Consider the following 52,893-nt stretch of genomic DNA (forward strand, 5'->3'; position numbering starts at 1 on the left):
ATACAGGTTTGGATCATTATCAGACTCTCCTTATGTTCCTCTCGAAGTGTTTTTGTTGAATGGAGACTCAGGTCAGTTGTCAGTGCTGAATCGTTTTCTTAATTGAAAATTTTACATAGAAAGTTCAAATGTTCAGTCTCTGTTCTCAATTTGATTTCTTTACCTACAACTGAGTTTGCTTCTCTTAGAACCACAAATTAAGGTTCTATGAAATGTATGTATGTTGTAGACAGAATTCATGCCTCATTTCATTGTTCAGTGAAAGCTAGTAAATGGCAAAGGAATGGCTTAATTTGATAAGAAACTTAGCTCCTTGTTTCTGTAAATGGATGATAATATAAGGTTCAAAGAGACTTCTTTTTATCCATCTATAAATGGCATGAAAATGGCACAAATGATGCATTAATTAAAAAAATCCAAGGATTGAGCACTCGGGTCTAGTGTAATATATGATTTTTGGTTAAATTCTATAGTAGGTGCTTGTACTATATAGATTTTTGTTGGATTTAGTCCTTTAATTTAATACTCTTAGTAGCTTTACTTTTATTATTATTATTTAAAATGTGTTCCAATTTTTGAAGCCAACAAATATTCATTAATTTCCAAAAGTAATTTGGCGTGATATTTTTGTTAAACATGTGGTGAGGTGACGAATGTATCTTGACAGTTTTTTTACGGTTGGACATGTTATACATCTCTTTTTAATTTGTTCAACCGTTAAAAAAAAGAAAAAAGAAAAAAAAAAAAAACAAGGTCAATATGTTAGCCAGGTTAAAATTATTTGATGGAAAAAAGTTTGCACGAAAATACACATTTCAATCATAAAGGCAATTTTCATATAACTACAGTTCTAATTAGAATCAATACTACAATGTTAAAGTAAAACTAAAATTACATTCGTCTGACTTCCATAGACGAATTAGGGAATTACAATTACAACATATATACTTATGACAAGAATTAGAGTATTACGATGCAAAAATGGATGAACAATCTAAATTAAAATAAATCTGGACAGGGTTTGAACATGAAATGTGAAATGAGAATCCACACTATACCAAGAATGAGATACTTGAAGCTGTCTTTGTTTATACTATCAAAATCTAATTGGCACACGTTTAATGCCTTATTTTATATCGATATTTATACTATTATACAAAATATGAAATATAATTAAGTTTACATATAGGACCCAATTTGTGGCGATGAGGTCCCTCAACGCATAAGTTTATCCACAAATACAAGAAAGGGAAGACATCAATAGAAGAAACAAAAGCAAATGGCCATATATAATTATAAAAAAATGATTAATAGCAAAAGGATATCCTATGCTGTAATTGAAGCAATATAATAATAAAATGATTGTGGAGAATAATTATTTAAAATAATATAAAATTATATTAATAAAATTATAATTAAAAATAATTTTTTAAAAATTAATATTTACTTTTATCAAATAATATAATTATATTCAATATTCAATATTTATATTTATTCATTTTCCAAACAATTTTCTATATAAATTTAACAACTATAAAATTTAGAAGTAAAAATTCAATACTTATCTTTCAGTACTTAAAATTTTAATTTATCAAATACACCTTTAATTATTTGAATTTAAGTGTATAATTAGAGATTAATATTAAAATCTTAAAGCAAATAACCTGTGACATGCGTAAAAGTAAAGCAAAAAAGATAAACTTAATTCTTTTTTCTTATGTGTTTACCGTCAACTTACACATAAGAATGGAAATGCAAGGTTTCACACTGGTTTGTTGTACCGATTTCTCGGTAAAATTGATACGGTCGGTTTTTTCGGTTTTATTAAATAAATCATTAAAAAATTATAAAAACAAAAATATTAAAAATAAAAATAATCTAGTTCAACTAATTTTTAGCTTAGTTAAACTAATATGTATCAATTCTCAAGTCAATTAATCCGATACCTCCCTCTGAATCGATACCCTGACCAATTCTCGGTCCAATCAGTTGGTATGATATAATTTAAATAACCATGTGAAAATGTCATGCCTAAAAAATTAACAATTTTATCACTTTAATTAAAATTAAGAGCTTCTATGAAAAAAAAAAAGTAATCATATAATTGGACTTTATTTAACGAAAAAAAAATACAAAGGCTTGTTTAAACAAAGTGTGGGGTTTTTTTTAATCCATTAACTAAAATTAAATAACTAAAATTATTTGAGAGAAGTTAAGGTTGTTTAAAAACAAAACTGCATGAGATATGATAGATAGTTATTTTTTCAAAAAAAATACTTATAAAATAATGTGGTAGAAATTAAAGAATATAGACTAAATCTAGAATTTTATGTATACAAGAAGTTTAGAAATATAATTTAAATATATTTAATTGTTACAATTTGGATTAAAACTGAAATTTTAAAATTTAAAAATATTGGAACTAAAATGGACTAATTTAAAAATATATGAACTAAATTTAATCAAATTAAAGTAAAATGACCAAATCCACAACTTACGTATAGTATAGGAACTAATATAAAAATTGATCAAAATTTTACACCATTGATTTACTTTAAGTGTTTTCAAAAAAAAAATCCTCAACTAAGTTAGTATTCCATTAATCCATGAAACCAAACATAGTTGAAGAAGTTATAAATAAAATAAGTATTTTACTTTTTCAAAATTTTAACATTCTTTTTTCAAAGCATTTTTTTATGTCATTAGTTGGCATTTGAACAAATGAATCCAATTTGATTCTAATATAGAGATAATAAATAAAATTATGTTTGTAGTTATACAACATTTTTAATTTTTGCTTATTGTGATAATTAGGAATAGAACCCAACCCAATGGATTAGAAAATGGGGAAAGGGGTGATATGATGAATTTGTTCACTAGGTCGATATATAACTGTTCACTTGAATGCCTTTCAACTTGCCTATATTTACCTTTCAACTAATTGATTTTACAGGACATATTCCAATTGCCTTGGGTAATCTTGGATTTCTAGTATTGCTGGACATATCGGATAATGATTTAAGCAGCACACTGTCATCCTCGAAAAGCAGCTTGAGTTACTTGTCATTTGCAAGAAATTCATTGATCAGTGGTTACCTTCCGGCTTCTATAGGAAATCTGTTGCATTCTCTTCAATATTTCAATGCTTCGAGCTGCAACATTAGTGGCAGCATTCCAGGGGAAATTGGGAACTGGTATGTTGACTATGTGGATTTTTCAGGAAATCTTTTTTCGGGTACAATTCCTGATAGAATTTGCGATCGAAATAATGATTTGAGATATCTTGCCTTTAATGACAATCAATTGGAAGGGATTCTGCCACTATCTTTGATTAATTACAGTGTACTGGTATCTTTGAATGTTGCAGACAACAACTTAAGTGATACCTTTCCCCATTGGTTAGGTATTCTTCCAAAGCTGCAAAGTCTTATTTTGAGATCTATCAGATTTCATGGTTCCATCCAAGACTCCTTAGCCACTTCCTTCTCCAATTTGCAAAATGGTTAATCTCTCTTGTAATGACTTCACTAGCTTATTGCCAACCAAGTTCTTCCAAAATCTCAAGGCTCTGAAAGAAGTTGGATATGGATATGAATCTGAATATGACTATGAATATAGACATGGTTATCCATAATCTATTAATTTAACAATAAAAGGTTTGGAGATAGAGTTTACAAAAAAATTATATATCCCCATATTCACATGCATAGATTTGTCGATGAATTGATTCCATGGAGAAATTCCTAAGGTAGTTGGAGAGATAGATGGCTTCAAGCACTCAATCTCTCTCATAACAACCTGACTGGTCCTATCCCACCGTCATTTGGGAATTTGGCCGTATTTGAATCATTAGCTCTCTTATTTAATAAGTTGAGTGGCATAATCCCTTCCCAATTGACAAATTTGACATTTCTTGACGTGTTAAGGTTTTGGAACAATAATCTTGTTGGACCCAATCCTAGTGGAAAGCAGTTTAACACATTTGAGAATGATACTTATAGAGGTAACTTGGGTTTGTGTGGATTTCCATTGTCAAATAATTGTAGCAATGATGAAAGACTAGAACTGTTGAGAATTAATTCAAAGTAGTGGATTATTTAGTTGACCAGGTATCTCGGTAGAATCTTTGTTAGTTCCAAATTTTCAGTTTAATTGAATAAGTTGATAGCTATTTTTGTATTAATGGAGTTTCTTTGTAAGCCTATAAATATAGGCATTTATGCTTTATTTTATAAATTCAGTGTTCATCAATAATAGAATAACTTTGATGCATATTGAAATTGTCTCTTTCACATTTTCTTCTTCAACAAATTTGGTATCAGAGCAATGTTCGATCTTTTAGGTAATTGAGTGAAAGTTAGGTTTGTGTCCATTCGGTATTTGAGAGAAACACTTTTTTGGGTCTTTGGGAAACACGAGAGAAGAGAGTGTGTATTCTTGGAATGGCATCAGCTGGTTTTTCTTCCTCTCAACCACTCATACCCATTTTCAATGGTGAGAAATCTGAGTGGTGGAGCATCAAGGTGAAGACATTGCTCAGATCACAAGAGCTATGGGACTTGGTCGAGTACGGGTTCGTTGACATACTTGAACCTGATGAATAAGAAGAAAATAGATTGAAAGAAACCAAGAAAAATGATGCTAAGGCATAGTTCATTATCCATCAAGAGTTCATGACTCTATTTTCTCACGAATTGCTGCAACAACCACATCGAATGAAGCATGGTCAATTTTGCAAAAAAGATTATCAAGGTGATTCAAAGGTTATAATGGTGAAATTGCAATCAGTAGTGAAATTGCAATCACTACGACGTGATTTTGAAACCTTGATGATGAAGAATGGTGAATTAATTGCTGATTTTTTTGTCACGAACAAGGACAATAGTCAGCCAATTGTGTTCTTATGACAAACAAATTTCAGACGAGATAATTATAGCGAAAGTTTTGCGAAGCCTGACGACAAAATTTGATCATGTTATAGCTGCTATTGAAGAAACCAAAGATCTGTCAGTTCTCTCCGTTGATGAACTGATGGGGTCTCTTCAATCTCATGAGGCGAGAATCAACAGATCAATAGAAAAGAGCGAAGAGTAGGCATTTCAAGTGAAGGAAACATTCACAAATCAATGCGAGAATGATCATTCGACAAATAATGATTGAGGAAGAGGAGGATTTCATGGTGGTCGTGGCCGTGGTTATGGTAGAGGCAGAGGCAGAGGAAAGAATGATGGAAAGAGGCAATACAATGAGCAAGGTAACATAAAATATTACATGCAATGTTATCATTGCAACATATATGGGCATATAAAAGCTGATTGTTGGTATAAGGATAAAAAAATTAACTTTGTAGCAGAAAGTGATGAGGAAAACAAGCTTTTTATGGCTTGTGATGCTAACCATAAGCCAAGTGGTTTGTGGTTTGTGGACAACGGCTGTTCGAATCATATGACAGGCACCAAATCATTGTTCAAAGTGCTTCACAAAAGATAAAGGTGCAGCTTGGGAACAAAAGGGAGATGGAAGTTGAAGGAAAATGCATGGTGAAATTTTGTTTACTAGCCATGGAGAAGGAAAAATTTTGGAAAATGTTCAATTTGTTCCTGATTTAGGATACAATTTATTGAGTGTTGGACAACTAATGGCTGGTGGATATTCTGTCATACTTGATGATGATGTATGTATCATCTAAAACAAAAAGTCAGGCAAACAAGTCCATATCCACATAACTCCAAACAAGATATTTCCTTTGGATGTTTGAAACATGGAAAACTTTGTTCTTGCTACAAGTGCAAAGGATGACTCGAAGCTATGGCATTTGAGGTATGGACATCTCAATATTAAAGGCCTGAAATTGCTAAGTGATAAAAGTATGGTCCTTAGACTACCAAAAATTGGCTCTCTTGATTTATGTGAGGGGTGCATTTATGGAAAGCAAACTAGGAAGCCATTTCCTATTGGAAAAGCATTGAGAGCTACTGAATGTTTAGAATTAATCCATGCTGATCTATGTGGTCCTATGCAAACCGAGTCCTTGGGTGAGAGCCATGACTTTTTGTTGTTTACTGATGATTATAACTGCATGAATTGGGTGTATTTTTTGGAAAATAAGTCAGAAACTTATGAACAGTTCCATAAATTCAAGGCTATAGTGGAGAACCAAAGCGGTTGCCATATCAAAATTCTTTGCACGGATCGAGGAAGAGAGTTTGTGTACAAAGAGTTCAATCTGTTTTGTGAAGACAATGACATCTGTAGGGAGTTAACAATCCCTTACACTCTAAAGCAAAATGGTGTCGCTAAGTGGAAGAACCGAACTGTTGTGGAGATGGCGAGAAACATGTTACAAGCAATGGGACTCTCAAATTAGTTTTGGGTAGAAGTTGTAGCAACATCAGTCTATCTATTGAATCTCTCGCCAATAATGGCTGTCACGAACAAAACTCCATATGAAGCTTGGTGTGGTAGAAAACCGAATGTAAGTCATTTAAGAATTTTTGAGAGTGTTGCTTATGCTTTGGTAAATTCTCATGCTCGTAAAAAACTTGATGAAAAATCTAAAAAATGTATTTTTATTGGTTATTATGCTCAATCCAAAGCATATAGATTGTATAACCCTCTTAGTGGAAAATTTTCAAGTAGAAGAGATGTAGTGTTTGATGAAAATGGAAGTTGGGATATGACTGTAGAGCAGGTACAACAGGAGATTTCTTTTCCCATTGAAGATTCTCTAGATGAAAAACAAGAGTCAGCACTAACAACATCTACAACACTTGAAGAGTCAAGGTTTTTAAAATTTTAAAAATAAATTTACTTGTTTGAAGAAAAGCATTGAATAATTTCAAAATTCGTGAGTAATTTCAAGAGAGGATTTCAGAGTTCAATTTCCTTTCAAATTCCTCCAAAAGAAGTGGTTTTAAAAATTCTTCCTTATTTTATTTTATTTTATTTAATATACATGGCCCCACCATAAGATAAAAAATCAAATTAAAATTATTGTTATTTAATTTTAATATATATTTTATTAAAATATTTATAAATATAATGATATCCATATTGAATATTTTTATTTTATTTTATTTAAATATAATTTTTCTTTTATAAATACTTTTTAATTTATATAATTTCGATAATCTAGTTTTTCCTAAATCAATTATTTATCAATAAAAGCAATTACAGATGCTAACATTTTGAATTGATAAATTCTAAAATTCAAGTATTTTAAAAATCACAAAGAATTTAAAATTTTTCATCCAAATGCACTCTAGGAGATTTCAATAGCTCAATTTCCTTTCTCAAATTCTACCTAAAGAGGTGATTTTTCAAAATTCCTCATAACTTTATTTGATTTAATACACATGTCTCACTATAAGTTAAAAACTTAAACTTCAAAAATAATCTTTATTTAATTTTAATATATAATTTTCAAAACTTATTTATTAAACTTATTTATATTTTTTAAAATATAATAATATCTATATTGAATTTTTATATTATTTATTTTCAGTATAATTATTCTTCTTTTATAATTATTTTTAATTTGTAAAATTCAATAAACTAATTTTTTCTAAATCAATTATTTATCCAAACAAAATAGTTACAAATACTAACATTTTAAATTGATGAATTCTAAACTACTAACATTTAAAAATCTTAAAAATTTCAAAAATTTTCATCCAAAATACACTCCTAAAATATTTCTAAATTCATTCCTCATTCCATTGAAAAGCAATTTAACACTTCCTCTAGCAGCGACTTGGGATTGGTGTGGCTTGCCATTGTTAAAGAAATGCAGAAACATTGCACATCTGCCTTCACCAAGATTCACTGATGATGAGGATGATCAACGTTCTAGTGTCACAGGTCAAAGTGCGAAGCCCGTGACATGGTACAAGATGCACCCCATAGAGGTCTATCGATTAGATGAGGATCATTTAGCCCATGAGAACTGGCCTAATTCCAAGAAATGTTTGAAAAGCCTGTAAGATTGAAGCTTGGTGGCCCAATGATGAAAATATGACAACACAGGCTATCTTGGTAAATATGGGATGATTCCAAGAAATGTTGGAGAAGCCTGTCAGATTGAAGCCTGGGTGGCCCAATGATGAAAATATGGCAACATAGACTATCTTGGTAAATATGGGAACTAATCTTAGAAGATTGATATGAATCATATCTTGTAAAGATTAGACAAGATTTGATATTATGTAATCTTGTAAGTCTCTAAAATCAATGGATAGGCTAATCTCGTCCGTCGATGTAACTTGATTTAGGCTGTCGGTTTTGGGGGAGCTTAACTATAAATAGAGAGCCTCCCTCTCACTTGTAAATCACTTTACTTCATCCCTTGTTTCTTTATTCTTTGTGAATAATAGAATATTGAGAATATTTACTCAAATACTTTTCGTGCGTTCTTTTTTGTGATTTTCTGTTGTTCTTTTGTAGCTTCTTTTGGCATAATTGCTTTCACTATACAAATTGGTGCCTTGGAGGAATTCTAAAGGAATCCTCACTTGTGGTGTTTAGGCTGACTTAGGCGAGTTTGGAACGAACGGATTACCTAAGGCCGCATGGATCGCGAGACGAAATATCTAACCTCGTGAAACTAGAGGCTTGCCTAAGATCCAACCTACCTCTTTCACTCCAACCTGTACTATTTATATTAGATTATGATCATAGGGTGAAAATTTTATTTAACAAAAATTTTAAAAAAATAAATATAATAATAAAATATATTAGTTGAAACAATAAAATTGATAATATTTTAAATTTAAATCTTATCATATATAAATATTTTTTTAGATTTTAGATAAAAATATAAAATTATCCTCAAAATAATATCTATTGTTTTGTATAAAAAAAAAAGCTTTTGGAAAATTCTCCCTTAAGTTGGACCCTTTTGAAATTAAAGTTAGAGTTGTTAACCTAATAAATCGCTTTACAGATTCTCCTGAACCTCAGCGGAAACTATGGGAGTTTTTTAAATTAATTGACAAAATGGTTGGAAAATTGGTGAGGTGACTTGCAAAAGCCGGACTTTCTCGGCCCTCTCCTTCGGTGGTCTGTTGAGGACTAATTCACTTTGATTATTTGAATTTCCTTTCACTTTGCTTCCTCTTTATGTATCCTGATAACCGTATTTTATTCTATATTTTGGGCGTCTGTAGTTGTACCTCAACCTTTTGGCTTTGTTCTAGTAATAAATTTTCACCTTTGCTGATAATAAAAAAATTACAATCACTTCCCCCTGTAACATGTACAATATATTAATAAAATATAAGATGAAGTAGGAATAGGATCATATGAGATAAATTTGTAACGTAATTTTAATATAATTTATAAATTTAAAAGATCCGATTGCTTAATCGAACCAAATCCGATTCAATCCTTAAGATATATTACATTAAATAGATCTATTTTCATAAATATACTGTCATATTACTACAATATCAACATAATTGAGAACTCAAAGATTTTACTTAAAAATTGTATAACTCCTTACCACAGTATTAACTACAATGATCACTACTATTGAAACGGGGTAAACTACTTTGAATAAACTTGCCTGGAATGAGGTGACTTGTTATTTTGTAGCATTGATAGTTTATTTTAATAAAAAGAAGAAGCATATTCGTTGAACAATCACCGTGTAATTGAAACAAATGCAAAAAGCAAAACTATGCAACAGGAATTGAAAGTAAATTGCATATAATTAATTACCAAAAAGGCAAAAAGCAAAAGCAAAAGCAAAAGCTAAAGAAATCGTAGAATTGGTGTACATAAATTGCAGAAGACAGACTAATCATTAAAGAAAGACCACGGTACAAAAGGACTTCCGCTATTGTTTCTTCTTTTATTTTATTTTTCCAATTTCTTTCTTTCGATATGATTTTGCTTTTTCTAATACATGATAAAAAATAATTTTATATTGATAGAATATAAATTCATTAAATTATATTTATATTAGAAGACATCAGTAACAAATAATAAATAATAAATAATTCTAAATATTCACGTAAATATGCTCTACTTACATAGACAACGATTTAGATTTCCAAATCCTATACCTATTACATTTTATTAATTTATGACTTGTGCTACAATACTGAAAACATGAGTTATGTCTCGTATTTTTATTATTTTTAATTAAAATTTATTTTTAATTTTTATTTAAATTCTAATTAATATAAATTATTTTAATATTATTTGACTTATAAACTTTATCTATAAATAAATTTTTTACCCTATAATAAAAATTCATTGCACATCTAGTTATTAACTTTTACAAGCTTTGAAAGAATTTTGTGTTTATTATTTCAAATTTAATTCTATTTCCATCTCTTGCACTATTTTTACCATTTTAGTGAAATTATTTTTATCTATAAATTTTTACATTTTTTGAGGAATCTTTTATTAGTTTATTTATTCGATGTTTATTCTAGTTAGAATATGCAACCGCGTGATGGAATAATGGGTCGAATGTTAGCGGGGAACAAACACCTTTACTACTGAAATTAATTGAAATGACTTTAAAAGTTATGCGTCATTGTCAAAAGAGAAGTTAGATGATAGTAGACCTGCTCACACTAGCCATCACCTTTTGAGATTTTCAGTAAAATAACTCATGAAATTGGACTACACTTGCGAACATAGAGATTCAAGAAACCTGATGGTCAATAGAATAAAATTAACTCCCACTGGTTTAGTTTTTTAACCTCAAATAATTGTTTCCTAGAATTTCATATTCGAACTAAAAATTTATGAACAATATAAAGTCGTGAAATAGTGCTCCATATTTAATAATAAAGTATGATTTTCATGTTATTTCATAAAGATGCGAGCTCTTGTTGTTATTATTATATAGTTGTTAGTTATTATGAGTCAGTATTAAATTATTTCATTATGTTTTAATTTTCTTAAATTTAAAAATTGTGACGTTGATCTTTTAAATCATTTTTATATAATATGATAGAACTAATGGAAATTTTATTTGTATTGTAAAATATTTAAGTTAATTATTATTTTGGGCAAATTATGTTGCATTTTAAAAATTATTTTAAAATTTCAAGTTTTAAAATTTTAATTTAAAATTATTTCTTAAAATTTTTATATTTTAGAACCCATACCAAATGGACACAAATGTGTACACGTGGAGAACTAAATTTGTTACATGTTGTATCCCTCCGCCAGTACAAGCACGTGTCAATGGCATAATTATTGTTGACCCTCCTATTGACTTTGCCTAAGTGCCTTTAAGCAACATTACACAAAGTCTGCCATGACTTAAAATGTGGAAAGGTTTGCCAAGATATAAGATGTGGGATCCCAACGAGGGAGTTCACCACACAGGAGGTATGCCATGGGCTAAGATAGAAAGAGCAACGTGAATGACATGATGAATTACAAGTATGCATAAGAGAGGTGCATCTGAGGGGTGTGGATAACTGGAATAATAAAGGGGTTTGCCAAGGATGATACAAAATGAGGGCAACAATATGTCAATTGAGTCCGCCAGAGAAGTGGAGGATCTTATGAGGATAAACAAATATGGGGCAAACTTTATTGGCCTAACGTTATGAGCCTTAGGTAGATAGAAGGTTTGTCAACAAGCCGTAGGGGGGAAGAGGTGGTAAATGACTAATTTTTCAAAATATTTTATCAACAGAATATGGGAATGTAAGGTAGCAATGGGTGATCAAGTGAAACTCGGTCAATAAGGATCCGCAGGTGAGGGTTTGCTAGGGGCAGGATAAGTTTGCTGATAACTACATGGAGAATTGATCACTCGGGATAACAAGGGAATGGATCTATTAAGAGCCAAACTAGAACAGATAGGTCGCCAAGATTAGTGGTGAACGAGTTAAAAAGGTGAGGTCGGGGTAAGACAGAGATAGGTCTGCCCTATCAAGTGACCAATATAATGAAAAATTGCGCTTGTGTCTCATAACGAGATTGAGTTAGGGAAACAAAAAGCTGTAAGAGAAATGAAGAGACAACAACATTTTTGGTGTATTTTGTGACATACCAAAAAGGGAGACAAGGAGTTGAAACCTCTGCCCAAAACTTGTTTCTTATTGTTCTCTAAAAGTTTGTTATATAATGTCGTTAGCAGATTCTCACTAAGTCCATCAGAATTTACAGATTTTACCGCTTAATAGCAAGACCAAGCATGATAAAAGGTTCGAATGGAGGGGCCAAGCCAGCCATCACTCAATCAGTGTAGCATAGTAGAAGTTGTACGTGTATGTAGAGGGGCACTTGTAGAGGCCTCACCTCAGAGGGTTAAGTCAAACATAAGAACAATAGAACCATATTCAAACATTGTAACAATACATACAAACTAATGTCATAGGAAATCATTATGAAATTTTCAATGTATGTTATTAGTGGCAATTAGGCTAAGGTGATTAAGTTGTCCTTGTATATAATTAAATTAAGTATGGATATTAAGTAAAATTTAATGGGTTCTTCTAGCATTTAGTATTTGGACCTAACTATCGTGTTGGGTATAAGGTTTTACATATACGGTTGTTTACAAAATTAAGCTTTAAAGTCGTGACATTGAACTCGTAAAGTCATGAATTCGAAGGCAATACCTAGGTTGAGAAGTTCCTGCCATCCAGGGTCCATAATTATGACACCAAGCTATTAGGGTCACAAAGTCGAAGCTACCAAATGACTTTGAGAGTAGGCTATTGGTGATGTCGCGACACCAAGTTTTTGGTATTCCAAATTCGATCTCTCCCATAATGGTTCTACTTGTCTTAAAAAGCCATTTGAAGCTTTTGAAATAAAGAAAAAAAAATATAGTGTTCCAAATTGGAGCACTTAAATCCCCTCTATCCTTTTTTAACTTGCACTTCCTAAGAGTACTTAATGAAACTTTAATTGTTCTCATCCTGAAAGGAAGTTCCTAGAATCACCCAATTGATTTTTCTCCCATTAGCCTCTACAATGTGGCTTATAAGATCATCTCAAAGACCATTGTCAACCTTAAGAATGCTCTTCCCTCTCTTATCACCCTTTTCAAATGCTTTTGTCATTGGACGTCTTATTTGTGAGCAAGACTTTTAACAGGATCAATTGGGACTTCCTCCTTTCTATCCTAGACTTTATAGGCTTCAACCAATATTGGATCAACCTTATTAGACAATGCATCTCTATTGCCTCTTATCATGTATGGGTCAATGGCTTACTGTTGAAAGGTTTTGCCCCTAATAGAGGTCTACGGTAAGAAGACCCTCTATCTTCTTCTTTTTTTCATTTTTATGAATGTGCTTTCTCATATGCTTCAAGATGCTAAAAATAATGGTTCTATTCGAGGAATCAAAATATTAAGAAATACTCCTCTTAGTAATCACCTTCTTTTTGCTGAGGATTGCTATATCTTTTGCAATGATTTTGTTCAATCATGTAAGTCACTTAAAGCTTTTCTTCTTAATTTCTATTCTCTAGATTAACTTTGAGAAGTCCAAGCTTTTTCTCAGCTGTTCCACTAAGGTTTAAGCAACAAGAAGGGATGGTGGTATTATTAATGCAAAAGTAGTTGACATCCTTAGAAAGTATCTTGGTCATGAATTGGTGAAAATTCGAAAAAGGAGGGAATTCTTTCACAATTTGTTAGACAAGATAAACACAAAATTGGCTTCTTATAAATTTCACTCTAATCAAGTTTACCTTTTTCTCAATTCCTCTTTATCCCTATCCATCTTTAAAGCCCCCTATTAATATTTGTGAAGAAATTGACAAGAGAATTAAATCCTTTTGGTGGAGCAATGTCCCAACCACTATAAAATTGCACACTTGTAGCTGAGACACTCTTTATACTCCTACATAACTGTAAGACCCTATACTCAACCTAATTCATGGGTCTGGGTACAAAATGTCACAAACCATCTATAATTAAACAAACTCTTTAACTGTCGTAATTACATATTTTGGGTTTTAACATTTCTCAAAATATAGCATCACTTGTGATTTATTTTGAACAAACTTTTAGAATTCTTACAATTTCACTATGATGGTAAATTCTTGACATTATTTGCCATTTTGATTTTGGTCTACTACTTTAATACATTTGACCTAGCTCCCGAGGTATAGCATCTAAGGAGTCCCCTCCAGACACATGAACAATAATCATGCCCCTTTTACAAGCTGACGATGTTTGGCTTGGTCCCTCCACTCAATTCTTAAGACAAAGCTTTATCCTGCGAATAAGCATTAAATTTGTAGGTTCGAATGAACTTAATGAGAATCTACATGACTACACTATGGTAATAATCTAGAAACTTTAAGGAACAAGTTTTAAGCAGAGATTTCAACTTTCTAGTCATCCTTGGCCTTCCTCAGAGTTCATCGGTGAAGTTGATGTCTCCCCCTTTTCCAACAGCTTACCGTTGGTGGTCTCATTCTCTATCTGAGACACAAGTGTGTTCATTTATGGTGACTTTCCTCTATTAATACAAGCATAATTTTGCCTCATCCCAACTTTCTTTACTACATAACAAGCTCATATTCCCTATTTATCACAACCTTGGATATGAATTCCATTATTTACCATTGTTTGTCATCCTCAAAATCTAGATCCTTATCCTCTGTTATTCTTGACGGGCCATTCGTCCTGATTTGTCCTTAACGGACACTCTTTTTGTTAGTTTCATGCAGTCTATTCAGTGTTATTTAGTCTTGGTCAAATATTCTTCCTCTCTATAGGTTCAGATAAACTCTACTAGTTAAACTGTTATGTTATTGTTGTTCCCAAGTGAAACCCCAACGGACTTATCCGCGCAAACGGTCTTTTTCTAGTAAACCCCTTAGACTTAGGTTCTGTTGTATCTCCCTAGTTTGCCCTTGACTTGGTTTACTTGCCAATACATTAAAACTCATAAGTTTATACTATTATTTGTTATCTTTATAATTTGGTGATTAGGGCTATCCCATCTACTTGTATTCTCAGATAAACTGTATTCGTCCTTTCGTGTTACTATCCAAGTAGATTACACTTTAATCTCTCTCGTACCTTGTACTGTCATTTTTCTTAGCCAAACTTTCTGGCAGACTTCACCTAGAACTGTAGCCGAGTTACGGTCTTCCCCAATTTGAACCCATGTTTAGTGTATTGGCGGACTTCTTTGTGTTTACTTTCCTAGTGGACTACACTGTGTTTACTGTCTCGTCGGACTCTCTATTAGTTTTCATATTTGAGCTATGGTATTAAGTTTTATACCTCTCTTGAGGTGTCGCCCCATAATGCCTATTGACCGCCGTTGCGGTGTTACTTTATGAAACTTAAATACTGTCCTCACGGTGTTACTTTTGAAATTATGAGAAGTCATAAAAGAATCAAACCTCTTGTATCACTGTCTTGGGACTGTTTCAAACTGTAAAGAGACTTTTTTAGCAAGCAAACATAGTCCTCTTTTTTTGAGACTGTAAAGCCCTCTGGTTGTTGCATGTAAATATCCTCCTCAAGTTCTTGATGCAAAAATATATTTTTTACATCTAACTGCTCAAGATCCAAATTATACATAGCCACAATATCGAGTAAAGTTCGAATTGAACTATGCTTTACAACTGGGGAGAACACATCTGTGAAGTCCACACTTGGAATTTGACTATAACCCTTTGCAACAAGCCTTGCTTTATATCTTAGTTCTTCAACTCTTAGATTCTCTTCTTTCTTTTTAAACACTCATTTACAACGAACATTTTTGCCTTTAAGAAGCTTCACAAGATCCCATGTTTTGTTTTTGTGGAGTGATTACATTTCCTCTTGCATAGCAAACATCCATTTTTTTAAGTCTTCACAGCTAACTGCCTCAGAATAATTAGATGGATCTTGGTTTACATTTATATCTTCAGCCACATTTAAAGCATAAGCAACTAGATCATCATCGTCATACTTCTTTAGAGGTTTAATCTCTCTTCTAATTCTGTTTTTGGCGATAGAGTATTGTGGTGAAGAAGCAACTCTATTCTGAATTTCTGTACTAGCTTGATGAGTAACTCTATTGTAGATTCTCGATTAATTTGATGCTCCATCTACTTTTGCTGTTAATTATGGGAAGAGTTTTTAAGAGATAAGTTAGGTAGCATAGTAGTTCCATAAAAAATAACATCTTTGCTAATCACAACTTTTCTATTTTCAGGACACCATAACTTATACCCTTTTACACTAGCTTTATAACCAAGAAAAACACAACTAATGAATTTTAGTTCCAATACTCCATTATCAACATGAGCATACACAAGAAACCTAAAGATCTTTAAATCAGAACAATCCGCAGGATTACCAAACCATACCTCTTGTGGAGTTTTTTTCTCAATGGCAACGAATGGAGATCGGTTGATCAAAAAACATGTAGTAAAAGCTGATTCAGCCCAAAAAGACTTCGGTAAGTTAACATTCGACAACTTACATCGAACCTTTTCCATGATCATTCTATTTATTCATTTTGCAAGGCTGTTTTGCTATGGAGTATGACAAACTGTCAAGTGTCTCACGATCTCTTTTGACTTACATAATTCATTAAACTCATCAGAATAGAACTCTAAGCCATTGTCTATGCGGAGGTGTTTTATTTGATTTTCTATCTATTTTTTAATCATAGTTTTCCAAGACTTGAATGCGGAAAACACATCACTTTTCTGCTTCATGAAGAATGCCCAAACTTTTCTGGAAAAATCATCAATAAAAGTTAGCATATAATTAGCTCCACCTTTCGAAGGCACTTTAGATGGCCCCCACAGATCATAATGAATATGCTCCAATATTCCCTTCGTGTTAAGAATTCCTTTGGTGAATTGAACTCTTTTTTTTTCCCAAAATGTAGTGCTTACAGAATTTCAGTTTGTAAATTCCTTACCCATCAAGAAGCCCTCTTTTACTCAATTTTGCCATGCCATTCTCACTCATATGCCCTAGACACATATGATAAAGTCTAGTAATATCATCATCTGACAAGAAAGATGAAGTGACATTTGCATCACTAGTAATTGTAGAACCTTGCAAAACATATAATTTGACAGTCTTTCTCTACCCTTCCATCATAACGAGGGAACCTTAGAAAATCTTCAAAAGTCCACTTTTAGCTATGTATCTGTACACTTTTGAATCAAAAGTACTCAATGAAATCAAATTTCTCTTCAATTCAGGAACGTGTCACACGTCACTAAGTGTTCTAACAACTCCGTCAAACATCTTAACTTTAATCGTTCCAACACCTATGATTTTACACGAAGCATTATTTTCCATCAAAACAACACTTTCAGACACAGTTTCATAAGTTGTAAACCAATCTCGATTGAGACTCATGTGAAAGGTGCAACCCAAATCAAGGATCCACTTCTCGTTTACTTTAGAATTGTTGACAGAAGCAACTAGAAGTTCACCGTCGCTGTAACATTCTACAATATCAGCTTCACCAGATTTTTCTGGTTGTTTGCTCTTTTGATTCGTAGCCTCCCTTTTGATTTTAGTCTGCAGCTTAAAACACTCAGATTTAATGTGCCCTTTCTTTTTACAGAAGTTACAAGTTTTACCTTTGTTTGAAGACTTTGATCTTTCCTTAGATTTACCGCGAGGATTCCATTCCTGTGTCATTCCACAATCATCATCAACATTCCGGTCTTGTCTCCTACAAAAAATGAGACCCTCTCCTTGAGAGTCGGGTTTAACCATAAGATACTTCATCTTATCATACGAGGTCAAAGAATCATAGATCTCATCAACTATGAGAGACTCGCTGTCATATAAAATCGTGTCTCTAAAGGTTGAATAAGATGGGGACAACGAACAAAGTAGAATAAACCCTAAATCTTCCTTATCATACTGAACCTCCATGGCCTTCAAGTTTGAGGGAATTTTTTTTAAATACTGTTAAGTGTTCGTGCATAGACGCACCTTCCTCCAAACGATGAGCATAATGACACTGCTTCATAAATAGCTTGCTGGTTAGAGATTTCGACGTACATATTTGTTCCAACCTCTTCTATAATGCAGCGGTGGTCTTCTCCTTCATTACATCCTACAAAATTTTGTTAGACAAATGCAGATGTAACTGTGTTAACGTCTTTCAATCCTTACGCTTTTTCTCTTCATCGGTCAATATCGAAGGCATCTTATACATCCCTAGCAGGGTAACCTCCAGATCCATCTGCTCAAGAACTGCCCGCATCTTAATTTGTCACAACGTGAATTTGGTGTTGTGATCCAACAACAAAATTTCATACTTCAGTGGTGTCATTACTGTGATCGAGATAAGTAACCCAGAAAGCTTTGATACCAATTTGTTAAAAAATAGAACGTCGATAATGACAATGTATCGCAAAGAAAATAGAAAGAAAAATAAAGAACACACAGATTTTAAGTGGAAACCCTTTTGGGAAAAAATCACGGGCAGAGGAGAAGATAATTCACTAAGTCGAATTTGAGTGATTACAAGAGGAGTAGGCTATGTTTATTTATAGGCTTGTAAAATCATATTCTAATAGAAGTTGTGTAATAAGATTGAAACACCTTATTCTAATAAATATCAAATAGATTAAGTGTAATAAAGTTTAAAAACCTTATTCTAAAATAAAATAAAAGAAGTGTAGTTCTATATAAATTTTATTTTTTTATTTTACTATTGTATTTTATTTTAATAAGAATTCGATTCACTCAATTTTAACAATTTTATATTTACAAACATGGTCCTTGCGCATATCTTTACTCCGAATTATACTGGCTACTTTTTAGAACCCATAATGATAAATATTGCAGGTTATGAGCGCTAATAAGAAATGGAGTAACATCATCACAAGTTGTTTTAAAGTAACGTGGAAACAGCTGCTAATCTTTGAAGATGTCAAATCTCTCCTCCGGAACGTCAATATTGTTCAACAACGAGCAAACAATTACCACCTAAAGAGCCACACTTTTCGTTGGGCTAAAGCTACTTCTGTATTATCTTTTCTTTGTCCTAATTATTTCTTGTCTTTGTAAAATAAAAATCAATATTTATGTCGTTGAAAAACTTCATCATGAAAAAATTAGATAACATGAGATTATGAAGAAAACAATAATATGAAAGATATGAGCCATGAGGGGACACGTGGATAAATACATGTCCATTATACTTAATTCTCTTATTGGTTGGCCTTTTAAGGTGGTCATTATTGCACTAAATTGGAAAAGTTACCAGCTAATATAGTCATGGCGCTTTTCGTAGGAAGTGGAAAAAAAAAGGAAATGTTTTGATATAAAAAATTGGATAAATTTATTATAGAAGTATTTATATTAAAAGTGTATTTTAGTTTTATATTCGGAAAATGAGTAATTTAATTTTGTGCATTAAATTAAAAAGTAAATGGTAATTCTATTAAAAATTTTATTCATTTTACTATTAAAAATAGGTACATATCATTGTCTAGTTATTTTGTCGATTACACCAGTTTTTAATGATATAAAGGGTGAAATTTTTAAAAGAAATACCAATTTTCTCTTTGATCTAATGCATAATGACTGATTTACTTATTTTATGAGTAGAAGAGACAAAATGTAAACTAATTCCTAGTACAAAAGTTTCCATGATACTTTTACCAAAGAATTATGTTACAAAATAACAAATTAGCTTTGATTGGTTATGGCATTTAATCAGTAGAGTAAATAGTTTTGATTGTATTCATCTTTTGAAATTAAAATTTTAATGATGCTCTGAAATATTTGATCAGTGATTTGCAGAGTTGGCAAAAATAAACTAAATTTCGAAAAATTATTGGAAAATTGTTTTGATTTCTAGGTTCCCTGAATCCAATAAAAATAATTTCTAACTTCAAAAAGAAATCCAATTGTTTCTAAGCTACAAGTGAATTTGGATAATCTCTAACCATGACGTCCCTATTGTAAACAACTGAAAAGAAAATTATTAGTCAAAGTCAACCACAGGTAAGCTACAAGTCGTCAATAAGTCGCATGTGTAGACAATTACGGTCAATTTGTTTGGATTAAAAAAACCTCATTGGTTTTCTATATATGTGATTGAATTTTGTAAGAAAATTTAACAAAGTAGAGCAAGTCTCATCACAAATTTCGCCACTTGGAGCATACCTCTGATCACAATTGTTGCGGTTCCACAAATTTTGATGGCAAATGTCCCTCGGTTCATTCTGGGTCTTACGATGGCCGTGCTGTTACCTAATTTTGTTGTTTCATTCTCTACCAAAACAAAAATCGATACCAGCACAGATCAGTCAGCTCTTCAAGCACTGAAAGCTCATGTTGTTAGCGATCCTCAAAAGATTTTGGAAACCAACTGGTCTATTACAACTTCTGTTTGTAATTGGGCTGGTGTCACTTGTGGATCTCAACATCAAAGAGTCATAGCTCTTAATCTTTCTAACATGCTTCTCACTGGCACTCTACCACCTCAAATTGGAAATTTATCTTTCCTTACTTCACTCAACTTGATGAACAACTCATTTCATGGCTCATTACCCATTCAGTTGGCTAATTTGCATCGACTGAGATTTATAGAATTGGGTGAAAACTATTTTTACGAAGAGATCCCATCATGGTTTGGTTCCTTCCCTGAACTTCAATACTTGTCTTTAAGTGCTAACAAATTTACAGGTCAAATCCCATCAGATATGTTTGAACGTCTACCTAAACTGCAAAGTCTTAACTTGGGTATGAACAATCTGTCGGGAAAAATTCCGATAGATTTACTCAAGTGCAAAGAGTTACAGTTCATAAATTTAGAAAGTAATAGGTTGGAAGGGATTCTACCAGAAGAAATAGGAAACTTGACAAAGCTTAGGAGTCTACATCTCGACAATAACCGGATCCAAGGTAAACGGAAAAAAATTATTCTCTTTCGGATTGCAAGGTAGCAAAAACAAGAATTTTCATGCTTTTCATCAATCATGATAGCGCTAATTGCTCAATTCATAATTTTAATGATGATTAATTTTTAAAAATCTAAAATATTTTCATATTTTATTAAAAGAAGCAAATATGGTTATTGTCTTAAATATTAATGTGTTATTTTAAAGAAGATAATTGTTACATATTTTAATTATTAAAATTGTAAAAACAAAAGGCTTGATTTTTTCTCTTTTGGCCATAACTTTTTCGCTTCTTTTCCAGCTATATCGTATTGAATTTGAGTGTATTTTCTTAAAACCAAAAAGGAACTTGAGTTTTGGTGACAAAATTTTAAGAGGAAATAAAAATTTTAAAAAGAACTTTATATATTGTAAAATCGTCATAAAAATATCTTGATCATAAAAATATAATGGCTGTGCGCGTGCATCACGGTTTTGTAAAAGGTCTTGGTGTAGTTATATCATATTATATAATTTAAGATAGCTTTGATTAATTCTAAATTTTTTATTTCTTTTGAAATAATGTTTAGGTATTCAAATTTGAAAACAAAGAATCCATTATTTGTTAGAAGTAAAAGAAATAATCAAATTACTCAGGATCATTGCTTCAATTGTACTGATGTACAAGTTTTGAGATTGAAAAGTTGTTTGAAGTGTTTTTGAAAAAATATTTTTTACTTTAAACATGATTTTGTAATGAATAAAATTAATATATGAATTTAAATGATATTTAAATTAATTAATATTATGATATATGGAATATATAAATAATATTAATCTTGTATAGTTTATATAAATGAGAGGTAAATTTATAAATTGAAACTCAAAATATTTTTGAAATGAAAATTATAATTTTATTTGTTTTGGTTTGACTCGAAAAGTATGGTTTAATTTAAAAACTGTCTATTTACTTTTAACTTGAAAAACATATTTACCTTAAAAGGTATTTTTGAAACTCAATAGAAAACTGTCCTTTGCTCACAAACTTTTATGTTTGACATCACTAAATTATAAAATAGACATTATTTAAGCTTCAATTTAGTGCGTTACATTTAGAAAAAGTGGCATAATAAAATTCAATTATTGGACTTTGATCTTTTAATCTTAAAACAAAAGTAACAAATATTTATTTTATATTTGTTTCACAAATTAATTTGATTATGCAGGTGAAATTCCACAGCAAATTGGAGATCTTCTCAATTTAGAACAATTAACCATGTCTAACAATGGATTATTGCGGCATCCTCCACCTATGTATAATTTAACACGTTTGAGAATTCTCGATTTATCCAGAAATCATCTAAGTGGTATTATATATCATTTCTTCATTCAACTTTTTCTTGATTGTTATTTATTTTTTCAATTTATATGTGTGTAATTATCCATGCATTAAATATTTGAAACCTTTTAATTTAATGCTTAATTGAGTGATTTAAATTAAAAATTATATGCTTCTAAAATTACTCAAATTTAAAAATAGTTGGATCTAAATATATTATATGTCATCTTCACTTTGGTGAAAAGGTGGCAGTGGAGTAAGTAAGTACTTAGACTCTAAAATAATAAAATTGTAATTTGATTTTTGCAAAATTTTAAAATTGTAAGTTAATGTGATAAGAAATGGTAATTATTCTATCCACTGCCAATAGAATAAAAAATTTCCTAGCGAGTCTAAAATAATATCAAATATCTATTTAATTATTTAATCATTATTTTATTTTACCTTAAAACAAATTGTATCAATCCAAATTTACTTGTGAACTTTTTTTTACTCCACTGATAATATATAAGATAACTATCCACAATAAAATTATATTTTAATTTTCCCAAAATTTATAATTTACTTTTCCCTTCAATTAATTTTTTTGTTTTAGCTTCGCTCTTACTTTCATAGGACCTCAACATTTCAATTTTTCTATTTACCCAGTAATAATTAGTTGAGCACTATATCACATTTCTTCAATATATATTGAATTTTTATTTATTTATTTCGTAAATGAAATTGTTCAATTTCTATCGTTTATTTTAAGAAAATACAAATTTGTTAAATTGTATACTTGTAAATTTCATTAGTGGTAAATTTACTGTTGAATCACGCTATCACATGGTTGCCTTTTTTATGATAATATTTGAATTTGCAGGTCCAATCCCATTCGACTTCCCGAGTCTTCTCAATTTGGAACAATTAAACATTTCTTTCAATATGTTTGGAGGGCCTATTCCGTCAACCATCAGTAATCTAACACGTTTGACAATTCTTGATATATTTACTAATTACCTATCAGGTATTATATAATATTTCTTCTGAACGTATGTTCAGTTTATTATTTTTATTTTTATTTTTTACTTTCTTTTTCTTTGAATTAAATTTATGTTGAATATCTACAAATGTGTTAAATATTTTATACTTTTAACAATTCATTTAATGGAAAGTCTGCTTTTGAATCATGCTATAACATTGTTTCATTTTTATTAGTTTCATTTTATTTTAGGTTTTATTTTATGTATCTTTAAAAAGTAAGGACTAAAATAATAAAATTATAAATATTGAATTAAATATTGAAGGTTAAAAATTATAAAATTTTTTAATAGTTTCATTTTAGATTTTTAATGTTTTAAAAATGCATCGTTAAGAGAAGAAAATGTTTTGAATAAAATTTTTTTGACAAAGCCTGTTTGTATTAATCTTTCTAGCATGCTTCTCACTGGCACTCTACCACCTCAAATTGCAAATTTATCTTCCCTTACTTCACTCAACCTAATGAACAACTCATTTTATGACTCATTATCCGTTCAGTTGGCTAATTTGCATTGATTGAAATTTAGAATTGGGTGAAAACTATTTTTATGGAAATATCCATCATAGTTTGATTCCTTCCCTAAATTTTAATACTAATCTTTGAGTACTAACAATTTTGCAGGTGACATCCCATCAGATATGTTTGAACGTCTATCTAAATTGCAAGTTCTTGACTTGGTTTCAGCCTGGATCCCCACAAGCATTCCGATGAGTTTATTCAAGTGCAAAGAGTTACAGATTATGAATTTAGTTGATTGTGGTTTTGAAGGGATTCTACCAAAAGAAATAGGAAACTTGACAATGCTTAGGAGTCTAGATCTCACCTACAACGAGATCGAAGGTAATGGAAAGCTTTTGGATGCTGTTTTAGTGTTTTATTGTCTCTTTCAGAGTGTAGGGTAGGAAATTTTTTTTTCCTCAATCAAATTATTATACATTTTAAGCCTTTGCAAACAATATTATAATATGCAAAATGCAGCAATCCCCCACAGAAAAGTGTCCTTCTACCAAGTATAAATCACCAAAATCTCATATCGATAACATCATAACTTCATATCACCAGACCCGCAAAACCCCCCTTTGTTATTCCGCTCTCTAAAAAGCAATTGTGTAAGCAACCGAAACATAAGCCCCATATAACCAAAGATCCTTTAGACATTAACAACTAACCAATTCATTAGAAGAAATTCAGCAACATTGCTCGTAATATATTCACCACCATGCCTTAAACATTCCAGGCCTTTTTATTTCAACTAACGTCAGAGCAGAGGCCATCTCATTTTCGTGCTTCTCAACCTTCGAGAAGGAAACATTACCTACTCTATCCATTCTATTTTTGATATCCTTAAAGATAGATTGCGGCATCCACTGTCTCAACTTTTTATTCTCAATCTAACTAAACACCTCATTTGATCCAACCTCAATGATTAGAAAACCTTTACCTTTCCAGCCCATTGCTAAATACACATCCGAAGCAATGATGATTGTTCTTTTTAGTATTTTCATGCTTTTCATCAATCATGATAGTGCCAAAGTGCTCAATTCATAATTTTAATGATTGTGCTTAAACATTAATGTGATATTTTACGGAAGATCAATTTATATGTTTAAATTACATGTTTTAATTATTAAAACTGCAAGAAAAACTTAGAATGCTTTTTCTCTTTTGGCCATTTAATTACTGTATAAAACTTTTTCAGCTATATCCTATTGAATTTGAGTGTGTTTTCTTAAAAAAGTACTTGAGTTAAAAGCACGTTTATGGTGACAAAATTTAAGAGGAAATAAGAATATTTAAAGATACAATGTTTAAACCTCAAAAGGTTAATATATATGATTCGTAAAAATGACATGAAAAATATTTTGATGTTTGTGCAAGTGCATCATAATTTTGTAAAAGATTTACTGTAATTATATCATAATTAACTTTATATAATTATCTAATTATCATTTTAATTTTTATATATTTTGAAATAATGTTTATGTATTAATTTTTTTAAAAGAATCCATTATTTATTAGCAGTAAAAGCAATAATCAAATTACTCAGGATTATTGTTTAAGATTGAAAAGTTATTTTAAAAAGTTTGAACTGTTTTTAAGAAGTAAATTTGAAAAAGAATAATAAAATCTCTATTTTAAACATAATTTTGTAATAAAATTAATATGTGTATTTAAATGGTATTTAAATTAATTAATATTATGATATATGTAATATATATAAACCTAAGTTATAATTAAAAATAATTTATTAGGTATTTAATAGTATTTTAGTATTAAAATATTCAACTTAAATTATAGATAAAATAAAATGATTCATGATAATTTATTGTTAACATTATGATATATAAAAATTTTAAATACTTTTAAATAATTAATATAAATTATTTATAAAATTTAATTGGAATATATAAATCATATTTATTTTTATAGTTTATACAAATGAGAGGCAAATTTATAAATTACCACTGGAAGTAGCTTTTGGAATGCAAATTAGAACTTTTTTATTTTGTTTTGGCTTGAAAAGTCAGATTGAAAAGCTGGTTTGATTTAAAAAACTATCTATTTACCATTACTTTTAACTTAAAAACAGATTTAGCTTAAAAAGTATTTTTAAAACTCAATAGAAAACTGACCCTTCTTTTGAATCTTTTATGCTTGACATCAAGAAATTAATTGGCCTAAATTTAAAAATAAACATTATTTTGTTAGATTTAGAATTGGATAATAAAATTTTGACTATTGGATCTTGATCTTTTAATCTTAAAACAAAAGTAACATATATTTTTTTATATTTATTTCACAAAATTATTTGATTGTGCAGGTGTAATCCCACACCAAATCGGAGATCTTCTCAATTTGGAACAGTTAAGCATTTCTTCTAATAGGCTAAAAGGGCTTTTTCCATCCATCAGTAATTTAACACGTTTGAGAATTCTCGATTTATCCTATAATTTTTTAGCAGGTACTATACATAATTTCTTCACTCATATTTTTTTATAGTTATTTTTCTTTCTTAAATTTATTTTTGTCCAACTTATATATATATATATATGTAAGTATTAATGCGTTAAATATTTGACATTTGGACATTTAACTTAATGTTTAATTGAGATGATTTACATTCAAAATTATATGCTTTTAAAATTACTCAAATATAAAAATAGTTGAATCAAAATGTCATCTTCAAAAAGTACTTAGACTCTAAAATGATGAAATTGTAATTTAATTTTGCAAAAAATTAAATTTGTAAATTAATATAATAAATGGGTAATTATATTTCATAAACAGGTCTAAAATAATGTCAAATATATTTTTAAATTATTTAATTCTTATTTTATTATACCCTAAAACAAATTACATCAACTCAAATTCACTTATATAATTTGTTTACTCCACTAATAATATCCATAACAAAATTACATTATTAACTTTCCAAAATTTTATAATGTAACTTCAACTTCAATTAATTTTTTAAGCGTTGCCGGTACTTTGGTAGGGCATTTATGATTTGGAATATATTGTACCTCAACATTTCAATTTCTTCTATTTAACAAGTAACAATTAATTAAGTACTATATTACGTTTCTTCAATATACTGATTTTTTGTTTCTTAAATGAAATTGTTCAACTTTTACTTTTTTTTTTGAGAAAATACAATTTTATTACATATTGTATACTTGTGATTTCATTAGTGGTAAATTTTTGCTCCTTTGGCTTAAAAAGTCAGGTTGAAAATCTGTTTGACTTAAAAACTATCTATTTGAAAAACAAATTTAACTTAAAAAATATTTTGATAGTCTTGACCCTTGTTTTGAATCTTTTATGTCTAAATTATAAAATAGACATTATTTGAGTTTTAATTTAGTGTGTTAGATTAATAATAATGTACGGATGATAAAATTTGGACTATTAAATCTTGATCTTTTAATCTTAAAATAAAAATAACAAATTTTTTTTTATCTTTGTTTCACAAATTAATTTGATTGTGCAGGTGCAATTCCACACCAAATTGGTAATTTAACATATTTGAGAATTCTCAATTTATCCTATAATTCTCTAACAGGTATTATATATAATTTCTTCACCCATCCTTTTCGTGATTGCTATTTTTTCTTTATTTTTTCAATTTATATTTGTAATTATCCATGCATTAAATATTTAAAACTTTTTAATTTAGTGCTTAATTGAGCAATTTAAATTCATGCTTTTAAAATTACTCAAATTTAAAAATAGTTGTATCTAAATATGTTGTAAGTCACCTTCACTTGGTGTAAAGGTAGCATCGAGGTGAGTAAGTACTTAGACTCTAAAATATATATATAATTGTAATTTGATTTTTACAAAAAATTAAAATTGTAAGTTAATATAATAATAAATGGGTAATTATTTTGTGCACTATTAGTGGAAAAAAATTCATAAACAGATCTAAAATAATGTCAATTATCTTTTTAATTATTTAATTATACCTTAAAATCAAATAGCATCAACCAAAACTTATTTGTGGAATTTTTTTCCTTCAATAACAATGTATAAAATAATTATCTATAGTAAAATTATATTATAATCTTCCAAAATATTTATAATTTAATTAGTTTTCTTAGCTTCGCCCTAACATTCGTGATTTGGAATATATTGGGCCTCAACATTTAAATTTCTTCTATTTACCTAGTAATAATTAGTTAAGTACTACATCACATTTCTTCAATATATTGATTCTTTTTTTGGTTATTTCTTAAATGAGATTGTTCAATTTCTATTATTTTAGAAAATACAATATTATTAAGTGTCGTATAGCAATTGTATTGCATTTCATTAGTGGTAACTTTGCTTTTCAATCATGCTATCACATGATTACATTTTTATAATAATATTTCAACGTGTAGGTGTAATCCCACACCAAATTCGGAATCTTCTCAATTTGGAACAATTAAGCATTAATTCTAATCGGCTAAAAGGGCCTATTTCGCCATTCATCAGTAATTTAACACGTTTGACATTTCTTCATTTATTCAATAATTCCTTAACAGGTATTATTTAATATTTTTTAATATATATTCATTTTCATGATTTTTATATTTTGTTTTTTTGCTTGAATTGTTTTATTTTTTTGTTAAAAGCAATATCTAAAATTTTAACGGCAAAATTTGACGCATCAATTAAAATTTTAAATAAAAAATAGGTATTCAATATCTCAAAAATAAAATATAAAGACTAATTTTAAATTGAAAAGAATACAAAACTTTTAACATATTCAAACCTAAAATATTTTAGGCTAAAAGGTATAATAAACTCTTTAAATTTTCAAAAGTTTAATTCAAATCCTCTATAAAAATATGCGCCTAATTAAGTCCTCAAATGTTAAAAGTTCAACAATTAAACCCTTAGAGCAGCTATATCTGTCATTGATCATTATTGTATTAATATAATCGCTAATAGTATTTGAGTCACTCATTATGACATAGACACCAACACAATTAAAAAAATAAAAGATATTAAAATATTATTTAAAAACAAACAAAGTAACAACAGTCAATAACGACAATTGTTGATCGAAAATTACCATCATCTTACAACTTCATATATATACATTAGTTTTCTTTCTCATGCAATACAGGGATTTAATATATGTATAAAAATATTTGGAATATAATATATTTTTAATAATTAAATATATTACATGCATAAAAATTGCAGAAAACAATTATTAATATTAAACAAATAAAAATATGTAAATATTAAATTATAGACATACTTTTTATGTTCAAACCTTACTTTAGAATATATATATGATACATATATATATATATTATATAAGTAATTTAAATAAACTTGACATACATTTTAAACATAGTTGAAAATATTTAATAAATAAATATAATTACTTTTTGACCTTAAAGAATTTTTAAAATAACAACCACATTAATTTGTTGCCAAATATATTTACATAAATTCTTTAAACTTTCATAATAATTTGAAAGATACAATTAAAAGTAATGCAAGATTTTAGTAAAAACATAATTAAAAAAATTATTAAGGTGGAATATATTATAGTGATTGCAAAATTTCAAAATTCAGTCTATCATGCTTCTCATTGGTACTCTACCAACTCAAATTGGAATTTGATCTTTCCTTAAACCTAATGAACAACACATTTCATGACTCATTACCCGTTCAGTTGGCTAATTGGGGGGAAGCAATTTTTACAGAAGCATCCCATCATGACTCCAATACTTGTAGTTGAGCCATAACAATTTTACAGGTCAAATCCCATCAGATATGTTTGAACGTTTACCTAAATTGCAAGAGCTTCACTTGGGTATAAACAATTTGGAAGGGATTCTACCAAAAGAAATAGGAAACATGACAATGCTTAGGAGTCTATATCTCGACGGCAACCGAATCAAAGGTAAAAAGGAAAGCAGTTAGATGCAGTGATAGCGCCAAAGTGCTCAATTCATAATTTTAATGATTGTTTCATGTTTTATTTAAAGAAGCAAATATGGTTAATTTTTTTAAAATCTAAAATAGTTTCATAATTTTAAGGAACATCTATGTTTAACTGTTACATGTTTTAATTACTAAAATTGTAAAAAAGAATACTTAGATTTTTTTTTCTCTTTTAGCCATTTAATCAGTACTGTATAAACTTTTTCTTTTAAACAAAAAATTGAGTTAAATTATGGGTTTTGGCGACAAAATGTTAAGAGAAAATAAGAATATTTAAAGATAGAGTGTTTAAACTTCAAAAAATTAATCTTTATGAAAAAATATCTTCATACAAATATAATGGCTGTAGGCGTGCCTCTCCATTTTGTAGAAAGACTTGCTGCAGTTATACCATATTATATAATTTAAGATAGGTTTGATTACTTGTGTATAATTATCTACTTATTTCTTTTGAAATAATGTTTAGGCATTCAACTTGAAAATCAAAGAATCTGTTTTCGTTAGAAATGTGGATTTGAAAAGCTGGTTTTACTTTAAAAACTATTTATATTTACTATTAAATATAATTTGAAAATCAGATTTAGCTTAAAAAGCATTTTGAAATTCAATGGTAAATTGACTCTTGTTTTGAATTTTTATGCTTGACAGAAAGAAATTACCAGGCCTAAATTATAATATAGATATTATTTGAGCTTTAATTGAGTGTGTTATGTTTAGAATAAGTGTGATAATAAAGTTTGGACTATTGGATCTTAATCTTTTAATCTTAAAACAAAAGTATTTGTTCATGCAGGTGTAATCCCACACCAAATTGGAAATCTTCTCAATTTGGAAGAATTAAGCATTTCTAGTGGTTTGCTAAAAGATTTTCTTCCTCCATACCATATTTTTCCAGGTATTCACTCATCCTTTTCTTGATTGTTATTTATCTTAAATTTATTTTTATTCAATTTATAAATTGTGGAGTTATCAATGCGTTAAATATTTGACATTTGGACATTTAACTTAATGTTTAATTGAGATAATCTAAATTCAAAATTATATGCTTTAAAAATTACTCAAATTTGAAAATAGTTGTGTCTATAATAATAAATGGTTAATTATTCTATCTACTGTTAGTGGAGCAAAAGAACTCTACAAACACGTTTAAGATAATATCAAATGTATTTTTAATTTTTAATTATTATTTTATTATACCTTAAAAACAAAGGGCATCAAGCCAAATCTATTTGTGAGATTTTTTACTCCACTAACAAGGTGTAAAATAATTATCCATAATAAAAATATATTATAATTTAAAAAATTTGTAATTTAATTTCACCTTTAATTAATTTTCTGTTGGTTCCCCCTACCAAAATTTATAATTTGAAATATGTTGGGCCACAATATTTCAATTTCTTCTATTTACCTAGCAATAATTAGTTAGATACTTTATCACATTGAAGTTGTGTTTTTATTTATTTCTTAAATAAAATTGTTCAATTTCTACAATTTTTTTTGGAAAATACTAATTTATCAAGTATTGTATACTGGTAAATTTACTTTTGAATCATGCTGGTTGCCTTTTAATAATAATATTTTAGCATTACATGGTGGTGATGCTATCACATTAGCGGTATTCTTAATTTTCTTTAGCTTTAAAAGTCAAATTGAAAATCTTGACCTACAAAACTATCTATTTACCATTACTTTTAACTTTGAAAACAGATTTAGTTTAAAAGTATTTTTGAAACTCCATAATAAACTTATCGTTGTTTTGAATCTTTTATACTTGACATCACAAAATTAATTCGCCTAAATTACAATATAAACATTATTTCAATTTTAATTTAGTGCATGCTAGATTTAAAATAAAGTATGGATAATAAAACTTTGACCATTGAATCTTAATCTTTTAATCTTAGGGTCTGTTTAATTGAAGGAATTGATTTTCTGGAAAATCATTTCCAACTTTTCCAGCGTTTGATTGGCAGAAAACATTTTCAATTTGGAAAATGAACTCCAAAACAAGGGAAAATGGGTTACATTATAGGGAAAGTGTCTTACCCTTTCAATTTCCGTAAGACATTTTCCGTGCTCTCCTCTCTATCGCCTCCTTCATTCCTTCCTTCATTTCCGTAGAAAATTGCTTCATTTATCGATTTTCCAAGAACTTGTTTTTTAATTATTCAATACTTGTTTTTTAACACAATTACAAATAATTTATTTGATATTAATTTTTTCAATTTATAACGATTAATATTGTAACTTAATAATTGAGTATTATTATAAATAAATCATTGAAATATATGTAAAAATAATTTAAAATATAAAAATTTATTAATATATATCAATATATGTAAAAACAATTTTTCAAAAATATTTCAGAAATCATAAACAATTAGAAAATATTTTACACTGATTCAATCAAACACCAGAAAATATTTTCCAGTAAATCATTTTACAGAAAAGTAAAACATTTTCCCGAAATTATTTTACGGAAAATATTTTACTGGCAATCAAACAGACCCTTAAAATAAAAGTAATAAATAAGTTTTTATATTTGTTTCACAAATTAATTTGATTGTGCAGTTGTGTTCGTACCCCTAAGCGGAGATATTATCTATTTGGAAGAAGTAAACATTTCTCGGGGTCTATTAGAAGGATATCTTCCTCCATCTATCGGTAATTTAACACGTTTGAGAATTCTCGATTTATCCCATAATTCTCTAACAGGTATTATATATCATTTCTTCACTCATCCTTTTTTTATTGTTATTTTCTTTCTTAAATTTAGTTTTTTCAATTTATATGTGTTAAATATTTGACACTTGGGCATTTAACTTAATGTTTAATTGAGATGGTCTAAATTCAAAATTACATGCTTTTAAAATTAATCAAATTTGAAAATAGTTGGATCTATAATAATAAATGGGTAATTATTCTGTCCACTTCTAATGGAGTAAAAAACTCCACAAATGCATTTAAGATACTCTAAGTGTCTTTTCCAATTATTTAATTATACCTCAAAAACAAATAACATCAACTCAACAAATTATCCATGACAAACTACATTATAATCTTCCCAAAAATTATAATTTAATTTGACCTTAAATTAATTTTTTTCTTCACCCCTATTTTGGTAGGGCATTTATGATTAGGTAAGTACTATACCACTTTTCTTCGATATATATTGAGATTCTTTATTTATTTATTAAATGAAAATTTCAATTTCTACCAAATTTTTGAGAAAATACAAATTTATTAAGTACTGTATATATGTGCATTTTGAAAGTGGTAAACTTGCTTTTGAATCATGGTATCTGTTGCCTTTTTATAATAATATTTCAACGATTAAAATATATATAAAGAAAGGAAGATGCTGAATTATTTCAATTTTAAGGTTGTTTACCCAAATAAATTTTTATTTACTAATATATTTGATTTCTATTCAAATAAACTTTTATTTCAAATGAAATGTGGAATTATGTTAAAGATTTATGTAAGTATAAATTAAAGATCAATATATAGCTTATTTTGATACCAATTAAAGGTTAACTTGATTAAATTCAAACCAAATGTTTGTTTAATTAGTAGAAATTAATTTTTTCCAGTCATAAAATATACGAATTAATTATGTGTATAAATTTATTGATAATAAAATATTCACTCGTATTATTAGAGTTTTTAAACTATTTTTAAAATTGTGATAATGTCATTTATTTAATTATTTCAATCACTTTTTTTATGTTGTATATGAGGTATTAATATAATTAAATTACAATACACTCATATTGAATGAAAATAAAAATAAAGCTAACACATTTAAATAGTCTTGAATTATAGCACATTATTTAAACAAAGTTGTTATGTTTTTTAGTTAAATGTGAACATTAATGCATAGAATTAAAACTTGTTTAACCTAATTATGAATGTCAACATACAGGCATAGAATTAACTTAATTATAAGATGTAGTGTGAAGGTTGTTAACTTCATTCCTTAATCATATGATCAAGGTTTAATTTCACTCATGAAAATGAAGTACATATAGCCAGTCGTTTACTTCTTTAAATAATACTCGTGGTGAGGAAATTAATAACTATTAATCACTATTACTAACAATAGATACTCTGATTTCGAAAACAATTCCTCTAGTTTTTCTTCCTCAATTGTCTCTACCTTTTCCTGTCTCTTTCTCGGCTTCCTCCTTCCTTTCCACAAATGATGCTGCAGACACAGCAAAGGCAAATTCCAAGCAGGTGAGAAGTTTCGGTAGTCGAAAGAGCGAAATTTCTAAGCCTTAACCTTAGCCTTTCCTCCAAAATAAATAATCCCAACTTCTCATATTTGGATTCCGCATAAATCTCATTTTGTAAATTGAGATACAATATATTTTTACCTTCGATTCTCGATTCCACTTGTTTAACCACTTTAAAATAAGACATAATATCTATTTAAATAAATAAATAAATAAATAAATAAATAAATAATACTTTTAGTCTTTTCAGTTTTTTATGGATTTTTCAGTTATAAATTTTCTTTTTCCATTTAGAGCTGTTTTACCATTATATGTCACTAGTTGCATATTTTATTTGTGGTTCAATCGGTTCAACTGATTGATTCAGTCTAATTCTGATAACATTAATCATATAGATATAAATATAGATAATATTGTATTTACAGTTATATAGCATTTTAAAATTTTTGCTCATTGTGATTATTAGGAGTAGAACCCAGCCCAATGGAATAGATAAATGGGAAAGGGGTGATATGATCAAGTTGAATGTTGAATTTGTTCACTTGGTCGATATATAACTGCCCACTTCAATGCCTCTCAACTTGCGTATATTTACCTTTCAAGTAATTGATTTTGCAGGACGAATTCCATTTACCTTGGGTAATCTAAGAGATCTACAAGTGCTGGACATATCGGATAATGATTTGAGCAGCACGCTTTCATCCTCGAAAAGCAGCTTCCTATCATCATTAGAAAATTGCAAATCCTTGCTTTACTTGTCATTTGCGAGAAATCCGTTGATCAGTGGTTACCTTCCAGATTCTATAGGAAACCAGTCGTCTTCTCTTCGACATTTCGATGCTTCGAGCTGCAACATTAGTGGTAGAATTCCAGAGGATATTGGGAAGTGGGATCTTGTTGAATATGTGGATTTTTCAGAAAATCAATTTTCAGGTACAATCCCGGATAGAGTTTGCGTTAGAGAAAATTATTTGAGATATCTTAGCCTTCACGAAAATCAATTGGAAGGGATGCTGCCGTTATCTTTGACTAATTGCAGCAACCTACAAATTCTGAATGTTGCAAACAACAACTTAAGTGATACCTTTCCCCATTGGTTAGGCAAGCTTCCAGTGCTGCGAGTTCTTGTTTTGAGATCAAATAGGTTTCATGGTTCCATTCCAGACACAACCAATTTTTCATTCCCCAAATTTCAAATCTCTGATCTCTCTCATAATTACTCAACCAAATTTTCCTTCTCCAACTTGCAAATGGTTGATCTCTCTCATAATGACTTCACCGGCTTATTGCCAACCGAGTTCTTCGAAAGTCTCGAGTCTCTAAAAGAACAAGCTAATTATGTATATGGTGGTTATCAGTACTCTGTTAACTTAACAATAAAAGGTTTGGAGCGTGAGTTTAAAATAAAAGAAAGTAAGCCAATATTCACTTGCATAGATTTATCGGACAATGGATTCCATGGAGAAATTCCTGAGGTAGTTGGAGAGCTTAGATCGCTTCATGCACTCAATCTCTCTCATAATAGCCTGACTGGTCCTATCCCACCATCATTTGGGAATTTGGCATCACTTGAATCATTAGATCTCTCATTTAACAAGCTAAGTGGCAGAATCCCTTCCCAATTGACAAATTTGACATTTCTTGAAGTGTTAAGGTTTTCGAACAACAATTTTGTGGGACCCATTCCCCATGGCAAGCAGTTTGATACATTTGAAAACGACTCTTATCAAGGGAACTTGGGTTTGTGTGGATTCCCATTGTCAAAGGAATGTAGCAATGATAAAATATCAGAAACAGCACAAGATGAGGAAGATAATGGAAATGGAATAGCTTTTATTTGGAAAGTGGTAATGATGGGGTATGGATGTGGAATGGTATTAGGAATTAGCATGGCATATATTGTATTCACGACAGGAAGACCATGGTGGCTTGTAAGAATGATTGAGAGAGACTTGCGAAACAAAGTTTCCACCTGGTTTGGGAAGAAAAGAAAGTAGTCCTGCAAATCCGTCTTTACATGTGAGTTATTGTATTTCATAGAAATAAACATGCTACTTTTACCATGCTAAATGAATAATTAGGTAAATCTCAAATTGATTATTTTTATTTTCATCCATCAGGAATGAATCCGAGAAAAGATGAAGTTCTTCAGCTTGTATAAAAGCAATCTGTCATGTATGTTCTGCATCCATAGCTGCTTCTCTCCATGGAATGTATGTTCAGGTCATGGGTTCTTACTGATAGTTTGCTTTGGTTTTCAGCTTTTTTTTCCATAGTTTTTCAGCTTTTCTTTATTTTAGACAAGTGTTTGTCTGCTAAATTTTACCAAGTATTTTAATGTTTTTTTCTTCAGGAAAATCAATTCTCTATCAGTAGATATATTCTTTTTTTCCGTACTAATTTATATCGACTGCAATATGTTTACTATACCATTTTAAATTTATCGATTTGTTTAATTATTTTTTATGTATAATATTTATAAATACAAATATAACTGAGTTACATACATATAAGTATATTTAAATGTAAATATAAAACTTAAAATTATTAATCTAGTTTTCTGTTCTTTCAATGCCCAAGTCTATCTCTTGTTTTTCTCCCCAGTGATTCCCAGTTCAAACTTTTCCTATGATGTATTGTTCCCAGAGAAAACTAAGAGATTCACTAGAGCAGCTGCTCTCAGGTAATGATATAAGTAGCACACTTTCACCCTCGGAAATCATCTTACTATCATCATTAGCAAATTACAGAGACCTAAGAGTCTTGGCATTTGGAATGAATCCATTGATAAGTGGTTACTGTGAAAGCTCAATTTCATCTGGGCCCAAATAAAAAAAACCAAACAGAAAAAAATAAATAAAATAAAAATATTAAAAGTTCAGTCCAATTATAATACTAACCTAAATTATAGACTCAAAATTACGAACCCAAAAGACCCAATAAATAAAGAAACCCTAACGGCCCAAATGACCCAAACACCTAAACTGTTCAAGCTAAATAGAAACCCTACCCTAGCCTACGCTGCCGCCGCTCCTAGTCTCTATCACCGTCAACCGCTCCTCAACCACTACCTGCAAAAACAAGAACAAACACGCAAAGGAAACAGTGGCAAGAACAGTAAAAAAATAGAAAAATAATAATGTGGAATCGGCTATAAAAAGCCTAGAAAAATCAATTGTAAGGGCTGGTTTTTATTATTATTTAAAAATAGAATTAAAAAAGCACAAAAAAGAAATCAAAAACAGAATACAAAAGAAATTAAAGGTGACATTTTTTTATCTTTTAGATCTATTTTTTCTTTTATTTTATAAAAATATAAAACAAAAAAGGAAATGTAAGAAACTTACCGGTGTCGCGCAGCGGAGAACGTCGAAAATCGAAAAGTTTTCTCCTCTTTCTGGAAGACCGACTTTGGTTTTGGCAGTTTCGACTCCAAATCGGAGTCCTACACTATAAGGCGAGTGAGAGGGGTGTCTTTTTTTGGCAACCATAGACAGCGGAGCCGTCGCCAGCTACTGACGGCCGTCGCAGAGGCTCGCCAGAACTGTAACATCTTGGTTTTAACTAAATCAGAACAGTAATTTTTGAACCACAAATCTGAAGTTTTAAAATTTATTTTTTATTATTTTAATATTTACAGCATGATATTAGAGTTGTCTGAAATTTTTGTAAAAAAAAATTATCGTTTAAGTGTTTAATTCGGTAAAAAGGACTAAATCATGTAAAGCGTAAAAGTTGAATTCTAATAGATAAAGGTATTAAATAGCTATAGGGCTTTAAAGTGGAAGTCCTCATATGGTAATTAGACCATAATTGTGATAGTGGAATATGATTGCTTGACATTTTGTGTAATTTGATTAATTTTAAAAGGTTAATTAAGTAAACAAGTAATTAGAGATAAATAAAACCAAATAAAAGTATCATCTTTTTCTTCTTTATTCAACCGAAAGTTCAAACAAAAGAAGCCATTTTTCTTGAAGCTAGGTTCGGCCATCTTTGAATGCTCAATTAGGTATGCATTTTTGTCCCGTTTTTAATGATTTCTATGTTTTTGTGATCGTTACAACTAGTACTAGCTAGCCCATACCTTCATTTTTGAAACTCTTATAGATTTCAAATGATGCCATTGTTGAATGCTTGGTTGTTTAAGTTTTTAATGATAGATTATGAAGGTTTAATCTTAGATATACAAGTTTTGTAAAGTGATTTTTGACAAAAGTGTCAAAAAGGGATTAAATTGATAAAATGTGAAATGTGATGGTTAAAAGTGTAATAAATTGAAAATATGGGTTGCTAGTAACACGTATTAAATTCGGTTAAGCATGGGTTTGTACTAAATTGCATGAATTTGCAATTTTATGTGATAAGGACTAAATTGTAAAAATGTGAAAGTTTAGGGGAAAATGTGTAAAATATCTCTAATGTGTGTTTGGACTAAATTGAATAAATAGTTGATTAAATAAGGTGATTTTGATAATATATAGATCAAGATAAGTTGAGATTGAGATTAGATCGGGGAAAAGGAAAAGTGGACGAATAGTCGATAATTTCCATTCGAGCAACTTGAGGTAAGTTCATATAATTAGAATCGAACTTTCATTTAATTGCAATTGTATGAAATGAATATGTATATATATGTGAATTGAATGGTTGAAATAAACGATATTGAATTGCTTAATTTGAAATATATTGAGTAATACTGGGCTCCGTTTGAACTATAGAAAATCGTAGGATACGAGTGACATGTCACTAGGGTTACCATTTTGGTCGAGCTCCTGCATTTGTTGCGGGCGCACCACAGCTCGTATGAGCTTACTGATATATCAGCTCTTATGAGCTTATCGTTTCAACTCGATAGAGCTTACCGCTCTTTAGCTCGGAATGAGCTTATCGATCATGGCTCGAAAGAGCGAAAATGATAATAAATTGACGGATTACCGATTAATGCACATAGTGTGTATCACCTGATGTATCACCTGAGTATCCTGCGATGTTTCATTAGGTTCAACTGGCATTATACTGTTACCAATTATATGATTGAGAATGAAATGGAATATGATTTATGTGAAATTGTATAGATGAAATATGATGTGTGTTATGAGGATGTAGGGAACTGGAAACGAGATTTTATAAAATGTATGAATGAAATGCTATGTGAGTTGTGTCGAAACCACTTTTTGGATACAAAAAATAGCGTCGAAAAAATGAAAATTAGAGTCGCCACCAATCCTTTTTATTTAGGTGTGATTGGGTCACCTCAGAAAATGGTTATTTTTAATAATCAATTCGATTTATTAAAATATCGCTTTTTGGTCTACGAAATTCAGAAAGACGGGTTCGGGAGTCGGTTACGTACGAGGAAGAATTAGCACCCTCGTAACGCCCAAAAAATTGGTAACTAGCTGATTAACTAGTGTCTTAGTGTTGAGAATTGGAAACTTTGAAAAGATTCAAAATACAATCCTTTATTAAAACGCTAAAAAATTTTCGAGAAAAAGGGCATATTTTAAGTTCATCGAGAAGGAAAATTATGTCCCGTAATTTAGGACACAATGCCTTGTATTCCTAATACAAGAATACATGCCGAAAAAATTACCTATTGAAAGGTATTTGATCCTCTCGGTTTAAATCTGAACTTCATGTATTGGCATGATGGTTAAGGATGTTCACCACCTCAGATGTGACTTAAGTTCGAGTTGCGCTAATTATTATTTGTAATTTTAAAAAAACAAAACAAAATCTAACACTAAGAAGTAAAAAATATAGGTACAATGTGTACCAAAATTAACAAGAGTCTAAGGTATCAAATATTTAGCCTTTCAATATTTATATATTCTATTAATTTAATCATAAATATAAAAAATTTAATTTAATTTTTATAAAATTTATCATTTTCATTCAAATTTTAAAAAATTCAATCAGTTTAATCCTAATATTTATAAAATGATAATTTTATAGTCAACTGCGTGAATTTATTCACTCAATACGCAATGCAACGTGACAGTCGCCACAAGAAACGAAAAAAAATTCTCCTCAAGTCTCAGCTCATCATCAGACATGTAAGAAAAACCAACAGTGGAGCAAGTCTCATCACAAATTTCGCCACTTGGAGCATACCTCTGATCACAATTGTTGCACTTCCACAAATTTTGATGAGAAACGTCACTCAGTTCATTCTGGCTCTTACGATGGCGGTGCTGTTACCTAATTTTGTGGTTTCAATCTCTACCAAAACAAAAATCGATATCAGCAAAGATCAGTCAGCTCTTAAGGCACTGAAAGTTCATGTTGTTACCGATCCACAAAATAATCTGAAAACCAAATACTTCTGTTTGTAATTGGGTTGGTGCCACTTGCGGATCCCAACACCAAGGAGTCATAGTTCTTAATCTTTCTAGATGCTTCTCATTGGCACTGTACCACTTCAAATTGGGAATCTATCTTTTCGTATTTCACTTGATCTAATGAACAACTCTTTCGGCTCATTATCCATTTAGTTGACTAATTTGCATCGATTGAAACTTATAGACTTGTTTTTGAACAATTTCTATGGAGAAATCCCATCATGGTTTGATTCCTTCCCTAAACTTCAATACTTGTCTTTGATCTCTAACAATCTTGCAGGAGAGATCCCATCAAATATATTTGATCATCTACCTAGATTGCAACAGCTTTACTTGGAAGGGAACAAGCTCTCCGGAAAAATTCCATTGGGTTTATTCAAGTGCAAAGAGTTAGAATACATATCCTTGGCTGATAACAGGTTGGAAGGGATTCTACCAAAAGAAATAAGAAACTTGACAATGCGCTTAGGAGTCTATATCTCGACAACAACCTGTTCGAAGGTAAACGGAAAGCAGTTGGATGTTATTTTAATTTGTTGTCTTTCTCCAACTGCAGTATCTGCTTTATTTGCTAAGAAAGCTTCAATTCTTTTTTATTTTTTTACCTGGTAAAATTTTAAAGTTCATTTTAAACTTATGGACTTGTTTTGAAACAATTTATAGGGAGAAATCTCGTCATGGTTTGATTCCTTCCCTAAACTTCAATACTTTGTGTTTGAGCTTTACCAATCTTGCAGGTGAGATCCCATCAGATATGTTTGATCATCTATCTAGATGGCAAGTGCTTTACTTGGGTAAGAACAAGCCCTCTGGCAAAATTCCATTGGGTTTATTCAAGTGCAAAGAGTTAGAGGACATATCCTTGGCTGATAATAGGTTGGAAGGGATTCTACCGAAAGAAATAGGAAACTTGACAATACTTAGGAGTCTATATCTCGACAACAACCTATTCGAAGGTAAACGAGAAGCAGCTAGGTGTTATTTTAATTTGTTGTCTTTCTCCGACTGCAATATCTGCTTTGTTTGGTAAGAAAGCTTCAATTCTTAATTTTTTTTTTTACCAAGTAAGATTTTAAAGTTGTTTTAATTTTCATGCTTTTCATCGATCATGATAGCGTGCTAAATTCTTGATTTTAACCATATGACTAATTCTAATAATCTAAATATCTTCAAATTTTATTAAACGAATCAAAGATTTTTTAGGAACATTAATTTATATAATTATTATAATTATAAAACCCTTAAGCCTTGTTTTCCCTCAGCCTTTTAATTACTCGAAAACTCTTTTTTGCTCTCCGTTTTTCCCCTTCTTCCTTCTTTTTGGTTTAGCTATGATCCTATTGAATTTAGTCTTGAGTTAAAAAAAGCACACTTACTAATGACAAAACTTTAAAAGGAAATAAGAGAACCCAAAAACAATAATACTTATGCGTTTGCACTATGGTATCGTAGTGAAAATTAGAAATTTTATCACAAACAAATACATGTAGAATTCATGTATTTAAAATAAATTTGTATGTTTAAAAATAAAATACAATAAATATGAAACGTAAAGTTTGAAACTAATAATAACACATATGAAATATGTACAATATTAAAATAAAATTAATTTAACTTGTGAGTAAAAGAAAATAGAAATAAGTAAATACATCATATGCACTACTATTGTTTATTATGATATTGTCATTTTTTACATCATGTCAAAAAGCAATCATGCTAGTGAAAAGAAATTTCAAATTGGTTAAGGATTTTATTAATATTTATTAAGATAGAAGTATAAATACACAAATTTTGTGAGAGAAACCATTTTATGTTAAAAATATTTTTTAAAGTTTACTTAAGAATTATTATTGGTGTAGTGATAAAGGATTTGTTTATAAATCCATTAAATATGGGTTCAATCAAAATATTTGGTGTAGTGATAAAGTTTACTTAAGGATTTTATGTTAATTTTAGTTCTTTTATTTAAAAGCGGTATAAAAGTAGGAAAAGGCAAAAGGTCATCAAAATAATAATAGTAATCATTTAATAAAAGATATGTTAGTCATTTTCTAACCGAGTTTATATTCGATTAACCCGTAACACCAACTCGATTAAAAGTTTTATTAATAGTAATTATCTTTGGTGGGTAGGAAAGCCTCAATTCTTTTCTTTTCTAAAACAAATATAAATTTTAACTATTATTCGTATTTTATTTAATCAAGCAAATATTTGTAAAAATAAAATGTCGGTAATGACAATATATCTCAAAGAAAAGAGAAAGAAAAAATAAAGAACACTCAAATTTTTATGTGGAAATCCTTTTAGGAAAAAAATCACAGGCAGAGAAGAAAATTCACTATGTCGAATTCAAATGATTATAAAAGGAGTAGACTATGTCTATTTATAGTCTTGTAAAATTATATTCTAATAGGAGTGTAGTAAGATTCAAACACCTTATTCTAATCAATATCAAATAGATGGAGTTTAATAAGGTTTAAAAAACCTTATTCTAAAATAAAATAAAAGAAGTGTAGATCTATATAGATTTTACTTTTATTTTATTTTACCACTGTATTTTATTTAAATAAGGATTCAGACCACTCAATTCTAACAATCTCCACCTTGACACGAATTCTCAATGAACAAGTTCTTCATTGCGAACTCTCAACGAACAAATCCTCCTCCTCTTCCATAAAACCCCTTAAGGGTTTAACTTCAACAATGAACACCACCCAAGTTTCAGCAATGCTCAAACTTGGTTATAGGAAGTGACTTAGTCATCATATCTATAAGATTTTCATGAGTACTAATTTTGCTCATAACAATATCACCACGAGCAATAATATCACGAACAAAATGATACCGAACATCAATGTGTTTTGTTTTGTTCTCTCATGAAACATTTGATCTTTTGTAAGGAAGATGGCACTCTGACTGTCACAAAATACTGTACTGATTTGAAGGTTTTCATTGAGTTCACTGAAGAACCCCTTCAACCAAATGGCTTCTTTACAAGCCTCTGTAATCACCATGTACTCAGCTTCAGTGGTAGAAAAAATAGCTTTAGTTTGCAAAGTGGCTTTCCAACTGATTGCACAACCTCCGATTGTAAAGACATAACCTGTGAGAGATCTTCTTCTATCAAGGTCTCCAGCAAAATCAACATCAACACACTCAATGACTTCATCTCTAGTTCTTCCAAACTATAAGCAAACATCAGTAGTACCTCGTAAGTATCTTAAAATCTACTGAACTACTTTCTAATGTTCTTTACCAAGATTCGTCATGTATCTGCTAACTACACTAACTGCATATGATATATCTGGACATGAACAAACCATAGCATACATGAGAGATCCCATTGGATTAGAGTATGGAACATGAGAGATCCCACTACACTAGAGTATGGAACATGTGACATGTACTCAATCTCATCATCTGATTGTGGAGACATAGTCGATGAAAGTCTGAAATGGGTTGCTAAAGGAGTACTAACAGGCTTAGCACTTTACATATTGAACCTGCAAAGAACTTTCTCAATGTACCCCTTCTGACTTAGGTACAATTTACTTGTTTTTCTATCGCTGAGAATCTCCATACCAAGTATCTTCTTTGCTGGTCTCAAATTTTTCATCTCAAATCCTTTGCTTAGTTGGGCTTTAACCTTTCTTATCTCTCATTTATCTTTCGTTGCTATCAATATGTCATCAACATAAAGGAGTAGACCCACAAAAGAACCATCACTATTTTTCTTAAAGTAAACACAATTGTCAAAGTTACTTATTTTGAAATTATGAGAAGTCATAAAAGAATAAAACCTCTTGTACCACTGTCTTGGTGACTGTTTCAAACCGTACAAGGACTTTTTCAGCAAGCAAACATAGTCATCTTTTTCTGAGACTATAAAACCCTCTAGTTGTTGCATGTAAATATCCTCCTCAAGTTCTCCATGCAAAAATACAGTTTTTACATCTAACTGCTCAAGCTCCAAATCATACATGACCACAATACCAAGCAAAGCTCGAATTGAACTATGCTTCACAATTGGGGAGAACACATCTGTGAAGTCCACTCTTGGAATCTCAAGACTCTAAAAGAAGAAGTTGAATATATAACATTTTTTAGTTTTTGATCATTGTGATAATTAGGAGTAGAACCCAACCCAATGGATTAGATAATTGGGAAAGGGGTGATATGATCAGGTTGAATGTTGAATTTGTTCAGTGGATGGATAGATAACTACCCACTCGAATGCCTTTCAACTTACATATCTTTACCTTTTAAGTAATTGATTTTGCAAGACATATTCCAATTACCTTCGGTAATCTAAGATATCTAAAAGCGTTGAACATAGCGAATAATGATTTAAGCAGCACACTGTCATCCTCGAAAAGTAGCTTTCTATCAGCATTAGCCAACTACAGTGACTTGGCTTTCTTGTCATTTGAAAAAAATCCATTAATCAGTGGTTACCTTCCGGCTTCTATAGGAAATCTGTCGGTTTCTCTTCTATATTTTGATGCTTCAAGCTGCGGCATTAGTGGCAGAATTCCAGAGGAAATTGGGAACTGGAATCCAAATAATAAATTGAGATATCTTGCCCTTAATGAAAATCAATTGGAAGGGATATTGCCGTTATCTTTGATTAATTGCAGTGAACTAGTACTTCTCGATGTTGCCAACAACAACTTAAGTGATACCTTTCCTCATTGGTTAGGCATGCTTCCCAAGTTGTAAGCTCTTATTTTGAGATCTAATAGATTTTACGGTTCCATGCAAGTCTCCTCAACCACTTTTTCCTTCTCCAGACTGCAAATGGTTGATCTCTCTCATAATGACTTCACCGGCTTATTGCCAACCGAGTTCTTCCAAAATCTCAAGGCTCTGAAAGAAGAAGTTGGTCATGAATATGATTTACTTTCATACTTTGTTCTGTTAACAATAAAAGGTTTGCAGCTAGAGTTTAAAATAAAAGAACTTATAGATTTGTTGGACAATGGATTCCATGGAGAAATTCCTAAGGCAGTTGGAGAGCTTAGATTGCTTCATGCACTCAGTCTCTCTAGTAATTGCCTGACTTGTTCTATCCCACTGTCATTTGGGAATTTGAAAGCACTTGAATCATTAGATCTCTCATTTAACAAGCTGAGTGGCAGAATCCCTTTTGAATTGACAAATTTGACATTTCTTAAAGTGTTAAGGTTTTCAAACAATAATCTTGTCGGACCTATTCCCAGTGGCAAGCAATTTGATACATTTGAAGACGACTCTTATCTAGGGAACTTGGCTTTGTGTGGACTCCCATTACCGAAGGAATGTAACAATGATGAAATACCAGAAGCAGCGCAAGATGAAAAAGGTCATGGAAATGGAATAGCTTTTATTTTGAAACTTGCAATGATGGGGTATGAATGTGGAATTGTGTTAGGAATTAGCATGGCATATATTGTATTCACGACAGAAAGACCATGGTAGCTTGTAAGAATGATTGAGAGAGACTTGCGAAACAAAGTTTCACCTTGATCCCTAAAAATATATATATTTTTGTGAATTATAATAACAGGACAAAACCCGAACAACAAATGCAACTAGCGCAACTCAAACCCAGGCCACATCTGGAGTGATGAACATCCTTAACCATCATGCCATCACTTAGTTCAATCCCTAAATATTTTAAATCCACATTAATTTTGAAACTTGATAATTTTTCCCAATTTGGTCCCAAGCTTGGATTTCATGAAGTTATGATGATATGAAAATTTGAGATTATACTACATCATCTAAATTTTTTTCTATTTGTAAGTGATGAAATTATACAACCTCAAAGTGTCACGTCATCACACTTAATGAAATTCAATTTTAACGATTAAATTAAAAGTTAAATTCCAAAAATAAAAAAATTAGAGAACAAATTAAAAAAATTAATATTCATCTTTTAATTCTTTTAACTTACCGTTCCGTTTTTCTTTTAAATTACCTCTTAATTCTTTTTACCTATTTATCGGCATTTGAGGGTATAACAAATATACACTGTTCAATCATAAAGTAAATATATAAATACTTTATGTTATATTAACAATGATTTATAGATGTTGTTTTACCGTTCTAATAATTTCTATATTAAACTATATATTTAAATAAATATAAAAATATTTAATCTCAAGAAATTCTACTTCAATAAAGACTTCAAAGTTAACGGTAATTAAAATAATGAATATTTTTAATAAAAATTGAGATAAATTATTTTTTATTGAATATTACCAGGTGTATTTTAAAAGGTAAAATAGTTTTGATTGTTCAATGTAAATATAATGATTATAGAAAAAGTCATTCAATTTTAATTTAATAAAATAATATTAACAATGATTTAGTTATACATTAAAGTATATATTTAAATTAATATAAAACCTATTAATATAATTTAATAAAGACTTAAATCTTAATTGTGATTAAAATAAATAAATACTTTTAATAAAAATTGAGATAAAATTGTTGTTTTATTGATTGTCATATATTTTAAAAGGTAAAATAGTGATTGATTATTCAATGTAAATATGATAACTATAGAAAAATTAGTTAATATTTAATTTAATAAAATGAATAATTAAGAAATTTTACTTTAATAAGAATATTAATAACTTTCAAGCAAATGGTAATATATTTTGTTAATATTTTAATCAATTAATGAATTTCACTTTAAAATTATGACATTGATATTAGTGAGAAAATATTTTATTAATAATTTATTTTAAATACAAAATAGAATTGGATAGTTAATTTTAAAAAATTGAAGCCAAATATATTGTTCACTACTTAAAGTTTTAGAGTTATTACTTTTATATATAACTTATCAAATATTTGATAATTGCATTTAACTTAATGGTCAATGAAAATGATTTAAATCCAAAATTATATATCTTACAATCACTCAAACTTAAAAATAATTATCCAATGTATGCTATTTTTTTCCTTAAATGAAATTTGTTAGAGGTAAAGGCAATGATGAATACTTTATGTAACTTTCTCGACTTGATTTAAATGTTAAATTTGAATTAGGAGACTATATCAACTATGTGATGGCCTAATAGGGTTATCGAAAATTTTAAAATGAGTTGAGTTAAAACATTATCTAATTTAGTAGAAAACTTAGTTTAAATGTCTTATTATCCCTTACATTTTAATTCTCATCTAGCAGCGAAAAAAATGGTATTAAAGTGTTTAATAAAATTAGGTTCAAGCATATTATGTAACAATCATAGCCTAATATCTTGCATGTTCAAATGAAATGTCATGCTTAATAAAAATAAACTTAAGTCCTAATTCTCATGCCATAGTTTAAATAAAATATTACAATCTTTGAATAATATAATAAATCAAAAGTATACTTTTTCTGTTTGGTGTTGATTAGAATAAGGTGTTTTAACCTTACTGCATTACATTTATTTGATTTTGATTAGAATATGGTTTCATAAACCTATAAATAGACATAGTCTACTCTTTTTGTAATCATTCAAATTCGACATAGTGAATAATTTCTTCTCTACCCGTGATTTTTTCTTGCAAGGGTTTCCACATAAAATCTGTGTGTTCTTTTTTTTTTTATTCTTCTGTTTTCTTTGAGACACTTTGCCATTATCAACATTCAAGTTTTCACAGTCAGTGTTGAATCGTTTTCTTAATTGAAAATTTTACATAGAAAGTTCAAATGTTCCATCTCTGTTCTCAATATGATTTCTTTACCTACAACTTAGTTTGCTTCTCTTAGAACCACAAATTAAGGTTCCATGAAATGTATGTAAGTTGTGGACAGAATTCATGTCATTTCATTGTCCGGTAAAAGCTAGAAAATGGCAAAGGAATGGCTTAATTTGATAAGAAACTTAGCTCCCTGTTTCAGTAAATGAATGATATAATAAGGTTCAAATAGACTTCTTTTTATCCATCTATAAACGGCATGAAAATGGCACAATGCATTCCTATTATTTAAAAAATGCAAGTATTGAGCACAACTTTTAATATGAATGATAATCTAACACTTTTGGGAGTTCTCTATTTATCCCATAATATTATATTATGTTCAGTTTTGTGTTTGTTATTTTTCTTTCGTTCGTTCTTAAATTAAATTTATGTTCAATGTAAGCAATTATCAATACATTAAATATTTGGTACTTGGGGGCATATATATATATATATATATGCAATTATCAATACATTAAATAGTTACCAAAAAGTTTTGTTCAAATATATGCAATTTGTTCGGTGGATGGATAGATAACTACCCACTCGAATGCTTCTCAACTTACCTTTGAAGCAATTCATTTCGCATGACATATTCCAATTACCTTGGGTAATCTAAGAGATCTACAAGTGTTGATGCCCTTTGGTGTCGGTGCTAGTGTGGTGGTGTAAGAGGCGGCGCAAGGGCGTGTGGACATGAAACGAACAACTTCGAAGTTTTTGGTGCCGGGGCACCGGATTGGCGCGCACCACCGAAGGTTGCCTCGATCTAGTGTGGGGGTGTTGGCTGGCATGGGGGAGCCGGATTGGCCCTTGTTGGCTTTGATGTTTTTGGCACGGGGCCCTTGAACACAGCGAAGGGTCCTCAAAGCACCTTTTGCTTCGATGTTTTTGGGGCAGGAGCGCCATAAATGGTGTAGGGGCGTGCAGGAGGCAGCGTAGGGGCGACATCGTCGGTGTGGAGATGCCACGAACCCCTACTTTTTCGATTTTCAAGCCTTTGGTTTAACTCTCGTGAAGCTATCCCTCTATGATCTGTGACCTTTTTATCTTGGATTTAGGTAGATAAAAAATAAATGAGAATAAATGAAAATGAAAATAAAAATCAAATCAAATAAAAATCAAAATGTTTAAATTATGTCGGAGTTGTCCTTCAAAAGCGCCTTTCTTTAACGTTTTTGGATAGACGTAACGCCCCTATCACAACTGATAGGTTGGAAGCTCGAGAGTCAATTTGTCAACGCTATGCTCTAGAAAGTTCTCATAAAAAGGGTTTCAGGTGTTGTCCATTGACATTAAGTACTTTTCCCAAAGCACGTCTTGTATTTCAACTACACCATAAGAAACCGAAAAGGTCCCCTGAAATGAATGCCTCATATATAAAAAAATTTACAAGTAAAGATTGAGTAAAGTGGCATTAGATCTCTAGGTCCTAAACTACCTATTCTTTAGCAATTCGGGTAAGCTTTACAATACAAACTGTTGACACCATTTTTTTGATGAAAACGGGGTCGACTTGGATTTTGAAAAAAGAATAAAAACGGGAGTCGCCACCAATCCTTTTTTTGATGAGGTGTGATCGGGTCACCCGAAAAGTGGTTGTTTTAATTTTGAAATTGAGAAAAAGCGGGTTGAGAATCGATTCACATACGAGGAAGGTTAGCACCCTCGTCGCCCAAAATTGGTACCTAGTTGATTACTTAATGTCTTGGTGTGAAAATTAAAAACTTCGAAAAGAATTTAAAAATCGATCCTTCTTTATATTGCATTATTTAAAAAATTACTTGGATAAATCAAAATGGAAAAATGCCTTCTTATCTCGAAGTAACAAGATGTCACATTAGGTATGTTAGGACCGACACCTCGTATTTTGAGAGTAAGCTTGCATATATTTTTGTTTAAACCTCATTTATTTCAATTTTAAAGGATATGAAGCCCGATAAGTTAGGAGCACGATTTCTGAATTTTCTAAATATAGAATATTACTTTTATTTTTTGAAATTTTATATATTTGGAAATTTAAAAAGATATTTTGCTATTTAGGTTTAACGAGAAAATCGAGACCCAGTAAGTTAGGGTACAATTTCTCGAATTTCCAAAATACAAAATATTGCCTTATTTAGCAAAATTCCATTTGAATAATAGCGGGTAATCTATATGAAGGTAGGCATTTGTTTTGTTTGGAATAAAATAAAGTAACCTAAGTTGGATAATTATGTAGGAGTTTAATTTACAATATGATGACATGGAATAACAATATAATAAACATGGAATAATAGTACATGGAAAAATTACACAAATGTATGACAATAATATGAAAATATGAGTAAACTAATTATGGTACACACAATGACAATACACACTCAACATACATTATTTGAATACTAGCATTAATAAATAAAAAGGCGAATGAATTAAGCAATAATTTTTAAAAAGGTATAAAACAAACTAGAAATCAAATAAAAGGATTGAGTTTAAAATAGATAAGCAAAACAAGAGATTTGTTAATATATAAAAACAATTTTTAAAAGGATGACATATATAAATAAAACAAGTGATGTACATATATATATATATATATAAGTATAAAATAATATAAGAAAAAAAAAATCTAAAAAAGCAAATAAAGCATTTTAAAATAAATAGGTTGAAAAGGTGAGAGGAATTTGAAATGAATGCGGGTAAAACATTCAAGGACTAATCCGGAATTATTAGGAAGTCCCATGCCGTGACGTTTCTTTGGTTTGAAATGAATTAACATGAAACCTTGAGGTCAAATTAAAAGTTAAAAAAAAGGATAAAAAAATTTGCATTGAACACAAGCATCAAATCAAAGGGACACGAAGCGCAAATAGCCCATTTGGCCTTGGCGTCGGATCCTCCGCTAAGCGGGTCGGGTATTGAATTGGCGTGAAGCTTGGCGTCGTTTTGGCCATTGTTGCCTAAACCCAAAAGCAGCGTCGTTTTAGAATCAATATAAATGAAAAAATAAACAAAAAATTGAGTTTTCCCCACCCACTAAAAAATCGAGAGCTCTCAAAAACTCTCTCGGCCTCTCCCAAATCCGTAGTCGGGCCTCGCTTCTGGCGGTAGCGATTCCAAATAGCGGTAGTCCGATCGACACGGAGAAGCGTGTTCCGGCCCGTCCGATTCGACAAACAAAAGGCGTGAAGGGCCCTTGAGGGCCGGAACACGTTCCTCTCCGTGTCGATCGGACTACCGCTATTGGAATCACACCGCAAGAAGTAGGCCCGACTTCCGGATTTGGGAGAGGCCGAGAGAGTTTTTGAGAGCTCGATTTTTAGTGGGTGGGGAAAACCAATTTTTTGTTTATTTTTTCATTTATATTGATTCTAAAACGACGCTGCTTTTGGGTTTAGGCAACAATGGCCAAAACGACGCTGCTTTCACGCCCCGACCAATACTCAATTCGCTTAGCTGAGGATCCGCTGCTTTCAATGCCGAATGGGCTATTTATGCCGTGTCCCTTTGATTTGATGCTTGTGTTCAATGCACTCTTTTATCCTTTTTTTAACTTTTTAATTTGACCTCAAGGTTTCATGTTAATTCATTTCACCCCAAAGAAACGTCAAGCATGGGACTTCCGAAATAATTCCAGGATTAGTCCCTGGTTGTTTTACCCGCATTCATTTCAGTCCAGATTCGTGTTTTATTATTTAAAAATAGTTTTGAACACCTTTTAAATGCAACATATTTATTTTAAAATGCTTTATTTGCTTTTTTTAGATTTTTTTTTTTATATATATATATATATATATATATATATATATATATATATATATATATATGTACATCACTTGTTTTATTTATATATGTCATCCTTTTTAAAATTGTTTTTATATATTAACCTCAAATCTCTTGTTTTGCCTTATCTATTTTAAACTCATCATCATCATTTTTTTTACATTTTATTTGATTTTAGTTTGTTTTATACCTTTTTAAAAATTATTGCTTAATTCATTCGCCTTTTATTTATTAATGCTAGTATTCAAATAATGTATGTTGAGTGTGTATTGTCATTGTGTGTACCATAATTAGTTTACTCATATTTTCATATTATTGTCATACATTTGTGTAATTTTTCCATGTACTATTATTCCATGTTTATTATATTGTTATTCCATGTCATCATATTGTAAATTAAACTCCACATAATTATCCAACTTAGGTTACTTTATTTTATTCCAAACAAAACAAATGCCTACCTTCATATAGATTACCCGCTATTATTCAAATGGAATTTTGCTAAATAGGGCAATATTTTGTATTTTGAAATTCGAGAAATTGTACCTTAACTTATCGGGTCTCGATTTTCTCGTTAAACCTAAATAGCAAAATATCCTTTAAATTTCCAAACATATAAAATTTCAAAAATAAAGGTAATATTCTATATTTAGAAAATTCGAGAAATCGTGCCCTAACTTATCGGGCTTCATATCCTTTTAAAATTGAAATAAATGAGGTTTAAACAAAAATATATGCAAGCTTACTCTAAAATACGAGGTGTCGTGGTCCTAACTTCATCGAATGTGACATCTTGTTACTTCGAGATAAGAAGGCATTTTTCCATTTTGATTTATCCAAGTAAATTTTTTAAATAATGCAATATAAAGAAGGATCGATTTTAAATTTTTTCGAAGTTTTTAATTTTCGACACCAAGACATTAAGTAATCAACTAGGTACCAATTTTGGGCGACGAGGGTGCTAACCTTCCTCGTATGTGAATCGAATTCTAACCCGCTTTTTCAATTTCAGACCAAAATCGTTGTTTTAATAAAAATTAAATCGTTTATTAAAAACAACCACTTTTCGAGGTGATCCGATCACACTTCATCAAAAAAAGGATTGGTGGCAACTCCCGTTTTCATTCTTTTTTCAAAATCCAAGTCGAATTCTGCTTTCATCAAAAAATGGTGTCAAAATTTACGACTCCATCGGGGATCCAAAATCAGTGAGTCAAG

At 30.0% G+C, this 52,893-nt stretch overlaps 4 protein-coding genes across 5 annotated transcripts in view; all 4 read left to right on the forward strand.

The window, feature by feature from the left end:
• Positions 1-304, forward strand: part of LOC105777375 (uncharacterized) — a 5,025-nt gene extending 4,721 nt beyond the window's left edge. Inside the window, exon 8 of one of the 2 annotated variants that reach the window (XM_012600639.2) lies at positions 1-304. This exon is cut by the window's left edge and continues 74 nt beyond it. In XM_012600639.2, the coding sequence (XP_012456093.1) occupies positions 1-106 (106 nt within the window). In that variant the 3' untranslated portion in view covers positions 107-304. The other variant, XM_052630453.1, reaches the window with a different exon arrangement.
• Positions 305-2,904: 2,600 nt separating this feature from the next.
• On the forward strand, positions 2,905-5,094 carry LOC128040935 (probable LRR receptor-like serine/threonine-protein kinase At4g36180). Its single transcript, XM_052629955.1, has 4 exons — positions 2,905-3,398; positions 3,532-3,623; positions 3,749-4,003; positions 4,922-5,094. Exons 1-4 carry the CDS (start codon positions 2,905-2,907, stop codon positions 5,092-5,094), a joined length of 1,014 nt encoding a protein of 337 aa, XP_052485915.1.
• A 14,965-nt stretch (positions 5,095-20,059) lies between these two features.
• On the forward strand, positions 20,060-35,844 carry LOC105785081 (receptor-like protein 52). Its single transcript, XM_052630251.1, has 6 exons — positions 20,060-20,827; positions 22,029-22,169; positions 23,004-23,147; positions 23,784-24,002; positions 25,984-26,124; positions 34,466-35,844. Exons 1-6 carry the CDS (start codon positions 20,122-20,124, stop codon positions 35,842-35,844), a joined length of 2,730 nt encoding a protein of 909 aa, XP_052486211.1. The 5' UTR covers positions 20,060-20,121.
• Positions 35,845-44,367: 8,523 nt separating this feature from the next.
• On the forward strand, positions 44,368-45,648 carry LOC105786680 (receptor-like protein 9DC3). Its single transcript, XM_012613183.1, has 3 exons — positions 44,368-44,375; positions 44,475-44,906; positions 44,982-45,648. Exons 1-3 carry the CDS (start codon positions 44,368-44,370, stop codon positions 45,646-45,648), a joined length of 1,107 nt encoding a protein of 368 aa, XP_012468637.1.
• Positions 45,649-52,893: the final 7,245 nt, after the last annotated feature.

This window comes from Gossypium raimondii, chromosome 1 (genome assembly GCF_025698545.1).
Source record: "Gossypium raimondii isolate GPD5lz chromosome 1, ASM2569854v1, whole genome shotgun sequence".
Taxonomy (NCBI): Eukaryota; Viridiplantae; Streptophyta; class Magnoliopsida; order Malvales; family Malvaceae; genus Gossypium; species Gossypium raimondii.

Excerpts from the sequence above, each read along its gene's own strand:
- LOC105785081 (XM_052630251.1), top strand. The coding sequence starts at position 20,122 with ATGGCAAATGTCCCTCGGTTCATTCTGGGTCTTACGATGGCCGTGCTG. Across the intron at positions 23,148-23,783 it reads ATTTACTAATTACCTATCAG|GTGACATCCCATCAGATATG; the intron begins GTATTATATAAT and ends ACAATTTTGCAG. Across the intron at positions 24,003-25,983 it reads CACCTACAACGAGATCGAAG|GTGTAATCCCACACCAAATC; the intron begins GTAATGGAAAGC and ends TTGATTGTGCAG.
- LOC105786680 (XM_012613183.1), top strand. Across the intron at positions 44,907-44,981 it reads TTAGGCATGCTTCCCAAGTT|ACTGCAAATGGTTGATCTCT; the intron begins GTAAGCTCTTAT and ends TTCCTTCTCCAG.
- LOC128040935 (XM_052629955.1), top strand. The coding sequence starts at position 2,905 with ATGCCTTTCAACTTGCCTATATTTACCTTTCAACTAATTGATTTTACA. Across the intron at positions 3,624-3,748 it reads TGACTATGAATATAGACATG|GTAGTTGGAGAGATAGATGG; the intron begins GTTATCCATAAT and ends GAAATTCCTAAG. Across the intron at positions 4,004-4,921 it reads TGAGAATGATACTTATAGAG|ACGAGATAATTATAGCGAAA; the intron begins GTAACTTGGGTT and ends AACAAATTTCAG.